This window comes from Perognathus longimembris, chromosome 13 (genome assembly GCF_023159225.1).
Source record: "Perognathus longimembris pacificus isolate PPM17 chromosome 13, ASM2315922v1, whole genome shotgun sequence".
NCBI classification, from domain to species: Eukaryota; Metazoa; Chordata; class Mammalia; order Rodentia; family Heteromyidae; genus Perognathus; species Perognathus longimembris.
In genome coordinates, this window is record NC_063173.1 from 51802087 (window position 1) to 51874175 (window position 72089).

At 37.2% G+C, this 72089-nt stretch overlaps 6 protein-coding genes across 6 annotated transcripts; 1 reads left to right on the plus strand and 5 right to left on the minus strand.

Moving 5' to 3' along the window:
• The first annotated feature begins 8979 nt into the window (after positions 1 to 8979).
• LOC125362567 (olfactory receptor 1013-like) lies at positions 8980 to 9915 on the plus strand. The gene has a single exon (XM_048361387.1). The coding sequence runs from the start codon at positions 8980 to 8982 to the stop codon at positions 9913 to 9915; it is 936 nt and encodes a 311-aa protein (XP_048217344.1).
• A 2014-nt stretch (positions 9916 to 11929) lies between these two features.
• LOC125362080 (olfactory receptor 9G4) lies at positions 11930 to 12892 on the minus strand. The gene has a single exon (XM_048360735.1). The coding sequence runs from the start codon at positions 12866 to 12868 to the stop codon at positions 11930 to 11932; it is 939 nt and encodes a 312-aa protein (XP_048216692.1). The 5' UTR covers positions 12869 to 12892.
• A 14725-nt stretch (positions 12893 to 27617) lies between these two features.
• Positions 27618 to 28831, minus strand: LOC125362568 (olfactory receptor 1013-like). The gene is made up of 2 exons (XM_048361388.1): positions 27911 to 28831; positions 27618 to 27665 (listed from the first exon to the last, which is right to left on the minus strand). Exons 1-2 carry the CDS (start codon positions 28829 to 28831, stop codon positions 27618 to 27620), a joined length of 969 nt encoding a protein of 322 aa, XP_048217345.1.
• Positions 28832 to 46713: 17882 nt separating this feature from the next.
• Positions 46714 to 47658, minus strand: LOC125361853 (olfactory receptor 1009). The gene has a single exon (XM_048360452.1). It carries the CDS (start codon positions 47656 to 47658, stop codon positions 46714 to 46716), a length of 945 nt encoding a protein of 314 aa, XP_048216409.1.
• An 8551-nt stretch (positions 47659 to 56209) lies between these two features.
• LOC125362569 (olfactory receptor 998-like) lies at positions 56210 to 57145 on the minus strand. The gene has a single exon (XM_048361389.1). It carries the CDS (start codon positions 57143 to 57145, stop codon positions 56210 to 56212), a length of 936 nt encoding a protein of 311 aa, XP_048217346.1.
• A 7601-nt stretch (positions 57146 to 64746) lies between these two features.
• LOC125362570 (olfactory receptor 5G3-like) lies at positions 64747 to 65697 on the minus strand. Its single transcript, XM_048361390.1, has one exon. It carries the CDS (start codon positions 65695 to 65697, stop codon positions 64747 to 64749), a length of 951 nt encoding a protein of 316 aa, XP_048217347.1.
• Between the last annotated feature and the right edge of the window lie 6392 nt (positions 65698 to 72089).

The window sequence follows — 72089 nt, forward strand, 5'->3', positions numbered from 1 at the left end:
ATGCCTTGAGCCTCAGTAGGTTTTGGTTTTGAAAGATGGGAGGTATGCATTCTACAGCAAATGGTCATGTACCACAAGGGGTCAATGCAGGAGGGTCAAAGCAAGTGAAAAACAGGTTAAGCAAGCAGTTTACAGAAGCAGAATTTCACAAGCAGGCTGACCTAATATCAACTTCATTTTTAACAATTGTTACCACATTCCTCTAATATCAAATAAGCAAGCATGAGCAGGCTAAAACAATCCAGGTAGCAATTATAAGTGAAGCAACTTGACAGTTGTGCCAAGGCATTTCTATAACTACTACTGTGATTCTTTCTATAATTTATTACTATGATCATTTTTACAATCTGTTACTATAGTTGCTGCCTAGATACAGAGAAGAACAAAGGCTACCAAGGTGCTGTCAGGTCAGATGGCCCCAGGGCCACCAGATTCACCAGGAACCTAGAAGGATGGCAGAAAAAGAGGGGGTGCCAAAGGAAAATGCTGGCAAGTATACCTAATTAGAACCAGGCCTCAGAGTCATCTCTGTTGAGCACCACCAAGATCAAAGATTTAGTAACAAAATATCCTTGTATCTCTAGTTATTGTGTTGTGGGGTGTTTTGTCACTACATAACCCCATATACTTTGTCTCTTTCTGTGACAATGAATGCTAAACTGCTGTAATTACCACCATAGGCTTCAAGATCCAAGTGCTTTGTTTTTTTTTTTTTTTGTTTTTTTTTTTTTGGCCAGTCCTGGGCCTTGGACTCAGGGCCTGAGCACTGTCCCTGGCTTCTTCCCGCTCAAGGCTAGCACTCTGCCGCTTGAGCCACAGCGCCGCTTCTGGCCGTTTTCTGTATATGTGGTGCTGGGGAATCGAACCTAGGGCCTCGTGTATCCGAGGCAGGCACTCTTGCCGCTAGGCTATATCCCCAGCCCCAAGTGCTTTGTTTTTAAACACTTTCTCATTGTTTTTCCACATTGTGTTTCCAATGTGAACCTTGGACTCAACCCATCAAGTTTCAGATAGCACTGAGAAAGCCCGCTAAGAATTTTACTGGGATTACATGGCATTTGTTTGGTAATTTAAGGTGAACTGATTTTTTTTCCTACATAATTATTTTCTAAGAGAAGCATGCGATGATTTTTTTCTGTTATTCAGACTTTTTTGTGTTACGTAGTAAAAATTTATATTGTTTTAAAAAAAAAAAGAACAAAGGCTACATATATATTTAAATGGAAAACTCTGAGGAACTAGTCTTACAGGTGGGGTGTGGCCCTCTGAAATGGAGTCACAAAAAAATAGAGTTATAAAAGCTAAGAGTAAACTCTAAGACAGTGAAATTTTACAAGCCCCATTATGTCTAGGAGCCCAGGGGAGGAGGAGCTACATTTTTCCTTGGTTCTCACAGATTTCCCCAATTATTTTTGCTTTTGTTTTCCTGTAAATTCTTCTGTTGGAGCCATACTACTAGCATTGGGCTGAGAAGTGATTTGTCTCTCTTGAAGATGGACTGAAAGATTTCCAGAAAGTACTGTCAGAGTTCTCCCAAAACAATACCTCAAACCATCCATAGTGAAGGCTTCCAAGAAAGAATCTATAAACAACAATCAGTGCATCGCATTTGTCCCGGGAACACATACATACACATACATACACATATGGCTTACAGTCAAGGAGTAACAAAATAAGAAATGACCTACCCAGTTGAGATGCTCTAACCTACCACTGGAGGAGTGAGTTGCTGAGTTCCTATGAATGTTGAAGGTTTGTGATTCTAAGGTCACAGCTAGATCCCTTGTGTTTAGCAACACATCTTGCAACTCATTTTTCCAGGAAACAATCTAAATAATTTTGATTATGCCGTTGAAGGGTCTGAAATCACAGAAAGCGTGGGACAAAGGGAAAACCCATTCAGCAGTGATATTCACCACACATTATGTTGCAGATTGACTATACAGCTTGGGAGAGAAAGAAGCCAGAAGGGGGAAAACTGAGAAAACATGAGGTAGGGGATGATATTTCAAACAGAAAGTCATTGCATAACTTTTCTAGCTGTAACCCCTGTGTTTATCACCTTTATAAATTTAAGCTAAAAAAATGAACATTTGCAGCTGCTGGGACATAAGGGTCTAGGTATTTTATTTGGTCATTTTTGATTAGAACAAATTGAAAAACAGTGAACCATAGAAATAGATTTGATGGCTGTGTATTTCTGCAGTCAAAATATTCTACCCATGAGCTATACCCCACACCCTTGGCTGTGTATTTCTATGTTTCATATTGTTAGATATCATCAACCCTTTTCCAGGGAACATTGGTTTGGGCCCGTCAGAAGAGTTCGCTCTGGAGTGAATTCACAATCTTCCTTGAAGAGAACATACTCTTTAGGGTCATGCACAACCTCAAAACATATATTTTTTCATGGATTTGTAACAGATTCTGTTGTTATTGTGTTGTTTTGAACCTAAACAACTACTGAACACTTTGGGTGATATTATATTGAAGTAGAAGACACAGGTTTACAAAGATAGTTTTATATACTCGCTTGGGAATTTAAATCAATTTATTAGAGGAAATAACTTACTGAAGAGAAATGTTTCTAAAGCCTTGAAAATATACAGTCCAAGATTTCCAAAAATCTGAGAAGTTTTGAAAGACTGTAGGAGTTTGAAAGGCTGTAGGAATTGGAATTTAAATGACCTTGCAATTTGGGGAGTCACTGAGCATTACTGTAAGTCAAGTTCTCATAGATAGATTTTAAAAATGAACCTCAGGATAGTGATTAGAAACAGCATCAGATCTGTCTGCTTAAATAGCTATTCACAAACATCTATGAGAAGTCCTACCTACCTATTGTAATTTTATGTGCCTTGAGTATACAAAAGGATGCCAATATGTTTTATTGTTAGTATACAGGTGATATACAGAGCAATTACAGTTACATGAATCAAATAAGAAGTATGTTACTTTTATACAGCATCTTTTGTTTCCGGAAATTAATTTTTAAAAAATTAAACCGTATTTTTAACTAAAGAATATTCAGATATGTCTACTGTCACTGAGACTTGATGTGAGGTGCCTTTGTGATCAATTAAAGCCCCACAAGTAATGTTGTGGAAGAGAGTGAGAGAAGCTTCTTTGTTTAACATTACTTTCTTTTATTTTTCTGTATTATCTACTTTTTAAGTATATTAGATGCCCAGGCATTTGTACAATTGTAAAAATCACAATTTAGAATAAGAATTCTTTTTATTTTTTCTTACACTGTCAAAGCTACAAAAACTGGATTCTTTATATTAGCTATTCATCCTAATCCTCACATTTATAAAAGCATCCACATTTCTAGGGTGACAAAAAATATTCTTTCTGCTGAACATTTGTAGACAGGATTAAAATCCATGTATAAAGAGTATAAGTAAAGAATACCTCTTGTTATTTTGTGCCATCTGACATAAAAGAAGTGATTCTCTTGGAGGTTTGTGCTATGAATTCAGATAAAGACTCAAGAATAACCTACCTACATTCTCTTCTGTGACATTCACAGTCACTGGAAAAGCTCATTAATAGGTCAAGTGATACGGTTAATACAATTATTAGCATGCTGAAACAAAGAGATGAAATTATCACAAGATGGATGTAGAGCTACAAATGATAGACAAAATATAATAAAAACAAAAACATCTGTAAGAAAGGATATACATACTTTCTATGCAGATAGACATATAGGATAGAATATATGCTATATACTACATATATATGAGTAATTATATGTAATATATAAAACCATATTATATATGTGTAATATATGTAATTATATGTCCTTACATGTAGTTATACTATAGTTATACATTACATATAATATAAAGTAATAATTACATATGTAATATATAAACATAAATAGTATGTGTGTTATTTACATATACGTGATATGAAAGTATATTTTATGAATTATTACAGGTTTAATGACATATATGTAATTAAATATGTGGAATTTATATGTATATATTTATCTTCTACACAACTCAGAAAACAGCAAGAATAAAAATTATGATTTTTTTCACCCAGGACACATAATTACCTAAAATACTTGTTCAACTTGTTTAATAATACTCAACTTGTTAACACATTTAATTGTCCTGTTATTTCCTCCCAAGCTATGAAATCCTGAGGGATTTCAGAAATCAGCAACCTTGGGAATCCAGGTACTGCCTTAAAAGATTCCTAGATGAGCGAGTTTGGATTTCAGTGAGATGATGCTCTTCCAGATGTTTAGGTGAGTTGCTTAAGCTCCCTTGCTACACATTGTCATTTGTTCCTCACAGTCAGTCCAATAACCCTTTTCATGGTAAGTCCTAACAATCAGGGGCCTCTTGAGAAATATCTCCATTATTTTCCTTTTGATTTCTAGGTTTCATATACAGAAGTCAAATTTCTGTCCACTAGAGATTGAAGAGTAATTAATAATACAGAGAAATAAAAGGAAATAGTAATTCCACAAACAAACGAACACCGGGAACCAGTAGTAAACAATGCCTTTGTTAATAGCAAAGGAACAATGAAAGAAGGGCGATAATAATTATTATTAAAGACAAAAGATGTCAAAACTTTAAAATTCCTTCAATATAATATTCTTCACCAAATGCTAAAAGCAGATAGTATTTTTAGAAGACCTCTGACAATAGAAGCAAATGATAAAAAACAAATTGTGTTCGTTATTTTTACCTCAAATACAAGAATATAACTTTTTTAAGGAAGGAAAACTGGCTGGCTAGCATATACTGCCAGGTATTCTAGATTTCTTGCTGTAATAAGGAAGTACCAACTCCAGTCATTAAACCAGTTGTCAAGGTCTAGGAAGCATTAAGTGAACCACAAAGACAACATGTTGTTTCTTTCTTTGTGTGGCCCTTGGTGAATTACAAATACTGTTTTTCAAAGTGAGAAAAATTGTAGAGTTTGTAAATATCCCACAGGAACTTGAATCCAATAAATGTTAATGACCTATTTTAAAATAAGTGAAATGAACTCCATGTTATGGAAACAATTGTTATATCACAGTTGTAACTACTTTCAACGTCCTATGTGTATGTGTAGCTTCTATTATTGATGATGTTCTTGTATCACCTTCCTGTGGTTGTACCTACACTATCTCTGTAATCTTATCTGAGTATATTGGAAACCATGTTTACTGGTATTGGAAGTAGGAAATTCAAATGGAATACCAAATTTGAGAGACACAGGGTAAAAAAAGAGAAACAACTACAAAAGCAATACTTGCAAAACTGTTTGGTGTAAGTGAACTGAACACCTGGGGGGGGGAGGGAAAGGGGGGGAGGGAGGGGGGCATGAGGGACAAGGTAACAAACAGTACAAGAAATGTATCCAATGCCTAACGTATGAAACTGTAACCTCTCTGTACATCAGTTTGATAATAAAAATTTGAATAAAAAAATAAAATAAAATAATAGGAACGTGAAAGGAGATGTGAGACATCGTCTGTGGTGGAGTGAAGCTCTGGGCTTCCCTAATGAAAGATTACTGTTCAGAGAAAGTAGTGGTGATGAAGAGGAGATAGGAGAGCGACAGCACTTCCAGAGTCAGTGGAAAGATATTAAAAGCCAGTGCTATATTATCCATAAAATAGCAATGCTATGGTGTTACAACTGTACATCAGATGAGATCCTCAGGACCTGGGCATTATCCCTGTGCTCCCTCACCCCTCCCTAGACCTATCACTCTACCAATTAAGCTACAGCTCCACTTCTGGATTTTTTGGTGATGAACTGGAAATCACAATGTCATGAATTTTCCTTCTGACGCTGACTTCAAACCATAATCTTTTAGATTTCAGCCTCCTGAGCAGTTAGGATTTCAGGCATGAGCCACCACTGGTGCCTGACGTTGATCACTTCTCTATGTTAATTCATGAGTCTTCTTATCATTGTAATGCAGGTAAGGATCCCAGAAATACTCATTGATAGTAATAATTGTTAAGGAATAGACTTCATCATTTCTCAATGTGATCTATGGAAAACCTAAATTATAACCATTTGGACTGCTTGTATGAAAGCAGTTTTTGTGGGGCCATTTTAGTACCTGCTAACTTAGACACTAGGCTGGATATTTTGTGTACAAGGAGATCAAAACGCTGTTGTTATTCTAGTGTCATGACATTCCAGATGTTGTGCTTTCCTTTAGTTTGCAAATTTGCAGCCACCCTACAAGAGACAAATTATCCCTATCTTAAAGGAAATTGAGGTTTCCCATTGCTGGATAGTAGTGAAGAACATGTGTAATTTTAAATTGCCTGAAAGTCAAATATCTTTTCAGCTTTCTCTGGTTTGGTCAGCGTTGATACCTAAGGCCTGATCCCTAATTATCAAGGACATATAGTGAATATTTGTTGCAGACATCAAAATTGGTTTCTCTTCAAACACTCTATTTATATTCTAAAATATTTGGCCAAAGTAAGCATAATGGTGGATGGTTTCTTTCTCTCTTTCTTTTTATATACAAGTCTTCAAAGAGCATGAGGACATCAGAGACCATTTTGAGACGGTTTTACGCACAATTGTGCTCATTGATGCCACCCAGGGCACCAATCCTACTGACATCACCCTCCTTCAAATCAAGATTGCCTTCTCATTCATTCATTCACTCACTCATTCAGTGATTTTCATGTGCTGTTCTAGGCTTTGCAACAGTGATATTCAAAACTAGACAAAAATTCCTTGTCTCACTGAATAAATATGAGAGTGGGCTTTCCCTCATAGTTCACAGAGATAGAATTAAATGGAAAGCTAAACAATTATAGGTAATTGGACTACTTGGTGATGCTCTCAAAGTATTTTATAAAAATCTGGAATAATCTACAATGTTTCACAAAGTAAAATGTAAAGCAGTGGGGGAGGGATGTTTATTTTAAGATCTTAAACTAGACTGGTTTCAAGCAACAGGCAAGTGTTAACATTCACTATTTCATTTTAGAACTGCTTTTGGAGGATCAGCACATAATCCTTTCAATGCACACAATGTTCAGTATTGAGAAAGAGGTATCTGTGTCTAAAAATGAAACTATAGATCTTTTCACATATTTTTTTTTCAAATTTTTATTATCAAACTGATGTACAGAGAGGTTACAGTTTCATACGTTAGGCATTGGATACATTTCTTGTACTGTTTGTTACCTCGTCCCTCATACCCCACTCCCTCCTCCCCCTTTCCCTTTGCCCCCCTGAGGTGTTCAGTTCACTTTCACCAAACAGTTTTGCAAGTATTGCTTTTGTAGTTGTTTGTCTTTTTTTACCCTGTGTCTCTCAATTTTGGTATTCCCTTTCAATTTCCTACTTCTAATACCAGATACACGGTTTCCAATATACTCAGATAAGATTACAGAGATAGTGTAGGTACAACCACTAGAAGGTGATACAAGAACATCATCAATAATAGAAGCTATGGATACAGATGGGACGTTGAAAGTAGTTACAACTGTGATATAACAATTGTTTCCATAACATGGAGTTCATTTCACTTAGCATCTCCTTATGTGTTCCTAAGGGTATAGCTATTGGGCTCTTGTTTTACATAGTTTTAAACATAGACTTATTTCAAGTAATGGAACGAGATTTTACTTTCAGCATCTTGTTACTATGATGTTTTTGCATGAATTTATTTAACACTTTCAGATCAGGCACTTTTTCACACATGAGCATAAGGGGTACTTCAGCTTCTAAAAATAAAAACTAGGTCTTCCCTTCCTAAGATCTAAACCATGGCTTTATATCAAATAACATAAGAAGTTTTTTATTCAACATTTTGATCCTAAGGTACTTGTACATGAAGAGTAATGCTTTAAAGTCAGTCATTACTTCTGAGATGAGAAAAAGAGCTAGAAGTTTTGATTATTGTAAACATTTGGGGCCCTCCTAGCTCTGAATATGTAGTAAATAAGAATGAAAATAATGTGTATGCATAGGATAGTCTTATAAAAAGGGGAAAATATGCCCTACCCAATGAGATTCTACCTAGAGTCTGAAAGGACATTTATGACCTGAGAAAGATTACTATATTTATATGCATATGAGATCCAGTCCACTCTGTAAAGAAAATGTGCATTTGCAAAGTTATTCTAAGTTTCAAATAAGAATTTAAAATTGAGGAGCAATTGTCATTCTTTTTAGAAGTGTGTTAGATAGATCCCATAAGGACATCAAAATCTATTTTTATGTTAAACAAAAAGATAGATTAATTTTTTTGGTCTTAACTGTCACCATGCTTTTTCAAACATCCCCTTCATCTGGAAATATGAGATGGGATAAAATTTTCTAGAGTGCTAGAGGTGAGACAACTTCTATCGTTAGGTAAAATCACAATTACATTACTCACTAAGCCATAGAGACCCTCTGAATTTATAGAATCTTTAAGACCTGTATTTTTCTAGCTGAGAAATGAAAAATAGGTCTCTTTTCTTTTCTGTATCTGAATTTAGTTATTTTCTGACACATTACTATCCCTTCATCCACTTTTTCCTTAACAAGAGTATTTGCCTGTTCTTTTTTTTTTTTTTTTTTTTTTTTTGCTTTATATGCAGGAAACTTACATAGAGAATGTAAGTCAAAACATAGCCCTGAGAAAAGAACACAAGTCTCTAGCCAAAATAAAAGTAAATCAGAAAACATAAGGGTGGTAGCTCAAGTGGTAAAGAACCTGCCTAGGAAATACCAACAGTTCAAACACCAGAAATAAAGCATTGCCTGAAGCAAAAAAAAAAAAAAAAACCTTTGAAAAAAGGAATAATCACTCTAATTTTATTTTCACACTCATTGTAACCAATGTACTAAACTCAGAAAGTTTCTATCAGTCGCCCAAACCAGGTAAGATTCCCTATTAATATTTTCAAATACCAAAGACTTAGCATAAAGAATGTTCATATTGTCTGTTGATGGAAGCAATGAAATCCTTCTCCATCTGCAGATCCGAAATCTGTAAGCCATGGAGAGAGGCAACCACACTGTAACTGAGTTCATCCTGCTGGGCTTCACAACAGACCCTGCCATGCAGCTGGTCCTCTTCATCCTCTTCCTTGGAGTGTACTCCGCAACCTTGCTGGGAAACACCACCCTTATCGTGCTGATCTGCAATGACTCCCGCCTGCACACACCCATGTATTTCTTCATTGGAAACCTCTCTTTTCTGGATCTCTGGTATTCTTCTGTCTATACACCAAAGATTCTCCTGACTTGTATTTCTGAAGATAAGAGCATCTCCTTTGCTGGCTGTCTATCTCAGTTCTTCTTTTCTGCCGGCCTAGCTTACAGTGAGTGCTACCTGCTTGCCACTATGGCTTATGACCGCTATGTGGCTATTTCCAAGCCTTTGCTTTATGCTCAGGTCATGTCAAGGAGCTTGTGCATCTGTTTGGTTCTATATTCCTACACAGGGGGGTTTGTCAATGCAATCATCTTAACCAGCAACACATTCACATTGGATTTTTGTGCTGGCAATGTGATCGATGACTTTTTCTGTGATGTCCCACCTCTGGTCAAGCTAGCATGCAATGTGAATGACAGCTACCAATCAGTTCTCTACTTTCTCCTGGCCTCCAATGTCATAGTACCTACACTGCTCATCCTAGCCTCCTACCTCTTCATTATCGCCGCCATCTTGAGGATCCGCTCCACTCAGGGCCGCCTCAAGGCCTTCTCCACCTGCTCCTCCCACCTCATCTCTGTCACCTTGTACTATGGCTCCATTCTCTATATCTACTCTAGGCCAAGTTCCAGCTACTCCCTTGAGAGGGACAAAGTGGTTTCTACCTTTTACACTGTGTTGTTCCCCATGTTGAACCCCATGATCTACAGTCTGAGAAATAAAGACGTGAAAGAAGCCCTGAGAAAACTCTTCAAGCTCGCTCAGCCTGAAGCCTAGATCCATTCACTGACCTTTCTGAAGAGCAGTGCTAAGTGATAAAATGCTACTCAAGGGAAGGTGCATGTCTGTCTTTCAAAAATTAAACTCCATGAAGGAAAATTTAGCCTAAAAAAATTGTGTTATCTTCTTTGTTTTTGTTTAGACATTAGACCATGACCCCTATTATTAACCATAAGATCAGTTCCATTTTTCAAAGCACTACTGGGGTTTAATGCAAAAATAGTAAATACAGTAGGTTTCTCAAAAGATTCAGTATTCTTTTGTTCTCTCTCACCATGTTGAAGAAGTTATATTCCCTACAAATTTATTCTGATGTAGATGTGAATCTGAGTTATTGTTGGCATTTAGGGAATGTATCCTAAATTGTGGTTGCTCCCTGGGCCTCCTCATTCACAGAGGAATGTAGAATGTCAAGATTGCATCTATTAGAAGAAAGAGGAAAGTGAAGTGCAGGTAAACCACAGCACCTAAGAGGAAATAAGAGAGAACTGCTGCTAGCACAAAGAGCTCAGTGACCAGAATTACTAGTATGATATTTATTTCTAATCTTAATGACATTTTAGTGATATCCTTTCATCAATTCAAATATAACTGTTCAGTAATATAATTCTGTCTTCTGAGCTATCAACTTCTCATTTGTAAACTTTAGTAATATTCCTTCACTTAGGCTCTTGTAAATGGTACTGCAATGAAACCTGCCATGTGCTCTCAATGATTTCCCAAGTTGTTTTCATTTTATTTTTCTGTAGTTAAATCATTCTGTTGGAACCATACTACTAGCATTGGGCTGAGGAATGACATAACTCTTTTGAACATAGACTGAAAAATTTACCCAAAACATTGTCAGAGTTCTCCCAAAGCAATATTCCAAACCATCGACAGTGTGGGCCTGTTGGGCTTCCAAGAAAGAATTGCTAAATAACTGGCTAATCAGTGCATCGCATTTATCCAAGGACCTGACACACAATGGTTTGTAGTTAAGGAGTAACAAGATAAGAAATGATCTACCAAGATGAGATGCGCTAATCTACCACTGGGGAAGTGAGTTCCTAAGTTCCTATGAATGTTAAAGGTTTGTGATTTCAAGGCTAGGGCTGGATTCTTTGTGTTTAGCAACATGTATTGTCATTTATTGTCCCAGGATACAGTCTAAATAATTTTGATTATGCTCATTGAAGTTTCTGGATTGGGGTCAAAATTACAAGAAAAATTAGGCTCTAGTTATTTCATTTTGTCATTCTTCATCAGGAAAAATGGAAAACGCAGGGTCATGTGAGTAGACTTGGAGGTTGCCTATTTCTATGCTTCCTATTGTTAGATATTATCAACCCAGGTAACATTGACTTAAGCCAGTCAGAAGATTTCTTTCTGGAGTACACTCTTCCTTTCTTAGAACATACTCTCCAGGGAGATATACACCCTAAAAACAAATATTTATTTATGGTTTAATAACAGATTCAGTTGTTGCTATTTTGTTTTGTAATCTAAACAATGACAGAACATATCACTTAATATTATATTGATGTAGAAGGCATGGATTTACAAAGATAGATTTATTTACTCAGTTGGAATAAATTAGAGGCAACACCTCTTTCAAGAGAAATGTTTATAAGACATTGAAAACATAAAGTCCAAGATTTCTAAAAATCTTCAAAAATATTCCAAATCTACCCCTCAGCCAGTCACATTAACTCATCAAACTTGAGATCAAAAGTGTATGATTTCTTTTTTCCTCCATGACTTCTGTCTAAAAACATAATGAATTTCATGAAAAAGAAATCTGGTTCTTTAAAGAGGGGTAATATAATGTATTGAAGCCCCTTTGCAACAGCCTTAAAATGGATCATATCACAACAAAATATGAATAGCCAAAAGATCTTATTATCTCAATATCTCATTATTTACAAAATCACTTGTTTAAATGAAATGAAATACAAAAGTCTTTGCAAGCATATTAACCCCTCAGTTCTTGGATAAAGATAATAACAGGATTCATCAAAACCAATAGCCATCAAGATTGTGGTCGTATGGTTTGTGTCGCTTTCCTGAAGGCCTCCTTGACATCCTTGTTTCTCAGGCTGTAGATAAGAGGGTTGAGCAGTGGGTTGATCACAGTGTAGAACAGAGCAGCCATTTTGTCCTTTTCCAGGGAATAGGTGGAACTGGGCCTTGAATACATGAAGAGCAAAGATCCATAGAAGAGGGTGACCGAGATGAGGTGGGAGGCACAGGTGGAGAAAGCTTTACGTCTTCCTGAGGCTGAGCGGATTCTCAGGATGGCCAGCAGGATGTTGAAATAAGAAATGAAGATAGCAAGAATGCTAGAGAGCACTGTGAAGCCCACCACACCCAAGAGGACTTGTTCATACACTCGTGTGTCTGTACAGGACATTTTTACCAATGGTGGCGCGTCACAGAAAAAATGGTCAATGATATTTTTCCCACAGAAACTCAGCCGGAAAGTGTTGGCAGTATGGGCAATGGCATTCAAAAATCCTCCTATGTAGGAGCCTGCAACCAGCCTGGTACAGAGAGAAACTGACATGGTGGCTGAATAAAGTAATGGGCTGCAAATGGCTACATAGCGGTCATAGGACATGGCTGCCAGGAGATAGCACTCAGTGTAGGCTACAACACAGGAGAAGAACAATTGGGCCCCACATCCAGCCAAGGAGATGCGTTTATCTTCTGAAACACAACTGGCTAGAATTTTGGGGGTATACACAGATGTATACCAGAAATCTAAAAATGATAGACTTCCAATGAAAAAGTACATAGGCGTATGCAGCCGGGCATCAAACCGGATCAGTATAACCAGAGTCATATTCCCTGACAAGGTCAACAGGTAGATAACTAAAAATATTCCAAATAGGATCAGCTGCCAGTGAGGATCTGTGGAGAAGCCCAGCAGGATGAACTCAGTCAGGATGGTGCGATTTCCCACCTCCATGGCCACTGAAGGCAAAGCCTGATCATCATTAGGAGAATAAAAACCACTTCGTGATTTTACAGTTGAAACAATGTAAGTATATTTCAATTAAACCAACAGCATCTAAGAAGTGTGTGTGATCTTATTTCTTACCATATACAATTATTAGATCTTTAGTCAATGTCTTTGAAAGGCTGTAGGAATTGGAGTTAAAATAGATTTACTTAGCATTATTCTAAGGCAAGTTCTCATAAGATAGAAAAGAAAAATGAATGTCAGGATGGTTACTGAAAACACAGCATCAAATTTTCATATATATATATGAACTTTTACCTACTTGTAGTTCTTCTCTTCTTTAAATGCATTAGCCATTTAAAAATGATGTCAATACATTTCCATAAGTTACTAAAAAGTTCTTGTGTGAAAAGAATTATTTGGAAGACTTCCAGGAAGATGGTGGAGGAGCAGCAAAGCCCTAGCTAAGCTCCCTTCAACATCCCAATTTTACCACTCCAGAGAAAGACAGCCCAAGTCAGTTATAACAGTATAGGGATTCTGGCCAGAAAGGAAAAATTGACTTTACTGGCCTGAAAACAGATTTGAGCTCCAGGCAGCATCCCACTGCCATGCCAGTGTTGGCACTTGCACAGCACCAGGTACTCTGTGCACCTAAAGCACACAGCGGCGACCTGGAAGAAATCCTCCAGATGCCAGCAGACAGATGTGGATTGCAGGCTGAGCATGAACAGGCTGAAAATCGCAGAGAAAGCATGACTACCCCATGAAAGTCATTCTCACTCGCACCCACAGAGCAGCATCTGGAGGGTATCTCTTCCCCAACCACCAGAGCTAGGCCCCATCTTTGGCTCTGGCATAGACCGGGTCAGAGAAGACTGGAACTAAAGTGGGCCAGGGGAAAGTGAGGATGAAGGGGCCATCTTTGAAAAGGGCAAGAGTAACTGAATGGTGAAAGTCAGCTCCACCCAGGAGAACATCCCCCGCCCCACACCCCCCCCCCCCGGGCCGCAGCTCACAGACTCAGGTAAACTCAGCCAGAGGTGCCCACCCCTCCACACCCTGTCCCACTGACCCTGTGGCTGCCAACTCTCCAGCAGCTGGAATTTCTAAAATCAAACCAAAAGCTTCAAGCAGCTACTAGCAGCACAGAACAATCAAATGGGAGAGTAAACAGTTCTCGAGACAGATAAACCGCCCCATACAGAGGACACCCAATTCCCACCAAGGAAAAGGTCGTCCCACCCAGGAGGGAGGAACCTCCCCTGGGGCAAGCAGCTCCCAGCCAGGAAAACAAGGCCTGAGGCGCCCCACCCTGCTGAGTCCACAGCCTATTCATAGCCAGGTGTTAAATGCAGCAGCAAGGATACAAACAAGTCCCCGCTGGCCAACCAGCGGGAGCCAGCACAAAGCCAAGCCAAGGATGCCACCTACAGACCCCTGAAAGGAGTTACAGGAGGGAATCAAGAATCCATAACTTTTTCATCCCAGATGCGTAAATCACAAAGAAATATTACACACTTTATGAAAGGTCAAGCCAACTCGCCAGCTCCAAAAACCAGTACAACCAAAAGGAGATGGAGAATAAAAAACACTGGAAGCTAAGATAGCAGAAATGTTCAAAAGCCTCAGGAATTAATTAAAAAAACAATTCCAGGAATTTAGAATGGAATTCTCAAAGGATCTTCAGGAAGTCAAGAAAGAAATGGAGGCAAAAATAGATACAGTCCACTCCCCTTTTAAAGAAGACCTTAACATCCTGAAAAACAAAATGCATGAAAAAATGGAATCAAAATACAACTCATTGAAAGAAGAAACTACCACCATGAGAGCTGATCTGGCAACCATAAACAGCTCACTTGCCTCAATGCAAACCACACTGGAAGCCACATCACAAAGAATTGAATCTCAAGTCTCTCTTTTGGATGATAATTCAGCTGATAAGGACCAGAAGATTATCGCACTCCAAGAAACTGTCAAACTCCAGGGCAGACTAATCCAGGAGATAGTAGACAGGGAGAAGAGATATAATCTTCATATAATTAGAATACATGAAGGAGAGGACTATCAGAGCAGAGGTATACAACACATATTCAATAGAATCATTACAGAGAATTTCCCCAATCTCAAAAGGTAAAACCTCACCCAAATAACAGAAGCATGTAGAACACCTAGCAGACAAGGCCCTAGAAGAAACACTCCCAGACACATCATAGTCAAGGCCTCAGATTTTAACAACAAGGAACATATTCAGAATGCAGTCAAAACAAAGAAAGAACTTTACTACAATGGAAAAATGATCAAAATCATGCCAGACCTCTCCACACAAACTTACAATGGATGAAGAGCCTGGAAGAACACCATCCAAGTCCTGCAGGTCAACAACTGCCAACCCAGACTTAGATACCCAGAAAAATTGGAAATTACTTTCAAGGGAAAAAATAAATCTTTCTATAGCAAAGAGAAACTAAAGGGATATGTAAACAAAAAACCTGCCTTACAGAGTATTCTAAGAGGAGAAAACCACCCAACAGAAAATGTACAGGACCTCCAAACAGAAACAGAAAGAAACTACAATAGCCAGAGCCCAATAGGAAAAATAGCTCAATAAAAACAAGAAAGAAAGGAAAGAAAAGAAGCAAAACACAGCCTAACAGGAAAATGGAAGGGAAAAACAGACACCTATCCATGATCTGTTTAAATATAAATGGATTGAGCTCTCCAATAAAAAGGAAAAGATTGGCAGAGTGGATTCTCAGACAAAATATAGATGTGTTGTCTTCAACACATCTTACGGCAAAGGACAAAAACAGACTCAAAATGAAAGGATGGAGCAAGATCTTCCAAGCAAACGCACATACCAAAACGGCAGGGGTAGCCATCCTGATTTTAGACAACCTAGACTTCTCATTAAAATCAGTTCAAAAAGATAAAGAAGGACACTATATATCAATACAAGGAAAAATCCAGTAACAAGACATCACCATGATAAATTCATACTCACCGAACAAAAGAGGCCCTAAATATGTCAAGCAAATTTTTTCAGAACTACAGAACAAGATAGACCCAAATACAATCATAGTGGGAGATTTTAATGCTCCACTCTCCAAGAGACAGATCCAAAACACAGAGGATTAGCAAGGGAGCTGAAGACCTAAGTAACACCATACCCCACACAGATCTAACAGATCTGTACAGAGTTTTCCACTCTATGGAGACTCAATACACATTCTCCTCAGCAGCACATGGAACATACTCCCAAACAGATCATATCATAGTCCACACAAAGAACCTCAGCAAATACAAGAATATTGACATTATCCCATATATCCTATCAGATCTCAGTGGAATCATGGTAGCCCTCAATAACAAAGGATACCACAGAAACAACACAAATACTTGGAGGCTAAATTCCTCACTGTTATCTAACTTTTGGGTCACACAGCAAATTAAGGACGAAATTAAAGAGTTCATAAGTGACAATGACAATGAAAATACATCACAAAGAAACCTATGGGATACAGCTAAGGCAGTGCTAAGGGGCAAGATCATTGCCTTCAGTGCACACATTAAAAGAATGGAATCAGAATGGGTAAATAACCTCATGATGCAGTTAAAAGGACTGGAGAAACAAGAAAAATCGAATCCAAAACGAGTAGGAGGAGAGAGATCACAAGGATTAAAGAAGAGATAAATCTGATTGAGAATAGAAAGACCATTCAACAAATAATTACAACTAAAAGCTTGTTCTTTGAGAAAATAAATAAAATTGACAGACTCCTTGAAAGACTTACAAAAAAAGAAAAAAAGAGACTCATATCCATAAGGTCAGGACTCCACCAGGAAAATTACAACAAATACACAGGATATTCAAACAATTATAAGGAACTATTTCCAGAACCTTTACTCACTAAAGAACAAAAATTTTACAGAAATGGATCAATTCTTAGAGAAGTATAAACTGCCCAATCTGAATCAAGAAGAAATAAATCAATGAAATAACGAAATAACCTACAGTGAGATACAGGAGGTAATCAAGAGCGTTCCAACAAAGAAAAGCCCAGGCCTAGGTGGATTCACCAATGAATTCGATAAAACCTTTAGTGAGGAACTAATACCAATACTCCTCAAACTCTTCAGCGAAATAGAAACAGAGGGAGAAATCCCAAACTCATTCTATGAAGCTAATATCATACTCATCCCCAAACCAGACAAAGACATAACAAAATAGAGAATTACAGACCAATATCACTAATGAACACAGATGCAAAGTCGCTCAACAAAATATTAGCTAACAGGATCCAGAAACTGATCAAGAAAACTAGAGGGCTGGGGATATGGCCTAGTGGCAAGAGCGCTTGCCTAGTATACTTGAAGCCCTGGGTTCGATTCCCCAGCACCACATATACAGAAAATGGCCAGAAGTGGTGCTGTGACTCAAGTTGCAGAGTGCTAGCCTTGAGCAAAAAGAAGCCAGGGACAGTGCTCAGGCCCTGAGTACAAGGCCTAGGACTGGCAAAAAGAAAAAAAAAAGAAAAAGAAAGAAAAGAAAACTAGACATCATGATCAAGTAGGCTTCATCCCACAGACGCAAGGATGGTTCAACATCCACAAATCAATAAACATAATTCACCACATCAACTGAACTAAGACCAAGAACCACATCATCATCTCAGCCAATGTCCAAAAAGCCTTTGACAAAATAGAACACCCATACATGTTAAAAGCCCTAGAGAGAACAGGAATAGAGGGATATTCTTTAAAACAATAAAAGCCATAAAGAACAGACCAACTGCTAATACCATATTAAATGAGGAGAAATTAAAAACCATTTCCCCTAAACTCAGGAACAAGACAAGGATGCCCACTTTCCCCACTTTTATTCAACATAGTGCTGGAATCCCTAGCCATAGCAATAAGGCAAGAGGAGGACATCAAAGGGATCCACATTGGTAAAGAAGAAATCAAACTATCCCTATTCACAGATGACATGATCTTGTATCTGAAGGACCCAAAAGACTCAGTCCCCAAACTCCTAAAACTAATAAACCATTTTGGCAAAGTAGCAAGATACAAAATCAACCCACAAAAATCAACAGCTTTTCTGTACAACAACAATGTACAAGCAGAAAAGGAAATTATGGAAAAATACCATTTGCAATAGCTAAAAAAGGAATAAATTACCTATGGATTAACCTAACCAAAGATGTGAATGACCTATTTAATGAGAACTATAAAAATCTACAAAGGGAAATCAAAGAGGACACCAGGAGATGGAAAAACCTCCCATGCTCATGGAAAGGCAGAATCAATACAGTGAAAATGGCCATATTGCCCAAAATGTTATACAAATTCAATGCAATCCCCATCAAGATCCCAGCTACATTCTTCTCTGAAATAGAGAAAACAACCCATAAATTCCTATGGAACAGCAAAAGACCTAGACTAGCCAAAGCAAATCTAGGCAAAGGAAGCAGCGCAGGAGGAATCACAATACCAGACTTCAAGCTCCATTATAGAGCCATCATAAGAAAAAACACCCTGGTATTGGCATGAAAGCAGACCTGAAGACCAATGGAATAGGATAGGAGATCCAGAAATAAAGCCGCATTCTTACAGTCAGCTGATATTTGACAAAGGAGCTAAAGACCTACAATGGAAATAACATAGCCTCTTCAACTACTGGTGCTGGGAAAACTGGGCAGCCACATGTAGAAAACTCAAAGTGGACCCTAGCCTATCACCATGCACCAAGATCAACTCAAAATGAATTAAGGACCTCAACATCAGACCTGAAACCTTGAAACTACTTAAGGACAGAATAGGAGGGACACTAGAACTTATAGGCACAGGTAGGAACTTCCTGAACATAGTCCCAGGGGCATAACAGATAGGGGAAAGACTCAACAAATGGGACTACTACAAAATGAGAAGTTTCTGCTCAGCTAAAGACATAGCCACTAAACTAGAATGAGAGCCAACCATATGGGAAAGGATCTTCACCAGCACAACAGACAAAGGCCTAATATCCGTCATCTACAGAGAACTCAAAAAATTAACCCCCTCCAAACCCAGTTATTAAACTAATTATTAAATGGGCAAAGGAGCTAAAAAGAGACTTCACAGGTGAAGAGATAAAAATGGCAAAGAAACATATGAGAAAATGTTCAACATCCCTGGAAGAAAAGGAAATAAAAACAACCCTGAGATACCACCTCACCCCAGTTAGAATGGCCTATACTCTGAACTCAGGCAAAAACAAATGCTGGAGGGGATGCGGAGAAAGAGGAATCCTTCTCCACTGTTGGTGGGAGGGCAAATTAGTACAACTACTTTGGTGAACAGTATGGAGGTTCCTCAAAAAGCTCAGCATAGACATAACCTATGGCCCAGCCATACCACTCCTAGGCATCTATCCTGAACAACAGGTCTCAGGTATCATAAAGACATTTGCACATACATGTTTATCACTGCACAATTCACAATAGCCAAAATATGGAAACACCCAGATGCCCCACTACAGATGAATGGATTCAAAAAATGTGGTACCTATACACAATGGAATACTACATAGCGATTAAAATGATAAAATATTGGTATTCGCAGGAAAATGTTCAGAACTTGACCAAATAATGTTGAGTGAGACAAGCCTAGAACACAGAGAACAAAGGGGCATGGTTTCCTTGATATATGACTGTTAGGGAGGGAGGAGGACAGTAGAGACCAGGTCTGCAAAACAACAAACTTCTTTTCAAATGGTATCTCCACACATTTGGGTCAGCGACTTTACATTATGTACCTAAAACCAAACAACTACTAAACATAAAAAAAGTCTAGAATAAACCTACCAGTGGATCACAATAGCTCAACAGTTATGTACACATGATCATATAAGATGAGGATAAGCAAAAACAACTCCAAGAGAAGGACACAGGAGGATTCTATTGTTGATGATATCTTTAAAGTTCTAGATGAATTTCCTGTGGCATATCCTACGTGGTTACTGTATATGGTTTTGGTACACTAGATATTATATATATGCCAACCTGATCTAGGGAAAGGAAAGAAAAATGAGAGTGTAAGATATCACAAGAAATGTATTCACAGCTTTATTATGTAACTGTACCCCTTTTGCACAACACCTTGTCAATAACATTTAATTTTAAAAACGATATGCCTGACAAAAAGAAAGAAATTGAACTAAAAGGCTACCTGCCCAGTAAATAGCTAACAAATTAAAAAAAAAAAAAGATTAGGGGCTGAGGATATGGCCTAGTGGCAAGAGTGCTTGACTCACATACATGAAGCCCTGGGTTCAATTCCCCAGCTCCACATATACAGAAAATGGCCAGAAGTGGCACTGTGGCTCAAGTGGCAGAGTGCTAGCGTTGAGTAAAAAGAAGGCAGGGACAGTACTCAGGCCCTGAGTCCAAGCCCCAGACTGGCACACACACAAAAAAAAAGATTATTTGCCTGTATACAATGCCACTCCTCTTGTTATTAGTGCAAATAATAATAAATACATATTATTGGTCATGTCATGTTCTATTTTAGGCTACCAATTTAACCTACTTCGTTGCCATTACAACTTTGCAGTAAAATTGTGTCATGTTCATAATATTGTTCATAACTCTTAACCACAAATAATACAAGTAAGAACATTCACAGAACTGGTCAAAAGGAGAGCTGCAATTTAACCTCATATCTGGTGAATAAGAGTATGTTGTTAGCCAAGCTCTGGTGGCTCACACCTGTAATCCTAGCTACTCAGGAAGCTGAAATCTGAGGATCACGGTTCAAAGCCAACCAGGACAGCAAAGTCTCTTATCTCCAATAAACTACTCAGAAAAAGCCAGAAGTGGTGCTGTGGCTCAACTGCTAGATCACTAGGCTTGAACATAGGGTCTCAGGGACATTGCCCAGGCCCCAAGTTCAAGCTCAAGACTTGAAAAAAAAAAAAGTATGTCTCTTGGAACTACATTATTATGACTATAGCATGGTAGGATGTCTGTAGATGACAATGATTTCTAAAATGTAAGCAAAAGGATTCTAAAAAATTTTTCCCATAAAGAAAAGATTAATGATTGAGAAGAGAGTAATGTTTACCCTGATTCTAATATTATACAAAGTACATATTTACCAAAATGCCAGATAGCGTCCCATAAGCACAATAACCAAGTTAAACTTAAAGATACCTAAGAGGGGGAAAATGGAAAGAAAGAAGAGAGAGATGAATGTAAGAGGTATAAGCCACAAAGGAAGGGAATGAAAAAGCAAAATAGGGAGGAAAAAGAATGAGATTTCAGTAGTTGTCACTGATGTCTCTTAGAGGTGGGAATCTACTTTTGTATGTGTGTTCTTCTACTGAAAGCAATGTTATGGCTCTCTTACAGTCTGAAAGATTCTTTCACTTAGTAAATGTGAGATTATTATGTGAGTTTCAAGCATGATTTCGTACAGTGGCTGCTTGTTTCTAAAAAAACAAAAACAAACAAACAAAAAAAAAAACCTCATGTTATCTCATTGGTAAACCCAAATCATGGCTATGGCAAGCCATCCTGACTTGTTTAAATTTCATATTTTAAAGCTCCAAAATCTCAGAGAGAGATTTAAAATGTCACATATTAAACCTAGTGTCCCAGCAACTAGCTGACTTTGTTACTAGCTGTTGGAGTCCAGTTAGTCATAGAAACTAAGAAGAGGTTGACATATTAGAGCTACCAAAATATTTATTTTCTAGAAAAGCCAAAGGTAAGGTTGTCCCCAGAAATGCAAAATGCAAACTCAAGGCCTCTACATCAGCGCCAATCCACTACTATTTCTTCCTAGTAAGCTTGACATGGATACCCTAGTAGCTCAAATATAAGAGTGGTGTTTGATGGACTAGTGATCTGATTGATAACATTATGGCAATTGCAACATACAGAGCTACGACCTCACCACTTCCATAACATTTCATATACTATCCATGTCTTTATTAGCCCATACAGTACAGTCACCATAATCATAAACTCAAAGGTGAGCTTCAACTTAGCTTTATGACCCTATCCCTCACCAATTTTATTCACATAGTTAGGGCTTTAACCAACACTGGGTTATTCACATGATTGCCTTGCCCATAATTCACATGTCTTAGAGGTTTTTAATTCATTATGTAGTATTGTGCTGCTATGATTTTGCACACTGTACTTATTTTCCTCATATGACCAAGCTTTTTATCTTGACAAGAATTTATGGTCATTTTACTTGTACCTACAAAATGTTGGATTATTGCCACCACTTCAGTCTTGTCTATTGTCCATTCAAGGAAACATTTCTGATGAAATTCACCATTAATAGAATGCAATCTGAGAAAGGAATGAGCTTATGAAGAATGAGCTTACTACATTTGTTTCTGACTTTAAAAGGGGGCAAATAACTAATAAAATAAATTATCTAGTCTATTGCTCAGAGTTTTTCCCCAAAATGAGACAGATAAAAGTTGAAAAATAAGAGTGAAAAAAACCTCTTACTGGGATGGAAGTAGAAATAGGAAAAGAATTCCATCACAATAAATACCATGTCATGAAAGTCTTTCCCAAAGTAAAGAGACTGGGAGATGTTCAATGAAGATGGACAAAAGAGTCACCAGATTAAAAAAGTATGTTGTATACCTGTAAACCTTTCCTTTTTATCTTTTCTACCAATAGAAATCGAGCCTGCAGCATCAGGAAGCGTTAACATGATAATGTACACATAGGCGCCTATGAAGTTCTCTCTGGCTGCAGTCTGTCTGAAAACAGCCTGGAAGACAATTTGCTCACTCTGAAAACCTTCTTCCTGTGTCACCTGTCCATCTTCAAGTTTTCCAGACAAGAAAGAGAGGCAATAAAAGCTCTAGGGAAATCAGTAGGTATTACGTAAGAAGAATACTATTCTGGTAGAAGAAATTGAAAGTCAGTTCCGCTGGTACCTCTGAATAGAAATTTCTGTCTATAGGATCATTTTGCCTCAAAATGCTGTTGAACACTAGGGACAAAATCCTTCCAAAATATGGAGTAAAAATGTTGAAAGACATGACACTGATCAAGAAATATGTGGGATATTGTATATATGTGTATTGTAACTAGGCAAGAGAAAGGGAATACCAAAATCAAGAGACAAAGGATATAAAGGTAAACCAATGCAACAGCAATACTTACAAAACCATATGGTGTAAAACAACTGTACAACTCAACTGGGAGGTGGGGGACAGAGAGAAAAGGAGAGAGGGCAGTGGAGGAAAAATGAGGGAGGAGGTAACAAGTTGGATAAGAAATATACTCACTGCCTTACATATGAAACTGTAACTCCTCGGTACATCACTTTGACAATAAATAAATGAAAAGAAAAGAAATATGTATCCATTATCTTAGAAGATGGTAATCCTTGCATATAACACCTTAGTAATAAAAATAAAACTATATTTTAAAAATGACAACTTGTACAACTACTTAAATATAATAAAAAATAAAGCAGAATTTATGCAACCTTAAAATAATATGAAATGATGGCATTATTTTCTATCTCTTTGTTTAGAGTATAAACAAGTATTAAACCATGGGAAGTGGACAAATAAACTTGATAAAATATTAAAACACTTAAAGTCATAGTCCTCATTCTGACTTTGTACAGAATTTTATCACAGATTCATCTCATTTTATTTTGTAGCAAGATCTTATGTTGAAAACAGAAACAGTCAAATGAAAATTAAATCATGAACCAACGAACTATGTGACAGGGATCCAAGTTCTTGCTTGATTTCATTAGAGGATTCAGTTAGTCCCCTCCTCCCTCTCCCCACTACACACACACACACACACACACACACACACACACTCCTTGAGAAGAAATTTGCTTTGCCTAGTGCTACACCTTAACTAGTAAGTCACAGCACAGGCAGCTCATATGGACTCTAAGCCTGCTCTCAATGGGATTTATCTTTTCATTTTTCTCTTCCCTGTGTACAAGCACTTTGCTAACAGTCTCTTGTAACAGATGAATGATGGATTTATGCATTGAAATATACCATGCTTAAATTTTAACTCATAAGCTTTACTTAAAAACATTGCTGTGCTTGCACATTCTTCATATTACTTGATGAAATTCAAACCTTTTCAAAATCTTGGAATCACAAGACTTTCTCCCACCTACTTTTCAATCTTTCAGTAGATCCTGATTTCTCTTGCTTTAGAACATCTTCTGAAGCTACTCATGTCATACTCTTTAATAGTGATTAAAATCATCTTTATCTTTTACCAGGCTTTAGAAAATCCATCTAACTGGTCTCACCCTTATCTCTAATAACAGATCCTCAATATAGAAAACAGTAGAGTCCAATAAATAAATGAATAATACAGTGTCTGTCTCATATTTAAAACCAAGCAAAGCCACACTGCCTTGAATTTCTCTTTAGTATGACTCTCCCTTAACTAGAGTACTTAATCGTCTAACATTCACCATGCCTGCCTCTCCATTCTGCACCAAGCTTGCTGGTTTACCACTTTCTCAAGCATGCTAAATACAATCCCAGTATTACAAAATAATTAATGTAACTGCTCATTCCTTCTCTCTGAGACATTGCTCTCCAGATGTTTCCATGAATTATCTATCTCCTTCAAGTACCTCTGACAAATAAATTTATGACTATAGCCCATCCAAATCACTTACTGTTAATTCTTGTGAATAATCCTAGTCTTTATTACTCCACTGAGATTCCAATTTGTTAACTCCTCTTCTCTTTTATATTCTAAAGCTTGCTATGTTCTTTTTTATTTAAATTACTTCCTGCTTCTCCAATATTGAATGAAATACCACAAGGGATATACTTTTATCTGCTTATTTTAGTTACTGTTATATTCTAGCTTCAAGAACAGTTCTGGTAACAATCAATACATAATTATCAAAATTATTACTTGCATCTTCAACCTAATTTTCCTAAAGTACTTCTAAGATCTAGAAACTAAGGGCAAAGATCTATCCAAACCTGGACTCTCCTGACACAGTCTACTGTACCATAATAAATGAAAAAAAATAAGTAAAGGAATACTAATTTCTCTAGACTTCAAATCTATCACAAATTTGAAACAAATTGCTAGCTATACATGTAGTTGAAGGAAAAGGCACAGGAAACATAAGAAAAAAATCAGAGTAAAGCAATTCATATCAAATGGCAAATCACTATCACTTTCCCTGGTATTGCCATGTTCTCTGTTCCTTGTTCATTTGGAACAAGAAAAGAAATCTATAGAGAAATGTGTCTCTCTGACACATAGAAATGAGTTCCAAGAGCTGGCTAATGCTGGCTTATTCCTGTAATTCTAGCTATTCAGGAAACTGATATCTGAGGATTGGGATTCAAAGCCTGGCAGGAAAGTCCATGAGACTCTTAGCTCCAGTTAAATACCAAAAAATACATAAGTGGAGCAATGTCTCATGTAGTAGAATGCCAGCCTTGAGTAGAAAAGCTCAGGGACACTTTCCCAAGCCCCAAGTTCTAGCCCTAGGACTGGCATAAGAAAAAACAGTGCATTCCAAGAAATGAAAAATCACATACACTACTAGGCAGAATAGGACAGCGTAGCACAACCAGTAGAAACAAAAATATGTATATTTGGACTTATTCATTATTGAATATATAATATGCCAACCTAACTATCAGACTGGATTTCAGATTATAAACTAGGACTGTGTATATACCATTGACGAGTCAGATTTAGAAGGGGGAGGTGTTTTTAATGTGTGTGTATTTGGGTGTATATGGGCATCTCTTTGCTCACTTGGCACAGCAACAATCCTCTGACAACTGAGCCATTCCCTGTTTTTGAATATTTCCCTCCTTGCTGAAGCTAAGTCACAGGAAGTCCAGAGTGCTAAGGACCACTAATGCAAATGTTCTCCAATGCTTACCCTTTGTAAGAAAGGCCAGTTCTTGGAAGTGACAGTCCTTCCTCCTCTGCCGTTCTGATGCGCCTTTGCATATCAACCTAAGTATTTCCTCAAAAGCCCTTAGAGATTTCTTTCACATGGCAACCAGAAATTTATGTAATTTTGTCTCCAAGGACATAATTACAGTTTACTTATAATTCTGGTATAATATATTAATCATATATATGCATATATATTATGTGATCAAATAAGTAAAATTTTATTTGAAGTTGATCTCTCTAACTGAAGTTATGATGCTAGCATTCAATGTATCTGATAGCAGGATTTATCCAAATTGTACTACTTAGATTTTTCTATAATATATTGTGTATTCTTCAAGCTTCTTTTTTCTTGCCATATGCTCTTCTCTCTGTTCGGACCACCCTTGCTTATCTCCTTCCTTAGGAAACTGTTATCTCTTCCTGGTGTAAGAATTTGAAACATGTCTCCCCACAATATGTAAGCCAAAGCTTCACTCCAAGAACCTCAGAATATGACGTATATATCCCTTCCTCTTCCTCTATATCCCCCTTCTCTTTTCCTTCCTCCTGGTCCCCTTTACTTTTTCATACTTGGCATTGCTAGAGTTTGAACTCAGGGCCTTTTGTTTACAATGCAAGTCCTCTAACATTTTAGCTGCGCCTCCAGCCTTTTTCCTTTAGATATTTTTGAAATAATAAAATCTCATGCTTCTTATACCCAACTCAGCTTTGGATCATAGTCCTCTTGCATATGAATTCTATGTAGCTGGTAATACAAGACATAAGATCTCATTGGGTATTTTGACAAGGAGGACACCCTGGGCTGGGCTGGAATCTCAATCTTTCTATCTCTGCAGCACAAGCAGCTCAGATTACAGGCTAGATTCACTACACTCAGCTCTTGATGATTGGATAGTTTTGTGGAAAAGAAATGTGGGCATAGAAAGAGATATCAATAGTTTGGCTACACAGATAAGTGACTACTTGAGAACAAAACAATAAGTCAGTTGTCTGAAGGCCAGGGAGCAAGAGACCCCAAAAGAAATGTGCTCTGCTATTCCCTTGAAATTGGTCTTATACTTTGTATCACTATAAGAAAATAAATGTCTATTTCTTAAGTCACGAAGGATGTGGTATTATGACATAAATATCTTCTCAGACTTACACACTTTCTTATCAACAGTAGGTCTTTTTTATTTTGGAACAGCCTTGAGTTTTACATGTATAAGGACTATTACATTTTTAAAATGTGATACAGCACAATTAAATATTCCATAATTTCCTTAATCTGTGCATAAAATGAAAGAAATGCAAACATCCATTGACCCCTTGTTAAGATTAGGCACTACTTGGTCCAATAGATTCTTTTTCTATCAGTAAATACTTTCACTCTGAATCTACCTGTCAGGTTAAGTTGAAATCTTATTCCTTTCAGATCTGTTTCTATGTTCTTTGCTAGATACCTCTCCCATGTTTACGTGACAAGATTTGCTACACTGTCACCCTTCACTTTTTAATTATTAGGGAGAACATTCTTTTACTGGAAATATACAATGCCTCTATGTGATATTTATCCTCCACTTCATCTATTGGTAAAGAAGTCTAATCTCAGATAATGGCAAAGCAGTGAGAACCAAACAACAATAAGCAAGTAAATGCAATTTTAGGAGAGATTTGCAAATTTATCTTTTCTCTTTTTCATGTTAGAAAAGTATCCTTAGAGCTGCACCTATGAGCTCAATGGTTTGAAATAACTTGTTTAATTCATCTAATTCTCACAATGACTCTACAATACTTTTCATTTCTGTTTTAAATAATATGAAGATGACTTATAAGGTATCAAGGGGCATTTTTAATAAATCTGTTTTCTTTTGAATCTCTCTCTCTCCTCTTTTATAAGCTGTATTCCAAGCAAGCATAAATGACTATTCTTGCAAATTCTTGACTTTCATTTATTTAAAAAAATTCAAATATATTAGTGTCAAAAAATTGCCAGCTGCTGCTTCCATATTGTGAAAATGGCTTTTGCTTGCTTTACTTTTTTTCTGAGAGCTCACGACTAGTGACAACACCCAGTTTTTAAAATGCTTTACCAAACTCTTTTCATCTAAGGAAACTTGGCTCTCTCTAACGTTTTCCTGAAGGCCTCCTTCACATCTTTATTCCTCAAGCTGTAGATCAGCGGATTCAACATGGGGATCACGACGGTGTAGAACACGGACACCACTTTGTCCCGTTCCAGGGTGTAACTGGTGCTGGGCCGAGAGTAGATGAAGAGAATGGAGCCGTAGTACAGGGTGACAGCCGTCAGGTGAGAGCCACAGGTGGAGAAGGCCTTGAGGCGACCCTGCCTGGATCGGATCCTCAGAATGGCGACGATGATGAACAGGTAGGAGGCCAGGATAAATACCGTGGGTGTGATGACATTGGAGGCCAGGATGAAATAGAGTATGGCCTGGTAGCTGGCCTTCACGTCACAGGCCAGCTTCACGAGCGGGGGCAGATCACAGAAGAAATCATCAATGATATTGCTGCCACAGAAGCTCAGGGTGAATGTCTCGCCAGTGATGAGAGTCGAATTTACAAAGCCCCCAAGGTAGGAAGCTGCTACAAGACCCGCACATAACTTTGAGGACATAGCCTGGGAATAAAGCAGGGGGTTGGAGATGGCCACATAGCGGTCGTAGGCCATGGCTGCCAACAGGTAACATTCGCTGTAGGCCAAGCCGGCAGAGAAGAAGAACTGAGCCAGACAGCCAGCGAAGGAGATGCTTTTGTCTTCAGAAACACAAGTCATCAGGATTTTGGGGGCGTAGACAGATGAATACCAGAGGTCTAGGAATGACAGGTTTCCAATGAAGAAATACATGGGTGTGTGGAGCCGGGAATCCGAACAGATCAGAGACATCAGTAAGAGGTTTCCTAGGAGACTGATGATATAGATGGTGAGGAAGATGAAAAAGAGCACTAGCTGCAACCCCTCATCGGCTGTGAACCCCAAAAGGATGAACTCTCTTACTTCAGTGAAATTTGTCTCCTCCATGATAATGCGTTTCTATGTTGTTTCCTGTGAAAAGAAAAGAGTAATACATCCTAATTTCACCATTGTTCTAGACCAGTTGATCTACAAATCAGTTCTACAATGCCAGAACAGAACGTTTATTATGTACATCATAGAGCAGGTATCACTTAATGTTCTTCCGATTTTTCCTCATTTTCTATCTTTGTTTTTAGTAGCAGGAAAAAAAATTGTACTTACGATTCAAAAACCACTTCTAGGTGAACAGCATTTAAAATTTTTCTACTGAACTACTGAAATCTCACTTAAATGAAAGGCTCTTTGAAAATCAGGGTACACCAAAGCACTACTAAATCTGAGATTTGTATACATTTTTATAAATAAAAATGCCTTTGCAAATAAAAGAAATCTGGGTTTTTTATTCTATTTTATTTTTGTTTATATCTGAGGTGTCATCTCATTTGTTGCCTGTTATTTGAAGGAAACTTTAAAATACTTATACTGCCTATGTTGCATTTATCTTATGAGGATTTTGACAATCTTCCATGACTTACTGCAGTATTAAAACTAGAGTGATACCCATTTTATTGACATCTTGAGGTGGCGGTTCCTTATGACTTTTATTTTTAGTAATAATCACCAAGTGTTAAAGTCTAACTTCGGGGCATCAAATGTGGAACTTTCTGGGTTTGATTTGCCCAAAGAAATAGGCTAAATTCTGGGGGTTTAGGAGTATCTTTTATTGGCTCAGCTAATGCAAATCAGTAGAACGAATTCAAATTTAATTTATTAGTAAGAATACTGAGTTTTCTACCATGTTACAGGTGTTTAGCATTTCTCTGCCTATTACATATATTGAGAAGGTGTTCACCTTGATCTCCTTTGCCTTTTAAGTTTGGAAAATATTTTGGTTTTGATTGTAAATATAAGGGAGTTCAGCATGATGTTTGAGCACATTCATATAGTGTGAAATAATCAATTCATCCTCCCTCTATCAAATCTTCTTCTCCAACTTTTAGTAATCACTATTTTATGCTCAAAGTGACCTTTAGCTTCCACATAAGAGAGAAAATATACAGTATTTGTCTTTCTGTGACTAGCTGATTTTAAAATGTAATGCCCTCCAGATCCATCAGTTATGCTACAAATTGTAGAATATCATTCTTTTTATGCCTGGACATTATTCCATTGTATGTGAGTACCACAGTTTCTTCGTCTTTATATCCATTGATGGGCACTGATTTGTTTCTATAACTTAGAAATTCTAAATAGCACCCCACTAAACAGAGACATACAGATATCTCTTCTGTGTGCTAATTTCCTCTCCTTTACAAATGTTCTCAAAAATGAGGGGAATTGATGAATTGTACATAGATATATGTTTAATTTGAGGGTCCTTCACATTCTTCTCCTTAATAAATCTACAAATTTTTATTCCCACCAATGACGTGTTAGCCCATTTCTCCTTTCATCATCACCATATTTTTCTTTCTTTTCTCTTTCCTTCTTCCTTCCTTCCTTGTTTGCTTTCTTCCCTTTCTTTTTGATCATTCCACCTAAGATGGAATTATATCTCATTTTGACTTTGATATGCATGCATTATCTCTTGGGGCTAACGATATCAATCAAGCATGTTTTCTTTTGTAACAGAATCAACCCAGAGACTTGCAGTCAACTCCTTCTCAATAAAAGTACCAAAAAAATTTCATTGCAAACACTGTAACTATCTTTCATAAATTTTGCCTTGAATATTAAATATACATATGCTGAAGACTGAAACTGGGCTCTTCTCACTGTACAAAGCTCAGTTAAGACTGAGTCAATCAAACAAATGTAAAGCTTGAAACTGTGAAATGACTAGGGAAATGAAAACCAGAAAACCCTTCAAGACGCCGGAGTAGGCAATGTCTTTTTGGAAAACCCTCCATAAGCACAGGACACAAAAGAAAAATAGATGAGATTGTATTTAACTAGAAAGTTTCTACACACCTAAAGCAACAATCAACAGAAAGAAAAGGCATCCTACAGAATGCTAGACAAGATGTGAACCTCAGAGGGAGGGGTCACAGCCAGAACTTTTACTCTTAACAACCATTTCCTTAAATAAACAAATGACCTGACTTGCCTAAATTCTCTTCTGATTGCAAGGGGCATGATTGAGAATCAGGAGGACCATATGAAAAAAAGAATTTGAAGGAATGATATTACTTTTCTTTATGCCTTTGCATATTTTTCTAGTGAAATAAATGCAAAAGCATAATCTTCTTATTCTAAGTACATTTTGGAATATAACTGAAAATATATCACGCTGCAAAGTCCTTGAGTCCTTTCATCCACATAACCAAGAAAATAAATTTATACAAAGTAGAAAATAGATGAGTATATATCTTTCCACAATAGATATCTGAGTCTATAATCACCTGCAGTCTCAGAGATCACCTGGAAGGTAGATGAAAGTGAAGTAAAAAATAAGACTTATTGGATGCCTGTTACTTGTGTGAATATGGCCCTGGGGTCCCCAATTTCAAATCAGTGGTAATGAATTTGGACTTAAGACCTCCACAGCTTCCACAACATAAATTTCCACTGCTTAAAGGTGCCTGTTCGGTGGTACTTTTCACTGGTGGCTGAAGGTGACCAATAAGAAAGCGGAGCACCACCTCAGAGTCCTCTCTTCCTCAGTAGTGGAAGGAAGCAAGAGAAGAATGGCATCAGTAATGTTGCCATAGTCTAGAGAAGGCACCATTACCACTGACTCTTATCCAAGAATGACAGGGCTGCAAGATGATAGTGGTATTAAGTTTCTGCTACAGTATCCAAAATATTTGAAATATCTTTGCTAGGTAGCTAAATTATACAATGCACCCTGAACCTTGACAACAACACCACACAATGGCACCACCCCTCTGTCACTGGTGCATTCACATCACCCAGTAGTTACTGGACTTGATTTACAGAATTTCCACTTGAGAATGGAAATTGCAAGAAGAGAGTTTGTTCCTGGCCTTCCTTGTTTTCATCGCTCGCTACAAAAATATAAAGTAAAAAATAAGTGTAAGTGCATTCACATTTGAGTAAATCCATCTTTCTTCTCCTAAGTAAATATATCAAAGGCGGCTTCATGTGAACCATAAGAATTCTAAGCCAGCAGGGGCACTGGTAGCTCTTGCCTGGAATCCTACTCAGGAGGCTGAGATCTGAAGATTGTGGTTCAAAGGCAGCCTGAGCAGGAAAATAACTCTTCTCTCTAATTATCTAGCAAAAAGCTGGAAGTAGAGCTATAGCTAAAGTGGTAGAGCACTACCCTTCAGCACCAAGGCCCTGAGTTCAAACCCTAGTCTGGTACACGCACAAAAAAGAAAGAAAAGCAAAGAAACTCTAAGCATCTTCCACATTTATACAGGTGATTCACATAAAATTAAAGGGAAAAATGTGAGCATAAACTGAAGAGATTAAACACTACCTTATGTCCATAAATCTTAACCAGACCTTAGTATGGGTTCCTCATTTGATTAGAAATTTTCTGGAATGACATACATACAAACAAATGATCTATGCCTTCATGAAACACATTTCCATTGGAGATTGTAACTTCAGAATCATTTTTCCAAAGGCTCCATGTAAAACATATTGCATATTGCATATTGCATATTGCATGTTGCATATATTAAGCAGCATTGCTTATACAATATGTATATTTATGCTAGATAGACAATAATGATCAAGATAGCTACAAGACGATAGACAGATATGTAGACTATAAATAGATGGAAGATAGGTAGGTAAGTGGATGATACATAGATGATAAACAGATTATAGATAGATGATATAGATAGGTAGGTGGATAGATAGGTGATAGATAATTTTTATAGACATCGTTAGCAAGATACATATTGATTTCAAAGCATATTCAGACAATTTATCCCAACCAATCATCTTTCATATCTATCAGACTAATCACTTCAGAGAAACATTGTTTTGGATGTGGTGCTATGGCTTAAGTGGTAGAGAGCTAACCTTGAGCAAGGGAGGACAGGGACAGTGTTCAGGCCCTGAGTTCAAACCCCAGCAATGACAAAAATAAAAATAACTAAGTTCCAGGGAAGCCCTGCAGAGAAGCATTGTTTTAACGTGTAGATGGCCCTTTGAATGGCCTTGCTTTAAAAGTGAATACTCATGGATTTCACATTTCTCCTCAGACTTGATGCACCAGCTCTCTGTGCTAGTCTGTTTGGTAATTTATTAGAATGTTCCTCAGAAATGAGAATGGCCAAGAGACATATGAAAAAATGCTCTACATCACTGGCCATAAAAGAATGCAAATCAAAACAACATTGAGATTCCATCTCACCCCAGTAAGAATGTCATATATCAAGAAAATTAACAATAACAATTGTTGGAGGGGATGTGGCCAAAAGGGAACCCTACTTCATTGTTGGTGGGAATGTAAACTGGTTCAGCCACTCTGGCAAGCAGTATGGAGATTCCTCAGAAGGCTAAATATAGAACTCCCCTATGACCCAGCAGCCCCACTTTTGGGTATCTATCCAAAAGACCACAAACAAAATCACAGTAATGCCACCAGCACAACAATGTTCATTGCAGCACAATTTGTCATAGAGAGAATCTGGAACCAGCCCAGATGCCCCTCAGTAGACGAATGGATCAGGAAAATGTGGTACATATACACTATGGAATTTTATGCCTCTATCAGAAAGAATGACATTGTCCCATTTGTAAGGAAATGGAAGGACTTGGAAAAAAATTATACTAAGTGAAGTGAGCCAGACCCAAAGAAACATGGACTCTATGGTCTCCCTTATTGGGAATAATTAGTACAGGTTTAGGCAAGTCATAGCAGAGCATCATAAGGCCCAATAGCTATACCCTTATGAACATATGAGATGATGCTGAGTGAAATGAACTACATGTTATGGAAACACTTGTAACTACTTTCAACGTCCTATGTGTATCTGTAGCTTCTATTATTGATGATGTTCTTGTATCATCTTCCTGTGGTTATACCTACACTATCTCTGTAATCTTATCTGAGTATATTGGAAACCGTGTATACTGGTATTGGAAGTAAGAAATTGAAAGGGAATACCAAATTTGAGAGACACAGGGTAAAAAAAGACAAACAACTACAAAAGCAATACTTGCAAAACTGTTTGGTGTAAGTGAACTGAACACCTCCGTGGGGGGGTGGGGGGAAGGGAAAGGGGGAGGAGAGAGGGGGGTATGAGGGACAAGGTAACAAACTGTACAAGAAATGTATCCAATGCCTAACGTATGAAACTGTAACCTTTCTGTACATCACTTTGATAATAAAAATTTGAAAAAAAAGAATGTTCCTCAGTTATATATTAATTGTACATGCATGAGATTATCCATATATGTGTAAATAATTCTGTTCATTTTAATAAGCTTACCTGTCCATTGCCTAATACAGAAAAAAAATAAATATTCATGGGATTTTTAAACATGTTGGCCTACTCTAAGCATTAATCTTATTTTTCAGTCATGTAACTGAAAACAGTAGGCCACAGCTATAAAAGGCTGATCATAATGCAAAAATCAACAAAGCACGTAACTACCAGTTTGATGGAAAGATAAAAATAAAATCCCCCCACTTTCTTTATTCACTATACGGATGGAAAAGAAAACCTTACCCTAATTCAAAAAGTTGAATTCTCTCATGGCTTGCTTACATAATCTTAGCACTTTCCACATCATAATTTACCGATGCTTCCTTTTACTGATTAAATATAATAGTTACTTTCATGAATATAAATAGTTCATTTGAGTACCAACACAGTTCAGAATTTCCCACATTAACTTACATTGAAAAGTGCCTTCAATTCCTAGAATCGACTTTTACTTGACAACATGGAGAGACTATATAAGCTTGTATATCCCTTTGGGATTCAGTACTAAAAGAAAAGAAGATCTTCATGTGACGTTCTGGTGCCAGGTGACTGATTATAATGCTCAGTTCCTTCCAGAATGAAGTGGAGAGAAATCAATTATCAAGTATCTCAAAGATCCAATTAGCTTCACAGCAACAATTTAAAATCCTTTTTGTATGTGAGTTTATATGTGAGCTTCAGATAAAAAGAAGCCAGAGGGGCTGGGGATATGGCCTAGTGGCAAGAGTGCTTGTCTCCTATACATGAGGCCCTGGGTTCAATTCCCCAGCACCACATATATAGAAAATGGCCAGAAGCGGCGCTGTGGCTCAAGTGGTAGGGTGCTAGCCTTGAGCAAAAAGAAGCCAGGGACAGTGCTCAGGCCCTGAGTCCAAGCCCCAGGACTGGCCAAAAAAAAAAAAAAAGAAGCCAGAAAGAACTCTGTATTTGACAGAATAGCCTACAAAAAGTAAATGTTTCAAAATTATGTCATTTATAATAAGTTTGAGGTTTGAAAAAAATAAAATTGGGGGAGAGAAAAATCCATGATATTTATCTCTAATTTACCAGTGAAGAAATCTGGACTGGAGGACTTCCTCAAGTGAGAGTGCCATCCATAAGCAAAAGAAAGATTTTGAATTGGATGGTAGCAATAGATATACTAAGAAATAAACAGACTGCAGAACTATTTGGAGTTCTTACATGGCACATAATATGTACAAATGCATATAATTGTTGTACATTAAATATAGTACATATTGAACATTTACGTATGAATGTATAATTATACATTCAGTTACATGTTATAATGTCTGAAATGCATATGTTATATATGCTATGTATTACATGTTATATAGAGTGAAAAGGTAGGTTTCTATCAACACATACATATCTGGAAAGAGAGAGTAGGCGATACATTGAGCAGCTAAATATGATTTACAGACCTATGAAAATTGCCTTCAAGTTACCTCAAAGATACCAACCCTAGCTGAACAAAAAGTTGAATTAAAAATTGTGACTAGAAGAAAAAAACATTTCTAAACATTTATGGGGTGCACACTGCACCCCACAGCAGGCCATGAACTGTATGCATGTGATTAAAGGCTACATGTCTAGACATCTGATTATGTTTGCAGTAAATCTTTTTTGCCGAGAAACTCCTTCCACAGCTCTGATCTGAATTCAGAAGCAGAAAGATTTTCTTGAAGTTCATCAGTGAGTAACTAAACAAGAGCAATTTTTTTTTTCTGACCAAGTTATTACTTTTATTTTCATGGTATTTATTTTAGATCAAATAATAAATATAAGATAAATAATAATTGCTCATATCTTAGTAAACCCAAAGGGAAAATATTCAGTGAATAATGAATAGGGGTAAATGATGTAAATATGGGGTGTTTGCAAGAGATACAACGCAAACCAGAGTACAAACAGACCTATACCTATGATCATAGTTCAGGATATCACAGCTATAAAGTAAAGCTGAAAAGAGTGAGAAAGCTTATATGGTTTGCCCAAGGATATGAAGAGTCTTAATATCAGAATCAGTATATGCAGAACTCCTTGCAATGCATTTTGCATATCTTAGATACTTTAGCATTTAGCTTTCTAATCTCCTTCACCTCCATGCTTCTTACTTGAATGGATTCTCTACCTGTTGAGAACAGGGCTGAGAATCTGTAATTTAGTCCCATGTGTCATTAAGGAGAACATGGAATTCTAGGATTACTCCACAGAATGTACCTGGAAACATTCTTTGTATGCCTATCTTTTCTGAAGACTATCAAATTCTCATGAGGAACCATGGTTCAGAGCCATTGTGCTACAGAGTTAAGATTTGCAGGGCTGGGGATATAGCCTAGTGGCAAGAGTGCCTGCCTCGGATACACGAGGCCCTAGGTTCGATTCCCCAGCACCACATATTCAAAAAACGGCCAGAAGCGGCGCTGCGGCTCAAGTGCAGAGTGCTAGCCTTGAGCAAAAAGAAGCCAGGGACAGTGCTCAGGCCCTGAGTCCAAGGCCCAGGACTGGCCAAAAAAAAAAAAAAAAAAAAAAAAGATTTGCACACACACACACCCCTCCCCCTGCAGATGAAAGCTTTCCAAAATTAAGTTAAAACTTTCTGCGATTGATTTTACCAAAAAATAAAATAAAATAAATGGACAACAACTGGAAAACGGGGTGAATTTCCTTCGGAATACCTTAGAAGTCTGATCATCTAGACATGAAGGCTGAAAATAATTGTTCATCAATGTGAACATTACTCATCATTTTATCACTCAAGCAAAGCCAAAAAGAAGGAGAAATCTAGTTTTAAAAAAGGAATAATAGGGCTGAGAATATGGCCTAGTGGTAGAGTGCTTGCCTCACATACACGAAGCCCTGGGTTCAATTCCCCCGCACCACATATGTAGAAAAAAACAGAAGCGGCGCTGTGTCTCAAGTGGCAGAGTGCTAGCCTTGAGCAAAAAGAATCCAGGGACAGTGCCCAGGCCCTGAGTCCAAGGCTCCAGGACTGGCAAAAATTAATAATTAAATAATTAAATAAATATAAAATGAAATAAAGAGGAATAATATAAAAACATTTCTTAAAAGGTGAAAAAAAGAATATCCTGATATTCAATTTGGGACCCTAAGAGAGAAGATAAGTTCTAAGTGAAGAATTCCCATTTTCTACATAACAAAATTAAAAGGAGACCCTGTGGTTACACTACCTAAGTGCAAATAACATTACAACGGAAACAAACCTTAGTTGACAAATGGTTTGATATTACATTTTTTATAAAGAAAGAAGGATCAGAGAACCTGCTGGCATTCATTCAACGGCCCAATCGGTGGGATGCTCAAGAAGTTTGCTTGAATTTTGGTGGCACACAGAAAGACTACAATTCCCAATATGCTTTGCAGTTAAAAACAGAATCATCTGATTATATTCTGGCCAATAAGATATGACGAAAATTAAAGACCACTATTTCTCATTCACCATAAACACTGTGTACTATTAACCACATTCTATCCCTCTTTTGCTAAACCCTGGTGGCCATGTAGTAGCTACATTAGAAGAGAGAAAAATAGACATCAGGGTCACAGCTTACTGCCTCAGGTAAAAGTGTGGATCATTCAAGTATTGAACAATAAAAACTCAAGAATGAGACAGCAAAGTGACTAGTAGCTCAAAAACGCAACATGCAAGCAAGGGATGATCATAAAATATACCTTACCAAAAAAAGAAAAGAAAATCAATTAAAAGGGGTGATCTGTACTTTCTACTAAATTTTGCTTATAAAGCTATCTTTTGTAAAGCAAGAAAAGCAACTTTTAAAAAGGGAAAGGAGATAACCTACGGGGTGGAATTTAATTTTAAGGAGGGGTAGATAAGAAATTTAAAAGGGATATTAGTCATGTAAACTATTTTTGTTGGCATACATGAAATGTGTTACTTGTAAAATAGCAAAAAAAAAATTTAAGCAGTTTGATCCAAATTTATATTTGTAGTATATTTAAGATTATTTTTTATCATGAATAATACTTTTTGTTTTGGGTTTGGTTTGACTTTTCTGTCCGTGGTGGAGCTTGCACTCAGGGCCTAGGCACTGACCCTGAGCCCTTTTACTCAAGGTTAGGACTCTACCAGTTAGAGCCACAGCTCTACTTTTGGTTTTCTGGTGTTTAATTTGAGATAAGAGTCTCACAGTCTTTGATGCCCAGGCTGGCATTGAATTGCAATCTCAGATCTCAGCCTCCTGAGTAGCTAGGATTACAGGCATGAGCCACTAGAGCCCAGAATGAATAATACATTTTAAATTTTATCTTTTATATAATTTTTCACATGTAGATAGCCCAAGAACACATTCTCTTGGAGAATTTTTACCATCTTGTGGTGAGTGAAAGCAACATCCATGTTCAGCATTAACCAGTGTGTACTAGACAAAGAGCTACTATATCTACCTCACAGTCACCCTGTTGTGTTGCTCTAAATAATTTTAAAGAATGTGTACCTTTGTGTGTTCATTGTTATAACAGTTTCCTGCTCTGGTCTCAGAACTGCAAGTCCTGAGAACACTGATTCCTGGTTTTCTTTCCATGGAATATATGCCTTCCCTATCATAGGCCCCATGCAGCATTAGATAATTACTTGTTGAATTATGCTATTAAATCATTGATGTTCATTGATTTCATCATATACAAGGCATTCTTAAAGTTTTTAGAAAGCTAATGAACTTTGCACACAACAGCATCCCAGATGCCTTGTTGTCCATATTAAAATGCATTCATGTATATTCTTGCTTGTAAATATCATCCATTAGGGAACATGGGAGCTACTAATGTAGAGTGCTTTCAGAGAAGGAAGCTAGACATTAGAGCTGTGATGATTTTGAAGTTCTTATTGTACACTTATTTATTTATTTGACTCCTCTCTTATTTTTCTTTCCTTCCTTTCTTATTGACATGGTGTCTTGGTAATCTAAATGAAAGCTTACTCTACATATTTGTAAACTTGAACAGATCAATTCAACAAGGAAAGAGCTAAACTCAGATCATATCTGTTGCAATTTTGTGTTCTCGTTTTTCAATTTCACTCAAGTGAGTTTGGATACTGAAAAAAAAGTACATAGCATTTAAGAGAAATCATTATAGCGAAACGGAACTTATTCTTGTCAATGGGGAACAGAGCTGAAAGGCTGAAGTGTTAGATCTTTCTAACATGATGCCGTAGGCATCCTTCATTATGCTTGATTAGATGCTCAGAGACAAGCAATCATTAAACTTTAGAAATTATCTGTTTTACTCCTAAACAGGTTTCATAGGAACTAATTAATCAAGGCAATTTTAAACAACACTTCCCAAGTGATAATTGTTCTACTCTGAAAGTTATCTCTAGAGACATGGCAAATCGAACAGCAAAGAGTAACTGGCTGTGAGGATTCTCCACGCCTTTGTAAATTGATGGAAGGCTGCTGGCTACTTCTCAGCTTTATTGATTAATTAGGTTTACCCTCTCACCTTGGGTTTTCATCTCTTACCATACAAATTAAAAGAAAAGAAAACGTAGTCCAAATTTTTCAGACCCAGGAGATCATATTAACTCATTAAAAATTGAAAGCAGGGCAAATTACAGTTCAAATCCTCATTACGTGGAAAAGACAACTCAAGGATAGAACATCAGCTTTGACCTTAAGCAATTTTTATTACAGTCTTGAGTTTCAACCCTCTCAAATGTTAAAAAAGGGAGAGGAGAGTTAAATGGAAATCCCTCCAGTGGAAACTTATAGGAAATAATGTTTAATGTGGCTGAGAGTATAGTAAAAACTCAATAATTGCTTATGGCATTGTTTGGTCATCAGTGTAATTGTTATCTACACTGTGACAGTGCCTCTGCCAACGCATAGTGCCATGAATTATGCTTCCTGATCATCCTCCACCAAACCAGCTCTCCAACTGTATCTTCTATCCATTTAAAAATGTCTAATCATGGACCTTTCCTTCTAAAAAGAGTTGAAGCTTCAACTCTTCAAACTAAATGTCTCATAAACTCACACCATCTAATTTTTCATTCAAAGTTCTACATTTTGCTTTCTAATTTCTACTTGCAACCAAGTCAGATTCCTTCTGTGGCATTTTTACCATGCTCTTCTGGGCATTCCTCTTCTATCTAGTAACCTCCTCTCATTGGATGTGAGAGGTTTCTCTTCACCACCAGTCTCTAGGCTGGAAAATCCTTTCATGAAAACACCAAACGCACTCACTAGCCAACTGCACGAGGCAATCTATCTACTGCAGCCAGTCTACCTTCTTTCTTTGCTTGGGGTCTATTTGCTTCTGCTTAGTTCTCTTTTTAATATACTTTTTAGTATCTTTAAATAGTTGTGCAAAAGAGTTGCCATTCAGCTTGTGAATACAGTGTATTTTGACAGATGTTACCCCTTTCAGCATTCTCCTCCATCTCTCCAACCCCACACCCCTTTCGATGTGCATTGAATTCTATGACTGCATTCTCCCCCCATTCACATATTCTATTGCCATACATTCCAACCATTCATGTATTAACAATAATATATAAACGTCTAAACTGTATACAACCCTACATAAGTTATCTAATCTAATTCTAACCATGGTGAAATAATCACCAAAATCAGGTTACATAAAGAACAGGTTCAAATACCATTTCATTAAATCAAACTTCAGCTCACCTAAAAGTGAGGGTTCTATAAACATTAAGTATGTAAAATACCATCACAAATGTTCCCTTGGATCTTTTAATTTACATTTAAGTCAGGGTGCCCAGGAGAGAAAATATAAATTTCTCTTCTAAAAATTAGGATAAAATTATTTATATAATTAAATCTGTCTCCTATTTCAAATTTTACATATTACAGAATAATTAACATTTTTACTTTTGTTGCTATAGCATCATTAAAAATTAATGAAATCCCTTTTCAAATCCCACTTATCCACCAAGGTGTTTTTCCTAATATTTACCAAATACTAAAATAGTTTTTATTGCTTGCCAATAATAGGAAATATAGTGAACACTAATAATAATAGCAAATAAAATGAAGGCCTTATTCTACTCATTTTATAAGAATTGACTCTATAGCAACTAGTAGTACCAGCTCTCTAAATATGAAATATATAAGCTCAGAGGAACCAAGTAATGAAGTTGTATAGTCAAGATTTGACCCCAGGTATGACTCTGAGGCACTTGATCCTATCTACTGTTATATATATGAATGAGAGATTTATAGAGAGATAGGTTTGTAGAGATTTATTATTTTATGTTTATATATAGAATGTGTGTGTGTATGTGTGTGTAAAGCTGGATAAATATATAGTTTCTCAAATAACAGCTTTAGTCCTATTACTGGGAAGTGTACTGATCTTATTTGGACATGACCAGCAACACTTAGAAGAATAGAACAGAAGTACAAATCATCAGCTACTTTCTTTCAGTATGCTATGGTAAATAGTTTAGGCCTTGTAGGGGTATTTTTTTCTGTGATAATTATCCAGCACAAACATTTTCATTATAGGGCTTAAAACACAACTTTTACAGTCTTATCACATCCTCATTCCTAGTGGGCATCTCAAGATCAACTGATATTAACATCTTACTATTACCGTTATTATCCCTTGTATGAGTGTTATTCCATGAAGAGGAAGGAGATTACTTTTAAGGTGCTCTAAATTTGCCAGGTGTGTAAAGTAAAAATCACTTGCAAAATATTAAAACTATTGGTTAAGAGTAAAGATGGAAATCAAAATGAAAACAAAAAACTACATTATTAATTTATTTCTTCTCTACTAAAGTAGTGAAGGACTGAGTAGGACAATTATTTCCAGCTTACAGTAGGAAGCCTTTGATTTGCTGTTGTTAGGAGGAGATAAGTGTTTGTCAAGTCAAACTCTAAATGGTGTGCTTGTAGAACAGGCTTAAATTGTTCTGTCAGATGACATGAAGAAAACATTACTTCTTTGTCATTTACTTAGGTAACAGATGTGAATCGCAAAGTAGAACAACTGTTTTATATTGTTTACATACAAGGAAGTTAATGAAAAACACCTGTCCATCACGTGAGCATGCACAGGCCCAGGTGAAATTTGTATATAATTTCTCAGCCCTCCAAAATACACTCATTCTTAAGCTTTGATAGCTGTTTCCAACTCTGATTTTAGACATAGTTCTTTGTTACCAAAGGCAGCAGCCAGACATGTTCCTTGTGGTTGATAAGGCCATGCTGCCCCCTCCTGGCAATGTCTAGCAGCAACTGAAGAATAAAGAACACTATTTCACCAGGAAGGTTTAGGTGTGAACTTAAGGCCACCGGGACAGGAGATGGTTGAGTAGATGAAGAGATAAATAGAAAAAAAAAAAAAGAAACACCAAAAAAGTGTAAAGTTTTGTATTTTATAAGTAACCTTAAGTCAAACTTTGAGACTTGTATTCTGAAATAGAACTAATATTTAAAGGTAGGTTTGTAAGGATATATAATCATTTTTGAGATTATTTATTAACAGAAATTAAAGAAAAAAACATAGTCATTACTGATTCTTTTGTTACAGTCCTCTGAAAATGATACCTGAAGGAAAACAAAGCCTTGTATGTTCAGGAAAGTTTATTAAACTTCTCTGAAAGAAATGCCCGACACTGTGCTAGATTCTGACCATAAAGAAGTAATATCCTGGGGGCTGGGAATGTGGCTTAGTGGTACAGAGCTTGCCTCACATGCATGAAGCCCTGGACTTGATTCCTCAGCACCACATAAACAGAAAAAGCCAGAAGTGGCACTGTGGCTCAAGCGGTAGAGCGCTAGCCTTGAGCAAAAGAAGCTCAGGGACAGTGCTCAGGCCCTGAGTTCAAGCCCCAAGACTGGCAAAAAAAAAAAAAAGGAGTAATATTTTAGCCAGGCACTGGTGACTCACACCTGTGGTCCTAGCTACTTAGGAGGCTGAGATTTGAGGATCGCAGTTTGAAGCCAACAGGGGCAGAAAAAGCTGCAAGTGGCACTGTGGCTCAAGTATTAGAGCACTAGTCTTGAGCACAACGAGGCTCAGGGACAGTACCCAGACCCTGAGTTCAAGTCCCTGGACAAGCAGAAAAATAAATAATATCTCCTCAGGATGTATTATTTTAATTTTATTAGAAATAGAAAACATAATTTTATAAACTTTAAGGACAAAGAATGTTATGCCTCTCCAATCCATAAAAGTAGCCATATGTATTAATATTAAACTATAGAATATTAGTAATAGAAATATCAACTCACTTGTCTTCTAAATGCTTACCTATCATGTAGTGCCTTACATAAAACAATCTTTATTTCATATATGTATGTATATATATATATACATAAAACAATATATATACATAAAAATCTTCATTTCATATACATATGTATGTATACATATATGTATATATAAACTAAAACCATTCCTTAAGTCATCTGTTTTCTTAGGCTTTGCTCTTAGTTTTAATTTTGCACTATGTAGGTTTAGTTGTGGAATTTGAATATAAGTAGTACTAAACCATACCTACACTCTCTTTGCCTACACTCTGTCTTTTCTCTCTCTCTCTCTCTCTCTCTCTGTCACACACACACATAGATATTAAAAGGATAAAAATTACTTTTCAACAGATTGCTTCTCACATTGGTAAATTATGGGAAAATATTGACACAGTTTCATTCTCTTTCAATTTCTTTCTCTGTCCAAAAGATCTTGCTTACATATTTTCTCTTTCTTCACTATTCCATTCCAAATACATTTCCTGCCAACCAGTTTTCCTTCCTTTCCTGGTCATCAGAACCACTCCTTTGATATAGATGACTTGCTCCTCACACCCCCACTGGGGCTGTCCCCATCCTCAGACCTGCCTCTCCCAAACCGAAGAAAGAATATTTAATTCAGGAAAGTCAGAGAAAGCCAACAACATGGGCAAAGCTGCTAAAACAGAAAAAGCAATCAAACATGGTTTTTTTTTCTTTTTAAGAGCATTAAATAGTAACAGAGGAAAAGGATAGAAACCATCACCTAATGATCTACACTCACTTATATTCTTTCCATGGAACATAAAAGCCATGCCCATAAACTCTATGAACTTGTGTCTGTGTTCTCCCTGGCTCCCTTCTCCAAAAGCCAGATGTTGTCTACTTGGATTCAAGATGCCTATGTGATGAGAAAATTGTAGTAACCTGAATGATTCAAAGGCATTATTTTTCTCATGAGAAAAGTAAGAGGGTCATCAAAATAGAGAACAGGGATGATAGCCAAAACTGTAGAAGTGAAAATCAGGATTGGACAGCTAGCTATACCTTTTCTATATACTCAGCTGCGTGTCTATGAGCTCTGAAACTATAGTCACAGCCCAAGTACATCTGTCTTTCCTGAAAACTCTTTATTTTTTCCATATCGTAGACTGGATCTGAATTTAGACCCACTTTCACAAAGAAAATCCTACTGAGGCTGGACAGAGATGCCACTAAACACTGGCTAGTTGTTGGTTTGTTGTTGTTGTTTTTTCAGAGAAATATACATACATAATTAGTGATGACAGAATTTATTTCCATCTGTGATTGATACTATTTTTCATTAAAAAAAAATCAAAAAGAGTAGCTCTGCCTTCCAGTAATAGGACAGATTCTTACTATGGCAGTAAAGAAGTAAATAATCATTAGGTAAATAAAATGTTCAGAAGTAAATAATGCTCAGATAACTGAAGTTTGATGTGAATGCAAATTAATTGCACAATTAAAGACTAACAATCTGAATGATAGAAACATATAAGGACTCATCTTATGCCATCTAATACCACTAAAGTATCTCAGTAATATAATCTGAAGTAAAGATGCATTAAATAGCATGTCAGAATATCAGATGGTTGATGGTACTGAGATTTCTCAGAAGTCCACAGCTCTCATAAGATACTGTGGTGTTCATGAATTGGAGGCATAGAGTTTGCCAACCAACCACTGTGGCACAATAACCACATGGCATGGTAGTTGCTTAGAATTCTAGGCACCAACTGTTATGTATATACCACGAGTGACAAGAGGAGCCCCAATTAACCACAAGAATGTAAACAACTGCTGTCAGGAATATCCCCAAACTTAATCATCTTCCTTTTAGTGAAAAACATTTAACTTAAAACTTTAATAATCTAAAGCAGTCACTTTACCAAATGTAACAAGTACATTTATTTACCCCTGTGATTGTTCATCAGACCTTTCTTTAATTGAATTAGTTGTTTCAAAAATAAATCATATAAATTAAGAGGGAGAACTTTCTAAGAGAATATAGGAACCCATTAAATAGCATCCTTTTGCCACTGCTTCTGCCTCTCTAGCTGTCAATCAATACAAGACTCATTCCTTTTCTCTGGGAAAGTGGCATTGAGAAACTGTGGTTGCCACTGGTCTATTTAACATCACCATATCATATCTATGTCTTGTTCTCCCTTTCTCTTGGATTGGCCAGTCCTGCTGAACTCAATTTGTCCTCATCATCAGTTCTGTAAAGTGCAATCTTAGAAATATTGCAACACTCAAAGCAGGTTCAGCTACATCCTAGAAGAAGAAAATGGGGCTGTCATACTGTTTTACCCACAAGTGTCACCTATGAAAGCCCTTCCTTACCCAGTAAACCTCACCATGAAATCCACATGGGCAGTAGCTTGAGCTAAATCTACACTGTGAATTTTCCTTGTCTCACCACTCACGTTTTTACCCTGCTTGTTTACATTTTTCTTTTCTACCCAGGTGTACATCTTTTAAAATCTAAACATAACTTTATGATGTTATATTATGCCCAAATAGCATACTACTAAAAATGACCTGCAGACTCTGTTTTGTATCAAATAAATACTTTCCCAGCATCATTTTATCTTCCCGCAAAATAGTTACAATTCTTGAAGGTTTTTTTTTATGTTTTGAGAAAGCATAGAAAGGTGTTAAGAATATTTTTAAACTTTGTATTTTTAAAGTTCATTGCGATCTTTTCAATTGAGAAACAAGAAAAGTACATGAAAATTAGGATACAGATTGTTTTTCTGGCCTCCTTGTTCATTTTTCTCTTTTTTACTTTTAATTTCTTTAGTAACCCACTTCTATTTGTTTTTGTTTAAAAAAAAAACGAATCTCAAAGAATAATAGAACAACCTAAGAGTGAAATACACAAAGAAACATCTTGAGGTTACTACCACTATGTGTCTCCAGGCGGAAAAGTGAGATTGGGAGCATTTTATTTTCATTGCCATTCCTCCTGTGCTTGGGTATATTTTCACTTAGTCTACAACGATTATGTCTTTTTGTTTTGTTTTGTTTTCAGGAGACAAGAAGAAAGAAAATAGGAGTCAAGTATAAAGAATAAATATGCGGGTTTTTCCTAGTGTAAGCTAACGATCCACTCCGCGCTCTTCCGCTCTGGGTGCGGGACGGAGGGTGTGTATGCGGTCCACCATCCTCCTGGCGGTCTGTTTTCTGTGTTGGGTTCTCCGTAGGAAGTTCAATTCCTCCTGAAGAACTTCCTCTTGGCCACCAGCCTCCCCGCGGCGGCTTTCACCTCTTTGTTTCTCAAGCTGTAGATGAGGGGATTCAACATGGGGATCACGGCCGTGTAGAACACGGACACCACCTTATTGAGATCCAGCGAGGAGATGGCACTGGGCCTCACGTAGATGAAGAAGAGCGTCCCGTAGAGGATGGAGACGGCGGTGACGTGCGAGGAGCAGGTGGAGAAGGCCTTGCGCCGCCCCTCCGCAGAGCGGATGCTCAGGATGGCCAGGAGGATGAAGAAGTAAGAGACCAGGATGGTCAGGCTGCTCACCACCAGCACGGCCCCGGCCACGATGAAAACTAGCAGCTTGTTGATCCAGATGTCGGCACACACGAGTGAAAGCAGGGGAGACATGTCGCAGAAGAAATGGTTGATGACGTTGGAGCCACAAAAGGGCAGGCGGAAAGCAGCCGTGGTGTGGGTCATGGTGTTGAAGAAGCCCACCGCGTAGGGTCCGACCACCAACTGCACGCACAGTCTGGGCGACATAGCCACGGAATACAGGAGGGGGTTGCAGATGGCCACGTAGCGGTCGTAGGCCATGGATGCCAGGAGCAGACACTCGATGGCCACAAAGAACCCGAAGAACCACTGTTGCAAGGCGCATCCCAGGAAAGAGATGGCTTTCCTTTCTGCAAAGAAGTCAGTGAGCATCTTGGGCCCCACGACGGATGAGAAGCAGATATCCACGAAGGACAGATGGCTGAGAAAAAAGTACATGGGCGTGTGCAGGCGCGAGTCCACGCGGATGAGAATGATCATGCCCAGATTTCCTGTCATCGTCACAAGGTAAAAGAGCAGGAAGAGCAGGAAAAGGAAAATCTGCAGCCGGGGGTTATACTTTAAGCCTACGAAAATGAATTCTGTGATCCTTGTATAGTTCTCACGAGCCATCGGTTGGTTCAGATCTCTCTCTGGGGAGAAAAATCAAGAATGGATAACATAAGCAATGTCATAAAATCATGGGAAAAGAAATTACTGGTGGGAGTTACTTACAAACACTGCACATTTAAATCTTAAATATGGTGTAGACAATTAAACATATCCCAGTTCTAAAGAGTAATGTGACATGTCCTAAAGAGAAAGTTAAGATTTAAGAAATCATATGTGCCTCCTCAAGCACCTGTAGAGTTGTTACCTCATTATAGTTATTTTGATGGAATCGTAAAAACTATTTAAGAAATGGTTTAATAAAAGTTAGGAGCTTAATAAAAAATTAAGAATGAAATAAAAGGAAACTTTCAAAATATAAAGCTTTCTAGCCTTGAAATAAAAAGAACTATTTGTGCTGGGGGCATAGCTCAGTGGAAAGCCACTTGATTAGTATGCACAAGGCCCTGGATTTAATCCCAGCACCAAAAGTAAAGCATAGGAAAATGTATGTTCATATGGAAAAATTAAACTATCGAACTTTTACTGACACAAAGAAAGATATGACTAAATACTTAGGAAGGAAAGGTCCATTTTATAGATCAAGAGCTCAGCTCTACAGATTAATTTCCTTCTGAGAAGAAAGTTAGCTCATACAGGGAAAGCAAATCCGTGCTTGGCCATTCTTTAATCTGAACTATTAGACACAAAGGAAATCGTCAGTGAAGTCAGGAGACAGTAAATCCATGCTCCCTGGACAGGCAGCAATTATGCCTAATGCTAACAACCCTTTCCTTTCACTTACTGCTGTTCTTTTTCTGAGTGATAAATCTTACCTTTTTTCTCACATGTAAATTCTCTAAAAATCTTTCGGTTTGAAATGACTGCTGTAGTGGAAACAGCTGATACTTATCTGGAAGAACTCTATCACCTTGACATTGGGAAATCATCTTTCTATCATAGGCACAGGCTTCTGAATGCATCATCCCATAGCTGCATTAACTCTGTGGTTACCATGAGTCTGCTTTGTTGTTTACAACTGACATTGATTTCTTGACCTACAACTTGCTTTGTTTCCTATCAAAATGGTTTTCTTAGGTTGATAGAGCTAGAATACACATCCAATTCTTTGGATGATGCAATTAATCCAATTCCAATCAAATCTAAACAGGATTTCAATGAAGCATTCCATTTTAAAATTAATGGAAGGGGAAATCATTGTAAGACAGCTTAAACAGCCAAGATTAATTCATCATAAAAAGATGCTGCAAATGAACTCCAAGTTATGGAAATAAGTGGTTTATCACTGTTACTTTCGATGTACCATGTGAAATTATGCCTTTTTTAGGTCTTTTTTTTTTTTGTCTTTTTTTTAATCGGTGGTGGGGCTTGACCTCTGGGCCTGGGCGCTGTCCCTAAGCTCTTACAGCTCACTGCCAGAGCTCTACCACCTGAGTCCAATTATTCTTTTTCTTCTCTTTCTTCCCCATGCTTTTACCCATGATGTCACTGTAACTGATTTTGGTACCCTGGGTATTGTATGTATGTTTATCTGAACTAGGGAAGGGAAGGAGAACACCAAAATAGAGAGACAAAGGGTAAAAGGTGAACCAATACAAAAGCAATGCTTATAAAACAATATGCTGTAAACCAATTGTACAACTCTGGTGGGAGGGAATAGAAAAGGGGGGAAAGTGGGGAAAAATGAGGAAGGAGGTAACAAGTTGGATAAAATATGGACTCACTACCTTATATATGAAACTGTAACCCCTCTGTACATCATTTTGACAATAAATAAATAAATAAATTTTTAAAAAGCTATTACATGAGTGAATTTGAAGAATATAAAACTATGTGATACCAAAATTCTACCTATACCACTTGAATTTCTAAATTTCTAGCTGTGAATTCATGATGAGAAATCATAAGAAACAGAATTACAGTGTTACTCTAAGGATGGTCTTCTTAAAGCATGAGAAATAATGTGATAAGTTTTTCTTTGTATTATGTCTATATGAATGTATGCAAACATGAACTATCTGTAAAATTAAGACATTCACATTGGGGAAAAATGTTGCAACATGTATTACAAAATAATTAAAGTTAGAGCACACATCAATAAACATAACACACATTCAGAAAGTTAGCTGATCAAAGATATAGACATCATACCACAAGACAGGAAATCTCATATCCCAATAAACTTGAAAAATGCTTCATCCCTCTAATAGTCACAGAAATAAAATTAAAATACTAATAGTATACAATTTTCACCCGTGTTATGAAATATGAACACAAAGTATTAATGAGGCAATGTGACATCAGTGGTAACTCAACTTTTGGGGGCTGGGGGAGGCCCTGTTTCTGCAGTTTGATTTTACACTAATTAACATTACAAGTTTTAGGGTATATATCTAGTTATTTAAAATACTTAATCTCTTCCCTGCTGAAATACAGGAAATAATAATGATCTCTTTTCCACCATGTTTAAAATGATGTAAACCCGAAATCCATACAAATGTTCTTCAGAAAAGTTAACCACAAAATAAACATTGTTATAGTCATTCTAAGAAACACTGTGCAGAAGTTTCAAAATTAGGAAGCTTTACATGTAGGTCCATAATTGCTTTTCTAACATACATCAAAAAGAAGCAGCATGATAATTAACACAGTACAATATTATGAACATTACTTAAATCCTCTCACTTACCCTTCAAATTTTAAATTGAGTGTAAAAAAATAAAAGCAACTGGAAGGATCAACACTAAATTAACATTTATAAGTCAAAAGGACCAGGGAATTTCTTTGAGTGAGTTATCATAGAGAACTCAGCATACCTGTGATTTTTAGCTCTGCTTGAAATTTCAAGATTTTGATACAAGGAGAAAGTAAAAAATGTATGATTCTTGTGATTAAAACAATGTAAGCGAGGCATTCAGGAGGCTGAGATCTGAGGATTGCAGTTCAAAGTCAGCTTGGACAGAAAAGTACCCATGAGACTCTCATCTCCAATTAACCACTCAAAAACCATATGTGACGCTGTGTCTCAAAGAGGTAGAGTGCTAGCCTTGAGCAAAAGATTTCAAGAACAGTACTCAGGCCCAGAGTTCAAGTCCCATGATGGATTAAATACAAGTACACACATATATACATAGGTACATACATACATAATATAAAACCTAACTAAAAGAAGTAACAATCAAAAGCCATTTATTGAACTCTTTTAGCAATTAAAGCAAATGACTGTCATCAGTCTGTATTGGGAAATAAAAAGAGATATTTAAACCATTAAAGTGAGAAATATACCCAAGCCATGCACGCATCAGAACTCTTCATGTTCAAAGTTCTAAGAAACTAAGGGAACACTAGCCTCACTTTTGGAAAACTGAATTTCACACACACACACACATACACATACACACACACACACACACAATCTAAGTGACAACCACAAAAAGGGTGACAGATTTTTTGTGTAAATGGTGCTAATTATTTTATTATTTTAATTTTATTGTAAAGGTAAAGTAGTAAATTATAAATTCAATTTCTGCTATGTAGTGTGAATGATAATGTGGCTGGATTCATGATACTACAAATGTGTTACTACAATGCTGTGAGACAACAAAATAATAGTTGTGCAGTGAAGATTTACCAGGCTCTGCCATAGTAATGCATTTATTTTTTACTCCAGTCTAAATAAATATGCCATTAGACCACCATCTTTATTTGACAGAGTAGGCCATCGAAGCCCTACGTGTGAAAAGTGGCATGTCCAAAATCCCAGATCTGCTGCTTCCTGAGAGGACTATAAAAGTGACAATATTCTGAATTCAGAGCCACTTGGCTTTCAGCAAATACCATTCTTCCCGGAGAGATCCTCCAATCTCTCAGTATCCCAACCTCAGTCTATTCAAAGCCAAAGCATATTTAACAGTGAAGGGTTGGTGGTTGTGAAGAAATGAGTGAGAAATCCAGAGAAATCATGAACGAACTCATGTATGAGAGTTCTCAAATATTTTCAAATTCTGCCTGTGTTGAGATTTTCCTTATTATGTTCCACACCCCCTGCCTTCAGTGTGACACACATAACTCAATGCAATCACACGTGGAAAGAGCGTTCTAACCGCCACCCTGCTCAGGGATAGTCATTACATAAATGTGGCTGAAGGAAGTGTGAAGGTCTAGGTACTCGAAGATGGATTCAACTTGGACGTATGATGGATCTCTGAATCCTTTAGGGTTTTATAACACTTCTGGCTGGATTTCAGCATGCTATTCTAAGCTATTATCTCCTGACAATGGATATTCCCCTAGATCACATTTTAAATGGCAGACATTTTTTTTTTACTTTCCTAGGAATCCATTTTGTTCATTTGAATTTCTCAAAGGGTAAACAAAGACATAGAAATGGATTTTAAACATAAACTAGACTTACATTGTGATGAACTCCTTTCATCTATGGAAATGACAAGAGGAATTAAAACTAAAATCATACTCCTTTGTCAGCAATGGAGTCCATCCTTTCACCCTACCTGTGCCTCTGCACAGGTAAGCGGTCAGACTTCATTGACGTTACTTCATTTATGTTTAATCTACTGCTAGCATGTTTTCATTCTGGAGCAAATTGTTCCTTGCCTGCATTAAAGTTCCCAGAAGCGTTGCATCATCATTTTCCATTCTGAAAGCAGGCATGTCCCCAAAGGTTGCTATACTTTGGGAATTTTGTGGTTGAGAGAGCAGTACATTAATCTTGCTGCCTTAAACTCTGTAAAACAAATTAATAATAATAATCCACTGGGACGAACTTATTTGTTCTTCATGTCCTCTTGTTTGCCTAATTCATATCGAGTTAGAATTTGTGTAGAAATCAACAACTGTTGTATTTTCCCTACAAAAATCACTACATAATTTCTGCAAATGCTCAGCCAAAATATATTATGGCAGAGAACTAACCACAAAGATACCTTAAACATTTGGTTCATGAAAGCCAGGCCTCTTAAAAGTCTAAAAGGAAAAGAAACGAATGTAGAGATAGTTGGTCAAGTTGATGTAACCTAAGTAATGCTGAAGAAATATCAAATCAAGCACACCTATTTACATCACCAAAATAGAAATGTGTATATCTATAACCAGAACCACTTGCTGCTAGAAACAAAGATAATGAAGTAATTATACCACTAATTATTTTTATGTTTTTTAAATTTCATATTCAATTCAAATTCGTGGATGATATTTTTGCTGACTGTAGACAAAGCCTATTATGATAGTCTTTGCCAGTAATCCATACATTATAATAGGAAAAAAATCATAATACTGCACAGGTCTATGATTTGGGGCATGAGCAAAAGAGGTTCTGCTTTCTGTTCATAGTACCTATGCTAGGATAAGAAGTGGAGACCTAACATGACCAAAGTTTCTCAGTCCTAATCGTCTATGGATGCATGAAGTGTCTGCTATATCAGTGCATCTTTGCCAAACACAAAATTTAATCAAATGTAGCCTTACGTGCAAACTTTAAAAAGACATACAGATAATATATTCTAATTATGCCTAGTCATTCTTCTTGATGAGTTTATCAAAGCCAATTTCCCATGTTTCTTAACTCATTTCTATATGCTGGTCTCCCAGATGTGATTTATGATATCGTTTAACTTGCTTCTCTGAAGAAGCAAAATTTAATGGGAAAAAGTACTGAAAGATATGGAGAGAGTTATGAATGTGAATGAGCTGTGTCTGCTTGCTAATTGCAGAAACTATTATGAAACAAGGGCAAAGACTACACAGGAATTCACTCAAAGTGTTTCTGTACCTCTAGCTTAAATGACACTAAAATAATTTTAAAAAATTGTCATAACCAGTTGGCAAACTGGTCCCCTTCTTCCTCTGTCCTTTGATGATTGCCTCTGATAGCTCTATATACTACATTCTTTTTTAAGTGAGAGAGTTTTATAACATTTTATATAACAGAACAGAATATTCAGTTATCATGTCCCAAATAATTTTCTTCTAATTTTAGTATAGAAATACATGGGGAATTAAATTGTGTGTTGCTTTAGCTAATTTAGTTAGTTATTAATCACAAAGCAGTAATCGAAAAATATTACATGCGGTATATAATTCTTCAAATGGAAATACACTAATTATAGACCCCAGCGGGAAGTCTAGAAAACCTACATAACACATTGCCAAGTGCATTATAAAAGTTTCACTGATGAAAGTTGCTAACAAGAGGATTCAGTAATTCAACTTGGATTAACTGATAATCAAGATACAGTAATTTAAGAATGTCCCAAGTCTGCCTTGGGAGTTAAATAAAAGTTTGACAAGAAATGTACTTACTACCTTACATATGTAACTGTAACCCTTCTCTGTGACACTTGGACAACAAAATTAATTTTTAAAGAGTTAAATAGAAATAGAACAGTACATTCCTTTGCCCTGGATGTACTGAATAATCAATGCAGCAAGGACTTACAAATAATCACAAATTGATAATATGCTATGAAATCCAGAAGGAGATGTGCCACTATAAACTGAGTGAAATACAAAAAAAGAAAAAAACTTAACTGAACTGCCTAACCAAAGAGTGAGATCAGCTTCTCCTCTACAAAGATGTCAGGCAACAACTTAGGACCAGTGACAGAGAAGATACCGCAGGGGACAAGTGGCTGAGAATAAAGTACATGGGGAGGGGGAGGTTACAATTGAGAACCCATCCAGAGGAGAGTGATGATCCCAAGATCTCCCAGAAAAGTAGATACTCAAAAAGAAGTGGCAGGAAGAAGATGACTTGGAACTGAAGGAATTTGTTATACCGCTGAACAAAAACTCAATTACTTCCATTTGATGTCTCCACATTTTATTCATTCTTTACATGGGTTACATACTATTTCACAGTGAGAATATCCTTTCTCTTTATTTCTAGTAATGAGTATTTGTGTTTCACTTTTAGATAACATTTATCACTAAACAGAATGTGACAATATGTATAATTGTTAGGCTTTGACTTACAAGCTCCTGTGGCCCCATTTCCAAAAGATAGGCTTCTAGGGCAAAGGGTTTTGAGTGAAGCAGAATTGAAGGAGTTTAGAAAACAATGCTGGACACAATTTGAAAGAGTAGTTTCTGTTATTCTGTAACAGAGTGGGTTGACTCTAATTCAATATACCCTTTATGCATCTTATGCAAGAGGGAGACTTAAATACACAAATATAAAGAAAAAATAAGGAAATGAAAATAATAACTAACACAAATTGATCAGGGGACACAGTTATACATCTGCTGAGTAAGCACATTAAACTCTGCAAACATTCTCAATTTCTATGTATTATGCAGAGCAAAACAAAAGCTATAAGAAAATGCCATCTATCATGTTAAATGGAAACTATCATGTTAAATGGAAGTTAACAGATTTCTTTGTGGTAATGAAGCTATTCATACTACTGTCAAAAGTATGTGAATGTACAAATAAAATAAGAATTTCATCATCATTTTAATCTATGAATGTTTTATCTTCAAAGAAAAATACTGTTTTGTTCTCTCCCTTTTACTTCATTTACATAATGACATTGAATAAGATTTTCACATATTCGTGTTAATGTACATCCTTGTGTTGGAAAATTGTTCATTTATCTACCCATTTACCTATTTTCTGTGTGTGTGTGTGTGTGTGTGTGTGTGTGTGTGTGTGTGTGTGTGCTAGTCCTAGGGCTTGAACTAAAAGCCTGGACACTGTCCTTGATCTTTTTCACTCAAGACTAAGGCTTAACCACTTGAACCACAGCTCCACTTCAGTTTTAGGGTGGTTAATTGGAGACAGGAGAGAAGCTGACTGCAAACCACAATCCTTAGATATCAGCTTCCTGAGTAGCTATAATACATGTGTGAGCCACCAGTGCCTGGCTATTATTTTCTTTTTTTAACCTGTTGTGAATTTGGAAACGGTCTTTGCATATTAGGGATAGTAACAAATTTAAGCATATGAAACATATTTTTCTGACTATATAATTTTCTTTGTAATATTGGTTTTGGTGCCTTGCTTTCCCCTATAATCTTTCCTTTTTCTTCAATTAAAAAGTAGTGCTGGGTGCTGGTAACTTGCACCTGTAATCCTATCTACTTAGGAGACTGAGATCTGAGGATCATGGTTGAAGGCTAGTCCAGGCAAGGAACTCCATGCAACTCTTATCTTCAATTAATCAGCAAAAATCCAGAAGTGAAGCTGTGACTCAAATGGTAGAGTGCTAGCCTTGAGCAACAGAAGCTAAGAGACAGTACATAGGCCCTGAGTTCAAGCCCTAGTACAATCACAAAACAAAGTAGTTACATGCTCAAAATCATACATATGCTCACTTGTTTCCAACTCTGCTATTATATTTAAAATCTCAACAGCAGACGTGTTATATTCAAACTTACATCTTACAGAGACAGTGAGACAGAGGAAAAATGTTGTCAGAGAAATTCACTATTTTCCAAATAATCTTTACATAGGCAGAACCAGTGCAGTTCCCAGCCAAATGATTTTTGGTACATATGTAGCATCAATGTCTATGGTAAATACACGTAGGATGCTGTCTTACCCATCTTGTTTCCTATAGAACTTTCTCCTGAATGCACCTTGCATCTCCTTGTTCCTCAAACTGTATATGGGAGGGTTCAACATGGGGATCACCACCGTATAAAACACAGAAATCACTTTATTGATATTCAAGGAGGACCTTGAGCTAGGTCGAACATAAATAAAGAAAAGAGTCCCATAGAGGATGCTGACAGCTGCCAGGTGAGAAGAACACGTGGAGAAGGCTTTCTGCCTCCCACTGGTTGTCTGGATCCTCAAGATGGTAACCAGAATGTAAGCATAGGAGGTTGTGATGACTAGACCACTGAGCACTCCGATAGCTCCAGAGAAGACAAAGAGCACCCATGTATTTATCTGAGTGTCCACACATGCTAAGGCAAGCAATGGGGAAATGTCACAGAAAAAGTGGTTGATCACATGTGGGCCACAGAAAGGTAAGCAAAATGTGAAAGCCGTATGGGTTGTGATGTTTAGGACAGCTATGGCATAAGGCCCAACCACGAGCAGCACACAGAACTGCGGGGACATGATAAGAGGATACAGCAGAGGCTTACAGATGGCTGTGTAGCGATCATAAGCCATAGAGGCCAGCAGGAAACATTCTGTTCCCACAAAGAGACCAATGAACCACATCTGTGCAGCACAGCCTCCAAAAGAGATGCCTTTTATCTCTGCAAAGATATCATTCAGCATCTTCGGAGCAATGGACGAAGAGGAACAGAGATCTACAAAAGACAAGTGGCTAAGAAAAAAGTACATGGGAGTGTGGAGTTTGGGGTCAACCCATATGAGAATGATTATCCCCAAGTTACCCCCCAGAGTGACTAGGTAAACAAGGAGAAGTGTGATGAAAAGCACCATCTTCTGCTGGAGATTGTCTGTGAGGCCCACGAAAACAAACTGAGTTACCACAGTCTGATTCTTTCTTTCCATGGTCAATTGCAACCTGTCATTAGAAAGAAACAGAATAATTCTAGTACACAAAAAATCAATCATTAATCATCTCCAGGTCTTTTCCAAATCAGTGACAAATTATCTGAACATATGTGTTACAGAAATGTATGATGTATTCTTGCCTGAGAGATAATATTCTTAGCTCTCAGTCTGGGCAGTTGTGAAAAACTCATGCGAAAACATAGGCATCCTAACATTGGAGTCCTCAGGTTCTCTCACAACCACCGTCAAGACTTTCACCTGGATCATTGGCAATGAACTCCCATTATAAACTCATATTTGAAATGAGAATTGTTCTTGGTATTAATGAGCAATGTTATAGTTGTTCATGTTATAAATGTCTTCCCTCTTGATTAGATGATATTCATCGAATATGAGGAAGGATTTTATTGTGATATTCCCCACACATACATGAAATGTCCTTTGATCATATGCGCATTGAAGAACAAAAATTTTATAGAAGTTCCTTGATGCATGTAGACAATATGCTTAATCATATCCTAACCTCTTTCTTTCCCATTCCATTGATTATCTTCCCAAGTTGGCCCTTATTTTTACGGCTGTGTGGCTGAGTCATTTAAGATTACTTAGCTCTGTACTCATAGAAATGAGCCTCTGTGACAGAGGTGACTTTAAAGGAGGGGCCCCATTTATAAACAAGTATACCACATAAAGTTTTATTTAAATAAAAGAAGATGTGAACAGAAATGTCTCTAAGCTATGTAATTCTCACAAAAGAATACAAAGCCATGGAAAGGCCTGGGATTCTTGCCATTTAGATCATTTTGTGGCAAATACTGTTGCCAATTGTAATATAAATTGTATAGAAACATAGGAATCTTCTGAGCAAGGTGTATAGAATTATTTTCGATGATTGTCTAAATTTTATATGAACATCTTTTAAGGCACATACCCTGAAGTCAGTCCTACTATGATGCAGGTCAAATGTCAAATATATACTTCATTGGGGCAAGAAAAACTCAAGAAAAAATATTTAGTGGCACCAAAATTGAGGGACAAAAAGACAAACCTTTCCAAAAGCAATACTTACCAAACCATTTGGTGTAAATCAACTGCACAACACGGGGAGGAGAGGAAAAGGGAGGGGGGAATGAGGGAGGAGGTAACAAGTTAAACAAGAAATGTACTCACTGCCTTACATATGAATCTGTAACCCCTCTGTACCACACTCTGACAATAAAGAAAAAAATTTAATTAAAAAAATATATAGTGGCTCATTAGCCATATAAAGCAAATAAATCTGTTTAAAACTTCAAGATGATTATGTAAGATAATTTATGCTGGTTTGTACAACATTGTCACTTAATATCCTCAACAAAAGAGGAAAATGCCACATGAATTCTCTAATGATGAGTTCTGAAGTTAGAAATACAACATTTTCCAATACTTAATCATGACTGCATCTGATTAATTATGATTAATTTATTGTCATCATGATTGCTTCCATAATGCTTTGAGAATGCACTTCAGCACCCACAAAGACTACTGTGGATTTTAGAACCATTAGTCAATGGTTCTAACAAAATCTACAACAATCTTCATATGCCATTGAAGAAATGGTATGCGGAAATACAATTATACCAAGTTAGGTTTTTGGATAAACCGATGGTACATATTGCTTCCAGTTTGGGCAAAAAATCACTATTTATGTTGTTAGATGGTTGACCGGTTTGTTTGTTTACTTTAGTCAGTTGAATTTGAGTCATTTTGAGCCTTCTACAAAATCAAGAGTACTTATTCCTTTCCTATTTCTACTATTTTGAGGTCATGGAATTATTAATAAGGATCCCCTCTTTTTATCTGATTGTTAATGGGAAGATAAAATTCTATGCATTTTATATTATTCTCTGTCCTTTTAATATACAGGCATTTTCAAATGACCAGTTCAACCGAAATACCTTATCTATTACCTCCCGCAATTTTCATGCTTTGTTTCCCATAGGAATGGGATGTGGAAAAGTGTGAGAAGGCATATGCCTTAGTGGTTACAAAGACTATATCATTCACAGATGTTAAAAGTCCTGTTTATTATGAAAAATGGTGAATTCACTTGAGAAAATCACACTGCCCATTCATTTGGTCTCATGAGGATGTAGACAAAATTCTGAGATAGCCAACCTTCAAAGAACCTGAGGCAGGAGGTTACATCATAAAGCTCAAAGCAATCCTGATGTCTCAAGAACTTCATACAGTACATATATATATACACATATACATATGTGTATACATATGTATAGATAGTAGGTTTCAATATACTGTCTTAATAAGTAGCATATACACATATGTATATATGAAGAAAGTATACTAAAACCAACCATGTATATTATGCAAATGTTTACATATATTCATATATGCATGTACATAAGCTTATATATATATATTAAGACAGTTACTAAAAGACATAAAACACTGATAAAATAGAAGGAATGGGGTGGAGAAATAGGGATGGAATAGAGGGATGAGCTTATTCAAAGTACACCAAATGTGTATATGGTATTATCACAAGAAAACACCCACAAATTATATGTGCCGATTCAAAAATAAAATAAAAGTAAATGTCTTATTGTCTAAAATGCAGCATACTCAGTTCTCCCAGTGTATCTGTTAACTATCTATCCCTGACACCTACTTGAAAGGAATCATTGAATCAGAGGATGGACAGTTCAGCTTCTTTCATGGCAGCGGTCTTCTGAAGGCTGGCAACTTTCTACATATTTGTGCTGAAGACGAATCACCCTTCCCAAAAGGCCTGAACATGAAGAGATGAACTTGCACTTCAACATTGTTTCACACATTACGCAGAATAAGGGACCTTTTTTTTTTTTAACAGTTTACACTAACTTAGAGGCAGATCCCCAAAGAATTTAAACCTCAAGGGCTTACAGCTAGAGGGACAAAATTAAAATGATCTCAATTAGCATTTTGGCCATTTTCTAACTGTGAGGAAAGATGCTTATGTGAACAATACGTGTGTGTGTGTGTGTGTGTGCGTGTGTGTGTGCATTCCTCTGAGACCCTCCTTGGGAAGAAAGTCATTTTACTTTTATACTTGTAATTATTTTTAATTACTATGTAGTAATTGTACAGATTAAAGGGTTTCATTTTCACCTACAGTTTAATCATATTCATCCTCTGTATTACCCACTCTTGTTCTCTCTCCTCTTTTTCCCTATGAATTTCCCTAAAAATTTCCTCTTTTATTTCCATGTCCATTTTCTACACTAAATTTAATTAAATTTTAGGCAGATTTCTTCCTTCTTTTTTTGTTTTGTTTTTTTAGGTCTAAGGGACTCAAACTGGGTACCTGATGCTTTCACTCATTGGCTGGGGCGCTACCAACTGAGCCACACCTCTAGCCCCCAGAAGGCTTCTTTTTCACCAAAGGAATATGATGCTGTAAGAACCCAGAACCACTGCTGGAATAAACTTGTTCACTCAGTGCATGCAGACGCCACATTTTTTAGGAATAAGTCACTGTTCGATACTTTACTGGCTGAGTCATTTTCTGTAGTTTTTCAGTTTTTCTCTACCTTGTTCCCTGATGTTTAAAAACAATTTTTTTTAAAGAGGAGCTTCTACCTCATTTAGCTTGTGGAAGGTTTTGTTCAAGTTAATACACTGAAAGAGCATGAGTGTCCAATACACACAGAGTTACACCGTATTCATCAGTGTATATTCATTATTGTAAAAGACCTGGAACATACTTCCAGAGGTAATACATAGACAAAAGAAAGTGCAAAACAACAGTTTCAAAGGACTCTTGTCCCCCGGTAATCTGGGGACGTCACATTCAATCATATCCACCTGTCTGTAATAGAATGTCAGGTACATGGCCACAAGGAGCCATGGGTATCAGAAAGGCAGTGGGAGAAACCAACAAACAGTAAATAGTTGGAGGGTAGAGAGAAGCCAGTAATACGTATCCTTAGATCTAGAAAAGAAACAAAGGATTCTAACGTAGAGGCCTCTGATGGAAAGGGCTATAAACGAACAGGAGAGGAGATGGGAATCTAAGGACTGCAGGGAAAAGAAAAAAGGAAAAACCTGTCTTTGGGCACTCTGCCTGAAATAAAGTTTAAGGTACGAGATAGAAATTCCTCCAAACTAGCAGACACTAACGAAGGGGCTCCCTTCACAACCTTACTTCTGGCCTCCGGGGAGTGTTATGCCTTTAGAAGAGTTCTTAAAGAAAACCTCCTGTCTGGGAAGCACATAAGATCCTGCTTGCGTGGTGGTATGGGGGTGTGGGGGATGTTCTTATTCTTGTTGAATGATTATTGACCCTCTCTAGTCTACCAAGTAATGGCAATTGCAGTCCAGTGCCATACAAAGAACCATTTGTAAGCCTTCTGATGCATGGCATACACTCATGATTTGCAAATTCATTCTTTCAGTTCTGGTTAGGAAAGAACTGAAACCATTTACATTATGGAAATGTAGCATGTAATCAAAAACAATATTCATTTAGGATTTTCTAAATGTAATCTGGAGAGATGCGGGCAGTTTAGCCTCCCCTAAAACAAGATACTAGTCCTCTATATTTATAACAGAATTATAGGTTGTGCAAACAGCCACCAGAAGTTCAAAGACTCTAATAAAACACACATGCTCCAGAGAGTAAGAAATAAACTGTAACAAGATATAGGAAATTTACATTTGGAAAAGCTTGTACTGGATCCTAAGTGCCATATATTGCCAAGCCACAAGTGACATGAGGACCATTCTAGAATCACAAAGCATAATTTAACAACAACAAAAAAAAGTCACAGTGCTTTGCTATACATTGGGAGTGTGGTGACAACACGTTTCATGAACCAAAATGGGGATCTTGCCATTATAAAAATAAATGCTTCCAGCATTTATTATAGTATCAAGGAGAAAATGAAAGTGACAACACAGCAGCTTTGTCACTTGATACACATGAAAGAACAGGCTTTATGACATGGAAAACAGTAATGGTGGGAAAAGGCAATAGCAAGCACATTGGATCTACAATTAGAGGTTAATTTGGGTCCTGGGATTCAAAAACATCAATTGTATGACTTTGAAAAGCAGTGTTGCTGAGTGCCAGTGGCTCACATCTGTAATCCTTGCTACGCAGGAGGCTGAGATCTCATGATCATGGTTGGAAGCCAAGCCTAGAAAGGAAAGTCTGTGAAACTATTATCTCTAATTAATCACAGAAAAAGCCAGAGGTGGTGCTGTGGTTCAAGTGGTAGAGTGCTACCCTTGAGCACAAAGAGTCTCAGGGGTAGCATGCAGGCCTTGAGTTCAAGCCTCAGGACTGGCAAAAAAAAATAGAAATTAAACTAAATTTTAATTTTAATTTTTAAAAATGGTGCCTCGTCTGTTTCTGTGTCTGATGCATAACACCATGACTCCAGCCCAGCCCATGAGCTGGAGCTTGTCCTATCCTCTAGTAAATGAAGACAGATGGGCACAGCAGAATTCTATCATGAAGCCAATACAGTATCAATTTCACCCACATAGAAACAGAGAACATAAATCAACTAGAGTTCAATTGTGTACGGAATGTCTTTTTTCTTTGCTCCAATACATTCCTGCTGGAATCATCAATATCAACAGGTCAGTTTCATCAATAGTCATTTATGATTTGGACTCTAGGCATTGTTCACTGTCCTACCATCCTTCAAAAATGTAATCTGGAGAGATCTGGTCCATTTAGCCTCCCCTAAACCGCAAAGCTAATCCACTATATTTATAACACAACACCAGGGACCAGGGTCATGCAAGCAGTCCCCAGTTCTTAATTTCTGTGTTTTTGAGAAATCATACAGATTTCCATGATGGCTAGACTCTTGTACGTGCCTACCCCAACATTATATAAGGTTCCTTATCTCCACATTCTCACTGACCTTGTTTGTTATGTTTGTTTAATGATAGCCATTCTGATTGGAGTGAGATGGAATCTCTAAGTAATCAGGTTCCCCTGTTCATTAGGGTCCCCACATTCAGATGCATGTACATTTTCACTCAATACAAAAATTTTCTCTTTTCTTTAGCATACACAAGTTCTACAAAATAATGGTTTTCCTGATGAATTTACAGGCCTGCTTATGATATACTTTGGCCATTTTTACCACTGTATGCTCCCATTTGTCCCTTCCAATCACTTAATAAGCCCATTTTGTCTTCAAGCCCTCTTTTTCTTCCCAATTCCACACAGAAGAAATGTGATACTTGTCTTTAGAGGACTGGCTTAGTACTCCTGTGAAGAACATATGTCAAACTCTGTTTTAGCTGAATAATATAGCATGTGGATATACCATATTTTCTTTTGTTTTGTTTTGTTTTGCCAGTTCTGGAGCTTGAACTCAGGGCCTGAGCGCCTGTCCCTGGCTTCTTCTTGCTCAAGGCTAGCACTCTTCCACTTGAGCCACAGAGCCACTTCTGGTTTTTTCTATATATGTGGTGCTGAGGAATTGGATCCAGTGCTTCATGTATACAAGTCAAGCACTTTACCACTAGGCCATATTCCCAGCCCATACCATATTTTTTTATTCATTAATTCAACAATGTGTATCAAGGCTGATTCTATAACTTGGATATTGTAAGAGTGATAAAATAAATATGGAGCCATAGGTATCTCTTTAGTAAACTGACCTTGATTGGGTATAGCAGGATCACTTGCTAGTCTTAATTTCTAATTCTTTTTGTATTACCCTAATGGCTAAAGATATCCAACATATCTTCATGAATTTGTTGGATAGTTAAATTTTGAATGTATGTTCAGCACTACATTCTGACCTACAGCTGGATATTTTCCATTCTAATCATGGTTGCACAGAATAGCTCTAGGTTAGCCTATGAATACTTAATTTGTTTTTTTATTTTCTGCATGAAATCTCACAAAATGAATATTCCTTTCTTTTCTTCTTATTGTACATATTAGTTGTATGGAGAGTTTTATTGCCTCTATACAATACATGCAAATAACTAATGTAAAAAATACATATTCTTTCATTTCTTATTTTCTTCTAAAAATTCTGTGTAGTGTTTTGAGCTGTCTTTTATGAAGTTAGTTTTCTTGTCTGAATTAAAAACGTATTCACACTCAAGATTGCACAAATGCTCCTGCACATTTTCTTTTAGTATATGTGTTTATTAATATACTTAAACCATCTCAACCTAATGTTAAAATATACATCATGGCACAGAGAAATAAACAGATACAGAATAAATATTTCACAACTTTTCATTTTTCTGTTGGCCCTCAGACTTCAACTTAATGCTCCGGCGCTGTCCCTGAACTCTTTTGCTCAAGGCTAGTGCTCATTCAAGCCACAGCACCACTTCAGGCTTTTTGTTTATTAATTGGGGTAAGTCATGAAGTTCCCTGTCTGAGCTTGCTTCAAACCTCTGTCCTCAAATCTCAACCTCCTGAGTAGCTAGGATTTCTGGCATGAACCACCGACACCTGGCTAACTTTTCCACTTTCAAAATAATGTGTGAATTGGAGGAATCAAGACTCCATGAAAGCTGTAATTCTCACTCGACTTGATAATGTTGAATGATCACTAAGGGTATAAAACAGAATTCTATGTGACTTTAACAATTAGAACGTGCTTTCTGTCCAAGCTTCTCCTGAATGCTTCTCTTACTTCCTTGTTCCTCAAGCTATAGATAAGGGGGTTCAGCATGGGGATCATCATCGTATAAAACATAGAAATCACTTTGTTGATATCCAGGGAGGAACTTGAGCCAGGTCGTACATAGATAAAGAAAAGAGTCCCATACAGGATGGTGACAGTTGTTAGGTGAGAAGAACACGTAGAGAAGGCTTTCTGCCTCCCACTGGCTGTCTGGATCTTCAAGATCACCCTCAAGATGCACATGTAGGAGACCAGGATGATCAGACCACTGAGTACTCCTATTGCTCCAGCAAAGACAAACAACACCAACTTATTGATCCCTGTGTCCACACATGCTAGGGAAAGCAGTGGGGAAATGTCACAGAAAAAGTGATTGATCACATTTGGACCACAGAAAGGTAAGCAAAAAGTGAAAGTCGTATGGGTCGTGGTACTTGTCAGAGCTATGGCATAAGGCCCAACCACGAGCAGCACACAGACTTGCGGGGACATAATGAGAGGATACAGCAGAGGCTTACAGATGGCTGTGTAGCGATCATATGCCATGGAAGCCAGCACCAAACACTCTGTTGCCACAAAGAGGCCAAAGAACCACATCTGTGCAGCACAGCCTCCAAAAGAGATGCCTTTTATCTCTGCAAAGATATCACATAGCATCTTCGGAGCAATGGACAAAGAGGAACTGAGATCTACAAAGGACAAGTGGCTAAGAAAAAAGTACATGGGGGTGTGGAGTCTGGGGTCAACCCATATGAGAAAGATCATCCCCAAATTACCCCCCAGAGTGACTAGGTAAACAAAGAGAATAGTGATGAAGAGAACAGTCTCCTGATTGGGATTATCTGTGAGACCCAGGAAAACAAATTCAGTCACCACAGTCTGATTCTTTCCTTCCATGGTCAATTGCAATCTGTCATTAGGAAGAAAAAAAGAATGATTTGATGACAAAAAAAATCAATCATTAAGACCTACAAATAGTATTTTTGATGGAATGTCTGATTATCTTCATAGATTTGTCACTAAGTAGTATTTATCAGAAATAGTATTTCTAGCTAGTAGATGAAGGCAATTGTGCAAAAATCCTCCCTAAACTTTGCCAGTTTGCTCTGTATCACTTCATGTGCTGTCACTGCTCACCTGAAGAGTGATATCTACCTTTGTGATCACAATGTCCTCGAGTTATTAAATTGCACTTGAAACAAAAATTACATATCTAACAATACCTTACTAGTTTTTCATGTTCATAATCATCTTTCTTTTAAAAAGTTGCCAAGTTAAAAGTGTCATAAGGTAGAAAACTGAGATGAGAGGGAAGAGAGGCAGAGCTTCTTTGCAGTTTTACAATTAATTCACTAATTCATTTGGTGTTGATTGTGGGGGAGGAGGGTATTGTGGTATTTTGAACTCAGAGTCCTGGGTTTGTTGAGCAGGCGTTCTCATTGCTTAGCCTGCCTCCTCCACCCCTATGTTAATCATTTCTTTTGAGATATGATTTTGCTTCCTATTTAGGTTTGTATCTGGGTGCTACCTCCCTAGTTCAGGATCTCCAGGATGTAGGATAACAGGTACATGTCACCACTGATGTGTCTTACTATTCATTGAGAGGGGTCTCAAACTTTTGTGTGCTTAGGCTTGACCTTGAACCACAATCCCAATGATCCCAGCCTACCAAGTATTAGCATAGGCTCAGGCCAGGCTATAATTCTAGTGCCTGCCCCATCCCCCACCCCTAGCCCCTGTATAATTTTAACAAGAGAATACAATGTAATGGAGGGATATCAAATGTCCAGCTTTCCATCAAACAATAAATACATCTTAGTAGCAATTTGAAATTGAAGTTGTGCAGAAAAATATCTATCTGATACACTAAACCACAGAAAATTACTTTAGTGGATTTTATACTGTCATATAGTCTGTACTGTTTTTAATTTGGGTTCAATTGCTAGTGCTTTACTGACTGACTTTCTTACGTATTTATTTATCTGAATGCACATTAAAATGAGGAAGACAATGCTTAACCCTTTCACACTAATAATATTTTGTGGTCTTGGAATCCCTAATGGACATTATCTTTGCTTTTTATGCTAAACACTTGTTTGTAACCAATTTTTTTGGCCAGTCCTGGGGCTTGAACTCAAAGCCTAACACTGTCCCTGGCTTCTTTTTGCTCAAGGCTAGCACTCTACCTCTTGAGCCACAGCACCACTTCCAGTTTTTTTGTTGTTGTTGTTTATATGGTGCTGAGGAATCAAACCCAGGGCTTCATGCATGATAGGCAAACACTCTACCACTAAGCCACATTCCCAGCCCCGTAACTGGTTCTTTAATGTATGTATTTTCACAATGTGATATTCTGAACATGTGTATATAGTAGAATGACTAACTCAGGCTGATTAACACGTTATGCTAATTACCATGCTTTGTCCCTGCTTATTACAGAATGTGGAAATAGATGAGAAATCCTAAACTCTCTTAGCAATTTACAGCCTATTGGTTATTTTTTAAATCTCTATATTATTAAAAGAAGATATTAAGCCCACTTGTGTAGTCGTCTCATGATGATATGAACAAAAATCTCAAATTCAAAGCTGTTTAGAGAAACTGCAGTTAAAAGTTATGTCCTGAAGTCTAATAGTGAGTACCATAATTCCAAACCACGTTGACCAAAAATGCATTATACTCACTTCTTTAAAGACATCTGTTAAAGATCCCTTTCACCTAGGAAGCGATCATTTAGTCAGGATGGAAAATTTAGCTCCCTTTAAGGTAGTCATCTTTCTAGGATGTGTCACTTTCTAGGCAGTGAACGAAGAAATCCCTTCTCAATGTGCTCAGCCATAAAGAGCTGAATCCTTGACCTGCACATTGATTCACACACTGCTGAGAATAAGAGACAATTTCTTGATGCTTACATTAATCTACCAACAAGTCCCCAAAGAACTTGAACCTTAAGGGATACTATCTGAACAAAGAAAATTTAAATGATCTCCATAGGATTCAGGCCAAGCATTATTTTTAAACTCTATTCTTAAAAATATTTCTAAACATATCTTACTGATGAGAAGTTCCCCTTTTTTAATACAAAGTGATCTTCTTGATCTCATCTGACTAATTTCCCTTCCAATATATTTTTCAGTTATTACTGTCAATGCTCCTACCTGCATTTTAGATCCATTTGCTTGAAAAACATTTCTCTAACCTTTTTCCTGAGCATTTGATTTTGTCAGATGATAGATGTTTCTTGTAAACAACAGATGGTTGGGTCTTTTTTATGCAACCTGCCATTCTTTAACTTTTGATTAGAGAATTTGGTTCATTAATATTAACTATTAACTCTGAGAGGTCCTCTATCTTGTCATATTCCTCCTATATTTATCTGCTCATGTAGCAATATTTTCTATGCTTTTCTCATGTTCATAATTATTTTTGTATTTGTGTATAGCACTAGCTTACTGGTGATAAACGGTTTTACTTTTCATTTAACATGAATTTTTTATTTGTCCTTCAGCTAACGCTAAATATTCATGTTATTCCCCTTGATTATCTTTACCACTACACATAATGTTCTAATATGTGTCATCTATACACTGACATATATGTTTCGCTAGTCTGGACAGCCAAAGGAAATCTTTCTAGGCCAAAAGGTTGGGATGAGAATGGATTAACAGAGGTTACATCATAGCAATATGCAGTTGTATGGAAGGAATATAAAAGGAATATGACTATAATTCACCATTGTCAACATATATTTTGTAAAAGTGTGCAAAGCATGTGCTTGAAGGCCCAGTGGCAAAGAAACAATAAGGAAATAAAATGTCAAAAACTCAAATCTGATCCAGACACACGTCTTCAACTATCACACTGAACCTCACAACATGTACAATTCATATATAAGAAAAATCTGTGCAAATTTGTCATGGATAAGTAGAAACTATCCAATTCCTTTATTTTTATTTTATTTTGTATTTTTGTTTACCTATAAGTAGTTGTTCAAAGGAGTTGCCGTTCAACAAAGTAGTGTATGAATAGAATGCACCTTGATCAGTGTCTCTCCTTTTATCATTCTCCCCCATCACTCCCAACACTTCCCCCTCAGTTTTCTTATCTTTATAAGCCATATATTGAACTTTATGACTTCATTGCCTCCCCGCCTTCCTCTCCTTCTCTGTCTGTCCTCCTCTCATTCATTTCAATCCCCAACCCAATTTTGAGTACCTGATTCTTGGTGTTTGTGTTGTGAGACTGAGTTCACCTTTCTAAGGAATTATATCATTTAAGTTCTCCCCTGAATAAACCGTATTTCAATTGATATGCTTGTGTACACTGTACCCCCTAAAGGTATACATTTCTGGCTGTAAAGAAATTTCAAGTCAAAACAACACTGAGGTTCCTCTCATCCCAGTTAAAACGGCCGTCATCAATGAATGCAGATAATAATAGATGCTGGTGAGGACATGGGCAAAAAGAACCTAATAATACTGTTGGTAGGCAGTTAAACTAATACAGCCACTGTGGAAAGCAGTGTGGAGCTTCCTTTTAAAAAAAAAAATCAGTTTTCTTTATGCAAATTTATTTCCATAAATTTGTCCTCAGGAAATACTCTGTACAAAGCCGCATGAAACTTCGCTGTCATTGAAAACCATGAGTGTTGAGTCTTCAATGAAAACTGCTGCCCAAGGGCTGGGGATATAGCCTAGTGGCAAGAGTGCCTGCCTCGGATACACGAGGCACTAGGTTAGATTCCCCAGCACCACATATACAGAAAACGGCCAGAAGCGGCGCTGTGGCTCAAGTGGCAGAGTGCTAGCCTTGAGCGGGAAGAAGCCAGGGACAGTGCTCAGGCCCTGAGTCCAAGGCCCAGGACTGGCCAAAAAAAAAAAGAAAACTGCTGCCCAGAGCTCTAATGTTACTTCATTTATTTGACAAAAAAAGATATATAATTTTTCCATATATTTTCTAACAGTTCTGATTTCCATTTCTGGGAATTGACTGTTCAACATATACCTATTCACTTACTGATTTTTCCTTTTGATGATACACTTTTTGATAATACCTTTGAGGTCACTGTTTCCATATTCAAGTTTTGATTCTTTGTAGGTACATGTAGCAAGTATCCTCTATTGCTTTCTTACTGTCCTTACAATAGAGCTTCAATATTCCCTGTAAAAACTTTCCGTTTTCATGATCAGATTACAATAGTCAAGATTATGCAATCTACTTCCTATTCTGTCTTCTGAAGAGTTTTGGGAAAAATCAATACACATACGTGGCAAAATGCTTCTCACTTTGACCTTAGAACTGAATGGTAGTTGTTTATGTTTGAGATTTGCTTTTATAGTAGATGCAAAATGAAAGAAGTATCTAAAACTGAGAATATTAGCTATCATCTTTATAAGAAAGAAAGGAAGAGTAGCAATTTCTCCCAAATATATTATTCTATTCTAAGAAAATAATGTCATGAAATGGCATGAATACTCTGTGCTATAGATCCACTTCTGGCTTTCTGGTAATTAATTGAAGATATGTGCCACAGGCTTTTCTACCCAGAATCCTCATATCTCAGCCTCCTGAGTGGCTAGGATTATTAAGTGTGAACCATTGGCACCTGCTTGATTTCTTATTTTTAAATCTTTTCTTTTCTAACTTTTAATTTGCTTGAAATCCTTATATATACTTATATTAGCCATTTATTTAATGTATGGTTTGCAAATACTGTCTTCTAGTCCATAGAGTTAGCTCTTCACTCTGCTAATTGGTTTTTTTTTCCTCACTTGGCAGAATCATTTTTCTAGATGCCATTGTATGTCTAACTTTGTTTTGGATGACTATTTTGAGAATTATATTGAGAGATTATTGTGCATTTGGGGATATTTTCTCATATACTTTCTCCTAATAGCTGTACTATTTCCAGCCTTACACTGGCTTTATCATATATACGTTACCCATGGATGAAGCAGTGTGCTGATCTTAGTGGGATTAACACAAATTTCAGGTATGAATTGCTCTGTTCCTAACATGGTCCAGCTGTCACTGTAGCCTGAAAATTTGCAGAAGGCACAAATAATCATTGTAGGATTTTTTTAACCTAACTTCATCTCAGAATAAGAGTAAAAAATGAACATTGAGCACAAGACCACCAAAGATTATTATACTCTTCTTTGTGTAAGAAAGCTGTTACTTCAGAAGCTTCTGCCTGCCTGCACATGGTAAGGGATCAATGCAGCATTGGGGTAATGGTTTGGGGATGGCAGCAGGATTTGGACACCATTTTCCAAGATGTTCTGTGTAGTTTGGATCCATCGCCATCATGTGCTGCTCCAGCAAACTGACATCTAGAAGACATGGGTCTAAGGTCCAAGAAATTGAAGTAAAAGTAACCCCTATCACAATTACCTAAAAATTAAAAAAAAAATTCTATTTGGGGCAAGTGCTGGTGGCTCCTGCCTGTAATCCTAGCTACTCGGGAGGCTGAAATCTGAGGACTGCAATTTGAAGCCAGCCAGGGACTCTTATCTCCAATTAACACCTCCCCACAACCAAAACTGGAAATAGAGCAGCAGCTTAAGTGACAGAGTGTTAGCCTTGAGCACAAAAGCTCAGGGACATTGTCTAGACCCTGAATTCAAAGCCCAGGATCTGTGTGAGAGTGTGTGTGTGTGTGTGTGTGTGTGTGTGTGTGTGAGAGAGAGAGAGAGAGAGAGAGAGAGAGAGAGAGAGAGAGAGAGAGAGAGAGAGAGAGAGAGAGAGAGAGCTCACATTCACACACAATCCCATTTAGGGAGAGTATTGATTGCCACTGAAAGTTTAAAATGAGTGGACCTGCACTTCTATAACTGAGGTCATTCACTGCCACCCAAAACTCATAGGTAATTAGCATCTCTCTTAGTCCTCTTTAAATATCTAGCTGATAAAACTGATGTCTCAATGTCCCATTTCCCTCTGTCCTTAAATGAGTTCTGAGTTCAGACTCTCAACTATTCTTAATTGCCATTGCCCACTGTTATTTGTTACCTTTTTGATCACCTTCTTTGCCCTGTCTCATTTTCCTATCCCAATAGTACTCTTTCCTTGACCTCCAAAGCACATTATTCAGACTTCAAACTTTGCCTAAAGTTGTGCTTCTAAGAAACACAAAAGTTGAGGAATGAAATGTGGAGTAGCCTTACAACCTGGCCAATGACAAGCAATGGCCAACAGGTGGCAGTGTGTCCACACGCAAAGAAATCAGCCCTCCACTTCCCATCTGCAAATTCTCCAGGCTCACACTCACAACCTAAAAATCTAAGTTG

Excerpts from the sequence above, each read along its gene's own strand:
- LOC125361853 (XM_048360452.1), bottom strand. The coding sequence starts at position 47,658 with ATGGCTCGTGAGAACTATACAAGGATCACAGAATTCATTTTCGTAGGC.
- LOC125362567 (XM_048361387.1), top strand. The coding sequence starts at position 8,980 with ATGGAGAGAGGCAACCACACTGTAACTGAGTTCATCCTGCTGGGCTTC.
- LOC125362569 (XM_048361389.1), bottom strand. The coding sequence starts at position 57,145 with ATGGAAAGAAAGAATCAGACTGTGGTAACTCAGTTTGTTTTCGTGGGC.
- LOC125362570 (XM_048361390.1), bottom strand. The coding sequence starts at position 65,697 with ATGGAAGGAAAGAATCAGACTGTGGTGACTGAATTTGTTTTCCTGGGT.
- LOC125362568 (XM_048361388.1), bottom strand. The coding sequence starts at position 28,831 with ATGGAGGAGACAAATTTCACTGAAGTAAGAGAGTTCATCCTTTTGGGG. Across the intron at positions 27,666-27,910 it reads TCAGGAAAACGTTAGAGAGA|ATTCAAAAGAAAACAGATTT; the intron begins GCCAAGTTTCCT and ends GGAGAGAGAGAG.
- LOC125362080 (XM_048360735.1), bottom strand. The coding sequence starts at position 12,868 with ATGGAGGTGGGAAATCGCACCATCCTGACTGAGTTCATCCTGCTGGGC.